The sequence below is a fragment of the Xenopus laevis genome, chromosome 2S (genome assembly GCF_017654675.1).
Source record: "Xenopus laevis strain J_2021 chromosome 2S, Xenopus_laevis_v10.1, whole genome shotgun sequence".
NCBI classification, from domain to species: Eukaryota; Metazoa; Chordata; class Amphibia; order Anura; family Pipidae; genus Xenopus; species Xenopus laevis.
In genome coordinates this window covers 64,616,817-64,674,208 of record NC_054374.1, presented here as the reverse complement: position 1 = coordinate 64,674,208, position 57,392 = coordinate 64,616,817, and the positions used below count along the sequence as shown (strand labels likewise).

The following is a 57,392-nucleotide window of genomic DNA, read 5'->3' as shown; positions in this document are numbered from 1 at the left end:
TTTGTGGCTTTGGGTCTTTTTCTACGCTTTGGGACATTGGCTTTTGGCACTTCCCTATTTCGGCTGTTCGGGACTTCGAAAATGGCCGCAGGCTTTGGCGCTATCAAGGGGCCCGGCTCTTTTGAAAGTGCAGCACTGCCGGGCCCCCTTTCAGGCCCGGACCTGGGACACTCGTACCCTCTGTCCCCCCCTGATGGTGGCCCTGGGTTCCAGTGGAAGTTGATCACAGAAAAAGAGCCAAAAATAACACATTTTTTTACGCTGCGATGTGTGGCAAATTATTCCACAGTTTTTAACACCACATAATAAATCGGCCCCTCAGTGTTGGTGCACTTTTTTTGGGTATACTTAATAGGAAGGCATTTTTTTATTTACTGCCTGCTGAATTCTCCACAAAAAATGTGACAACATAAAATTTCAGTAACTTTTTTCTTATGTAAATCTACAAAACAGATTGCAAGTTGGTGCCATTCTATAAAGGAAAAAAATATATGTATTTTAAAAAGTATTCACACCTAACCCAGCGGCAAAACAAGCAACAGGCTCCACTGTGCCCCCAGTGTGTACCCCAAACATCCCCCCCCCGCTGCCTCTGATAATATTCATATCTTATTCATATCTTATTTTGGCTTCAGCGGGCCCAGGTGTGATCGCACCCCTGGTAGGGGCGATCCTGGCCCCTCCGCCGCCTGAGTGCTGCTGCCCCCTGGGATGGGGATCTTTTTTTCACATAGAAGGGAAAAGAGGGTGGTGAGGCTGTTGAATTCTCTTCCAGGTGATGTTGTAATGGCAGATTCACTTTTAAGGGCAATGACTTTTAAGTTTTTTATTTTTTTTTTATTATTAACTACCTATCTGCCAGTTGATCCAGAGGAAGGCAAAAAAAACCATCTGAAGCCTCTCCAATATGCCTTAGAGGGGGAAAAATTCCTTCCTGACTCCAAAATGGCAATCGGACTAGTCCCTGGATCAACTTGTACTATGAGCTATTTCCCATAACCCTGTATTCCCTTACTTGCTAAAAAGCCATCCAACCCCTTCTTAAAGCTATCTAATGTATCAGCCTGTACAACTGATTCAGGGAGAGAATTCCACATCTTCACAGCTCTCACTGTAAAAAACCCCTTCCGAATATTTAGGCGGAACCTCTTTTCTTCTAATCGGAATGGGTGACCTCGTGTCAGCTGGAAAGACCTACTGGTAAATAAAGCATTAGAGAGATTATTATATGATCCCCTTATATATTTATACATAGTCATCATATCACCCCTTAAGCGCCTCTTCTCCAGCGTGAACATCTCCAATTTGGCCAGTCTTTCCTCATAGCTAAGATTTTCAATACCTTTTATCAGCTTAGTTGCCCTTCTCTGTACCCTCTCTAATACAATAATGTCCTGTTTGAGTGATGGAGACCAAAACTGTACGGCATATTCTAGATGGGGCCTTACAAGTGCTCTATACAGTGGAAGAATGACCCCCTCCTCCCTTGACTCTATGCCCCTTTTAATACAGCTCAAGATCTTATTTGCCCTTGATGCTGCCGACTGGCATTGCTTGCTACAGCCAAGTTTATCATCTACAAGGACTCCAAGGTCCTTTTCCATAATGGATTTGCCTAGTGCAGTCCCATTAAGGGTATAAGTGGCTTGGATATTTTTACATCCCAGGTGCATGACTTTACATTTATCAACATTGAATCTCATTTGCCACTTAGCTGCCCAGATTGCCAGTTTGTCAAGATCATGTTGCAAGGATGCCACATCCTGGATGGAATTAATTAATTGGGCTGGATAATTTTGTGTCATCTGCAAACACTGATACATTACTTACAACACCCTCCCCTAAGTCATTAATGAACAAGTTAAATAAAAGTGGACCCAATACTGAGCCCTGGGGGCTCAGTATTGGCTCAGTTATTTTGTTATTTCATTGATTTACACCAGTGGTTTCCAACCTTTTTTACTCGTGAGCAACATTTAAATGTAATAAAGAGTTGGAGAGCAACACAAATATGAAAAATCCAATGGGGATGTCAAATAAGAGCTGTGATTGACTGTTTGGTAGTCCCTATATGGACTGGCAGCATACAGGAGTCTCTGTTTGGCAGTACATCTGGTTTTTATGCAATTAAAACTTGCCTCTAAGCCTGGGATTCAAAAATAAGCACCTGCTTTGAGACCACTGGAAGCAACATCCAAGGGATTGGTAAGCAACATGTTGCTCGCAAGCTACTGGTTGGGCAACACTAATTTACACAATTTGAATTTTTTTTTGCCGTTTTATTATGTGCGTCACGTACGCTACATGTATTCGCATGAGTGCGCGCACCCAGCCGAAAAGTTCAATAGCGCACCCAAAATCCCAGGAGCCGCTTCACAGGCTCGTCTGTTCTGGAATCAGAAATATGACAGATGAAGCCCAAAATAAATGATTACAGTAAATAAGCCATTATGCAAAAAGTCCTTTTTTTTTTTAAACTTCAATGCCTCAGTGTTTTGCATGCGCTGAATAAAAAAGAGAATACAGGATCTTGTCTTCAGTGAGAAACACCAATCTGTCTGAAAAGAAAGCTGGATTATGTTCATCAGAGCAGGTTACTTTTAAATGATAGGTCTGACATTAAAAGGAACAGATGAAAATCAGGTATTTGGTGAATCCATAGCCAAGCACGCTGTATCTAGCTGAATACATGCTCCATTTATAGCTTGAAGAACTGATCCTTTACCAATGGCAGTCAGTATTTATAGTGTATAGTACAAGTGTATTAACAAAACAAATCCTTTGCCAGACGGTGGTTAAGTAATTGGTTTGTGCAATGCAAAGTTGGGCAGCGGTCTATCTATAACATTTAATATACATTACCCTGCACACTATCACTATGTGTCAGGACTTACCCTGGTGGTCTAGTGGGCATGGGGGTCCACCGCCGCTTCTTCCTTCGACGCTTCCAGGTTTATGCGCCGGCATGATGATGTCACACGCTCTGGCGCGAAATTCAAAAAGTATAAAAGGGGATTTCAGTGTGAAAATGATTGCCCGTTGTTAGGTTCAATTTGCCTTGTTCCTGGGTGCTTTATTATTTGGATCCTGATTGATCTACTGTGTATTGACTCTTGCCAGCCTGTGACTTCTCTGATTTCTCCATTCCTGATCCTTGCCTGCCTGTTAACTCCGAACTCTCCAATCCTGACCATTTGCCTGTCCACTTACTATTCTACGCTCTCTAATCCTGATACCAGCCTGTATGTCTATTCTAATCTGCTTGTACTAGCCTGGCCTGCCTGTTCCTGCTGGTGTTCTTCCTTCCAGTATCCTGGTGAGACGATTGTGCCCCTTTGCTCGTCCAGAACCGTTAGCTTTGCTCCTCTCTCAAATAAGACCTGGCGGCATCCAATTAGCCAAGGGCTCCTCCTGAGGTGAAAGGCGGCGGTTATAGGCAGAAGTGAGAGCTAAGACCAGGGGTCCCCAACCTTTTTTACATTGTGAGCCACATTTAAATGTAAAAAAGAGTTGGAGAGCAACACAAGCATGAAAAAGTCCATGGGGGTGTCAAATAAGGGCTGTGATTGGCTGTTTGGTAGCCCCTATATGAACTGGCAGCCTACAGTAGGCTCTGTTTGGCTGTACATCTGGTTTTTATACAACCAAAACTTTCCTCCAAGCCTGGAATTCAAAAATAAACACCTGCTTTGATGCCACTGGGAGCAACATCCAAGGGGTTGGTGAGCAACATGTTGCTCGCGAGCTACTGGTTGGGGATCACTGGCTAAGACCAAGGAGCTTAGCTTGGGTTCTGGATATAGGGTGCCGAACGTGACATCATGAACTATCTTTATACCACAGCCAGTCAGAACTTCCTTCTTTTCTCTATAGTTTCCATAGAGTTATTACCATAGTATTTCTGTACTAATCAAGTGTACCGAATGCCTTACCATCCCCAGTCTGCTTCTCTTAAAGGAAAACTATACCCCCCCAAACAATGTAGGTCTCTATAAAAAGATATTGCATTTAAACAATTGCATTGGGTAATCCTAAATAGAACATTGGCATTTTAAAAAAATAGGGGTCACCCCCTGGGATCGTACGATTCACTGTGCACACAAACATACCAACAAACCATACTGAGCCAATTAACAGACATAGTTCTGTCTTTTGCTTCAACACTTCTTCCTGTTACAGTTAGACTTGTAGTATTGCTGGTCAGGTTATCTCTGAGGCAGCACACAGACTATCACGAAATGGTGGCTCAAGTCAAGAGATGTAAAAGGGCAAGATTTACTTAAATACATAGACCAGTTTGGTAAGATTCTTTAATATGCCATTTAATATGATGTAAACTATCTGTTGCTTAAGTGTTCATTTTGGGGGTACAGTTTTCCTTTAAAACACCCAAATAAATGTTTGCCTAATAAAAAAAAAACATAATTCATAATGCTATGGGTTCTGGGGGGTATGTATACTTGGAATTGCACTGTGCCACCCTACTATCAATTCTGGGGGGATTTATACATGGAATATCCCCTATGCCATCCTGCTATAGGTTATGGGGGTTATGTATACATTGAATTGCACTGTACAATCCTAATATGAATTCTGGGGGTATTTATACATGGAATTGCGCCTCTGCCATCCTGCCATGAATTCTGGGGGTATTTATACATGGAATTGCGCCTCTACCATCCTGCCATGAATTCTGGGGACATTTATACATGGAATTGTGCCTGTGCCATCCTACTATGAATTCCGGGGGGTTTATACATGTGTTGCCACCCTGCCATGAATTCTAGGGGTATATTTATACATGGAATTGCCACTGTGCCATCTTGATTTAATTCTGGGAGTATGTATACATGGAATTGCCACTTTGCCATCATACTATGAATTCTGGGGGTATTTATACATGGAATTGCGCCTGTGCCATCCTACTATGAATTCTGGGGCTTTTATACATGTGGTGCCATCCTGCCATGAGTTCTAGGGGTATTTATACATGGAATTGCCACTGTGCCATCTTGATATAAATTCTGGGACTATCTATAATTGGAATTGTCATTCTGCTATGAATTCTCGGGGTATTTATAAATGAAGTTGCCATTCCGATATGATTCTTAGGGGTATTTTATACATGGAATTCTACTTTGCCATCCTGCTTTCTGGGTGGGGTATGCAGAAAATACAGGGTTAAAGATCTTAGTACGAAATTAATCCTGAAAATGGTCCAATTGCATCTTGGAGCCAGGAAGAAATTTTTTGAAGCAAATTGGAGAAGCTTTAGAAGAGGCTGTTCTCCTTCCTTTGTATCAGCTGACAGGATTTACTTAGGCCAAAAGGCTAGACGTTTTTTTTTTCAAACTAAATTACTATGTTTATATATAATTATTATGCTGATGCAGTGGGATTGGAGCATTTGTACAACTGTCCCATTATAATATAACATTGCTGTCTAACTAGCATAAAAGGGATCCATGTAGTGAGAGATATTTTTCACATTACTAATGCAGCGCCTCATACCTTGAATTTTCGCAGAGCAATAGAGTGAGGCAGTACATCAAGAGGTGCTAGAATTTATAGGCTTGGAGTGCCTGTGCTCACTGATTCTTACTATATAATGCATTCTTGTACTTATACCCACTTTGTTTTATTGTATATTGTGCTTGGCCTGCCAGTATTCTCTATATCTTACTGCTTGTGGTGCCATTGTCCATTTCTCTCTATGTATGTATTTGGTGTGCCAGTGCCCTCTGCATCTTACTATATAATGTTCTTTGTAGTGCTTGTGGTGCCTTCTCTATATTATGTTCTTGGGAGATCAGTACCTACTGCTCCTTTTATGTCTTTTGAGTACCTCACAGTCTCTGCATGTAATGTACTTTAGGTGCTAGAATCTTTTTCCCCATAACGTGCTTGTAGTGCAGCATTCACAGCTCTCAGTTAAAATTGTACATGTGGAATTAATACCCCCTTCCTGCAGTGCAAAACATTAAGCAAATTTTGCCCCCAATGCTATGGTTTGATTTTCCTAAAAATTCAGTGAAAGCACATGGGAAAGTGGGTGGAGTCCAAAGGGAGTAGCCAAAAGGGGCGTGGTCGATGTTGTTTTTCTTCGCCTCCGCCCCCTGCCAGAACCATCTTCTGCTGCCTATGGGTATAGCTATGCATATTGGGTTATCAAACTGTTCAGTAGACCCTTGGCATCAATATTTAGGGTGTTTTCCAGTTGTATGTAATTTAGGTGAGATAAATGTGGCTAATATTTGTGTGCAATAAATGTGTGCAATATTTTTAGGCGATTTTCAGAAATGTCATAAAAACCGCTGCCTTTAGCGTAGCTTTGCAGTATGGTAGTTTGGAGTAGAAAGACCTAATTACCCATTTTTGATTCGTCACGTGTGTATTTTACAAATATATATGGTTTTGGGGGGTCTTTGTTCTGTTAGGTGGTCTTGTGGCACATAATAAACTGCCAGGAGCCTTTGTTCACAGAAAGCGAATCGGCTGCAGAGAAAATTAATATGCACTATTTTCATTAGGGGTTCACACATGTCAGCTGCTTTGGTATATCTATGCATATTGGGCATCAAACTGTTCATTAGACCCTTGGCATCAATATTTAGGGTGTTTTCCAATTTTATGTAAGAAATTGGAAAGAAATTTATATAAGATAAATGTGGCCAATTGCAATATTTTTAGGCGATTTTCAGAAATGTAAAAACTGATGCCTTTATTCCCAAATTTAGGAAATGTTTGCGGCTTGGTGCAAAGTAGAAAGACATGTATATCCAATTTGGATTCGGGGAAATGTGTTCTTTCTGAAAATATATGGTTTTTTTGGGGTGAACTTACTTTTTTCTACCATATTTAAACTATGTAAATGTGTTGATTTTGTAGTACCTGAAATAACAGACCATAGGGGGAGGGTCTTAATTTGGGGCCCCTATATGCCACGTGCTTAGGTAAACCTATACATATTAGGCTTAAAACTGTTCAGAGGACCCCAGGCTTTCATATTTGTGGTGATTTGTCTTGATACCTAAAAGTATGTGGGAAATACGATACTTCAGGTTTGAAATTTTGAGGTGATTTTTGAAAATGTCACCAAAATCACCAAATTTAGGAAGGTTTTGCAGCTTGGTGCTTTGGAGTAGAAAGACATGCATACCCAATTTGGATTGGGGAAATGTGTACTTTCTGTAAATATATGGTTTTCTGGGGTGAACGTACTTTTTTCTACCTTTACTCCCCCCCAAAACTATGGAAATTTGTTGATTTTGCAGTACCTGAAATGACACACCATATTAGGGTTCTTCGTTTTGGGGCCCCTATTAGCCATGTGCTTAGGTAAACCTATACATATTGGGCATCAAACTATTCAGTTGACTCCTGGCAATCATATTTAGGGTGTTTTACACTGGTACCTAATGATGTGTGGGAGATGGCATGATGCCATAGTTTGGAAGCTTTGAGGCCATTTTTCAAAAAAATCACCAATTTCTATAAAACATTATAACTTTAGGAAACAATTGCAACTTAGTAGTTTGGAGTACATAGATATATTTACCCATTTATGATTCTCCAGAATCAGTTCTTTCTAATAATGGGTAGTTTTTTAGGGTAAACCTACTGTTAGTGGAATGTTTGGCCTTGAAATGAGAAGTATGCCATTTTGTGGAGCGGTGCTTTGGAAATTTGGTAGTGTACTGCTTGTAGATTATGATCTATACAAGTGAGAAACCTCCATAAAACTATATATATTTGTTATTGCCGTGTTCAGGAGACATAGACCTTTCCAAATCGGCTGTGTTCCTGTACATAAAATAAATGATGTTTCTAATATATGTGATTGTTCTTTTGTGAAACATATTTTTTTTCATTTTATTAGACACTTAGAAGCCTATATTTTTTTCCAGAAGTAGAATTACACCAAAATCTTACATATTTTGAAAAGCTCAGGTTGTACTGAAAAAAAAATATATTGTTTTCCTGGGTAAACTAAAAGACCCCCCAGGAAAGGCCCTTAAAGTGAAAAAGTACAAAATGTCTAAAAACTGCTTGGCAGTAGATGTTCGCATTGAGAACAAAACGGCTGGCAGGGAAAAGGTTAAAAAATGAATAATATATACTGTGTACATTGCAAGTAATTCATGCTACCATTTAAAATGTTATTATTAAACCAATATGTGTATATTTTTGTTGTAATATTGATGTGTAGGTAGCCATCTCAGGGTCCTGTGCCTGATCCTATTCTTTCCGAAACAGCTAGCACTTCACAATGGAACTACTTTAAGATAAAAAGCTATTGTTTCTCTTGCTTAGTGAAACTAATGGATTCATGGCTGGGCTTGGGTGTTTAAAGGAACAGTAACACCACAAAATTAAAAAGTTTTAAAAGAATGACAATATAAGGTACTGTTGCCCTGCACTGATAAAACAGGTGTGTTTGCTTCAGAAACACCACAATAGTTTATATAAACAAGCTGCTGTGTAGCCATGGGGGCAGCTATTTAAAGCAGAAAAAGTAGAAGAGGCACAGGATACACAACAGATAACAGATCACTTTAGTATACAATGGGATTCTTCAGAATTTATGTTATCTCCTTTGTATCCTGTACTTGAATGGCTGTCCCCATGGCTACACAGCAGACTATCGTAGAGTTTCTGAAGCAAGCACAACCGTTTTACCAGAGCTGCACAACAGTACTTTATGGTATTATTATATTACCATTCATTTTAAACACTTTAATTTTTTGGTTACTGATCCTTTAACTATTGAGTGCTGTTTCCATATCTGCTAGTAGGTGGGGCATGGGAACATTTTTAGCAATTAGGGTTGCCACCTTTTCGGGGAAAAAATACGGGCCTTCCTATATATTTATATTTTTTCCCTATTAATAACATTGGGATCAACCATCATTTTTTCCAGCCAGGCCGGTAAAATATCGGCCAGGTGGCAACCCTATTAGCAATGCAGGTGTCGGGAAGCTGTTATCTTGTTACCTTCCCCTTGTCCCACTGCTGAGGGGGAAAGGAAGGGAGTGATATATCTACAACTTGCAGTGCAGCAGTAAAGAGTGACTGCAGTTTTTCATAGCAAATAACATGGCTGAGGGCACCCGGACACCTGAGAACACGTCTAGTCCCATATCTTTTAAAATTAAACATCTAAAAATGTGTTTGCCCTTTGAAAAACAGATTTCAATGCAAGATTTTGCTGGAGGAGCCATATCAACTGTTGTATTTTGTAAAAAAAAACAACACATTTTCTATGACAGAATCTCTTTAATCATTACTGTTACAGTGATGATTTTGGCTTTGGGCCGGCATAGTAAGTTCAGCATATCTACACATATGTTATTTGAAGAGATGCTGTCATGGGAAAACATTTTTTTTTCAAAATGCATCAGTTATTAGTGCTACTCCAGGAGACTTCTGCACTAAAATCCAATTTTCATAAGAGCAAAATTTGGAAATCTGACATGGGGCTAGACTAGGGTTTAATGTAGAAGATTTAAGAGAATAGCACAACACCATGTATGTTGCAGGTGGGGAGCTTACCGCTTTTATTTAAAGTGACCACCTGTGCATCAACGTTTCGGGGGGATTAACCCTCCCTTCGTCAGGATCGCTAGACTAGGGTTGCCACCTTTTCTGAAAAAAAAATACCGGCCTTCCTATATTCTTGCTGTTTTTCCCTATAAATTACATTGGCATCAAGCATCATTTTTACCGGCCAGGCCGGTAAAATACCGGCCAGGTGGCAACACTAGGCTAGACATATTGTCAGTTTCCCAGCTGCCCCAGTCATGTGACTTGTGCCTGCACTTTAGGATGGAACTACATTCTAACCTACATAATGTAACTGAGTCAGTCTCAGTGGGACTTGGCTTTTACTATTACTTTTTAGATCTACCAGGCAGCTGTTATCTTGTGTTAGGGAGCTGCTATCTGGTTACCTTCCCATTGTTCTGATGTTAGGCTGCTGTGGAGGAAAAGGAGTGGAGTGATATCACTCCAACTTGCATTACAGCAATAAAGAGTGACTAAAGTTTATCAGAGCACAAGTCACATGACTGGGGGCAGCTGGGAAACTGACAACACGTCTAGCCCCATGTCAGATTTCAAAATTGAATATAAAAAAATCTGTTTGCTCTTTTGAGAAATGGATTTCAGTGCAGAATTCTGCTGGAGCAGCACTATTAACTGGTGCGTTTTGAAAAAAAAAAACATGTTTTCCCATGACAGCATCCCTTTAAGGTTTAGTTTCCCTTTAGGTGCTTTTACACGAATCTCTCCACTACACTGAAAACCTCGTATCCAGTCTGGAAAGAGATCTTGTGCTTTGCCACTTAACTAGTTCTAGATCGCTTTCTCACAGCAAAAATGAGCCTAGCCTTTGTTTCTTTTCCCGTAGGATTCATCTTATTTCAGACGACCCTGCCTGATGGGACAGGACCAATATTGGCAAAGTGTGGTAGACTTTCATTCGCTGTCCGCCCACTTAATGCATGTCTCCGCCCACTTAATGCATGTCTCCGCCCATTCCTTACGTGTCCCCGCCTTAGTCTGCGTGCGACCCTTGGCGGGCGGTGTTGGCGCGCTCTGTGTTGTCGCTAACTCCTGTCAAGTGAGTGTGGGTTCCGGTGTGAGACTTTCAGGTGTCTGCCTGATTCCACTGGTGCTATGGCTCATCCACAGCAGGGAGGGCTGCCTGCAGTTCAGGCCGGGTTGAGAGAGGCCCTGCTTGACACTCTGAATGGCATCCTTTCTCCCGGACACGAGGTGCGAGCGGCTGCTGAGGAGCAGTTGAAAGTGCTTGAAGTGACAGAGGGTGAGTGGGACGGATGCCAGGGATGAGGGCTCGGTTGAGTTCACTTGGAGTCTCAGGATGGAGCCCATTAGACTTATTCAGTGAGAGGCTTATGGGAGCTGCTGCTGCTGCTCATCTTTAGGGATGTAGACCACGTGTTCTGTATGGGTTTAATTCTGCTGCAGACTTCTGTTTAGCTGGAAAGTTTTTTGTAGACTGATTTGAGAAAAAATATCCCCCCCCCATTCATTATTTACATTTGGAAACCTCATTCTTTATTCAAGCTTTCTTCTCACCAATAACATACCCCCCACCCCTCTCTGATCGTCCACTTTCTCATAGTCCACTGTTTCCTCCCTGTGTGACAGAGTTTGGAGTCCATTTGGCAGAACTGACGGTGGATCCACAGGGTGCTCTCGCTATCAGACAGGTAAGGCTTCATAATATGTTCAGAGAAAGACATTCAACACAGGCTTTGCCTGACCTGCTGTATTTTGTTGTGTTCACGTTACTTTTTTTGTTTTTTGGAGGTTTTTTTAGCTATCTATTTTTTAAATGAATCTACACACACTTTCAAATATAACTGGCAAATTAAGTTATGCCATCAAACCCTGAAATAATTGAAAGTAAAATGAAATGTAGAACCACATTGTTAACGCGGCTGTTCACCTTTAAAACAGGTCTGGACTGAGAGTCAAAATAGGCCCTGACATATCGGGTACTCGATGGCCCTATCAGTCCACACAGAGGCCCAAACAGCCACCACCAGCCCACAGCCCACTGACTTTCTATGGCACCTTATAGCAGCCCCTTTGGCATTTGCCAGAACTCACAGATTGCCAGTCCGGGCCTGCTTTAAAATAACTATTTGTCAGGGGCGCTCCATAATGAGGCGAGATGAGAAACTCAAGCAGAGCCCCACTGGTTACCGGCAAAAAATGCAACTCCAGGGGTTGTTCACCTTCCAAACACTTTTTTCAGTTCAGTTGTTTTCAGATTGTTCCCCAGAAGTAAAGACTTTTTCCAATTACTTTCCATTATTTATTTTTTACTGTTTTTCCAAAATCAAAATCTAAAGTTGAATGTTCCACAAGGAACAACATAATTAGACGTGGACAAACTTGCAGCTGAATACATGTTGTACTTTATTGCATTTATTATTTGTTACAATGAAAACCAATAAAAATTCTCTGGTGTCTCTGGTGTTTCAGTCTGGCAGCTCAGTAATTCAGGCGCAGACACTGAGCTGTTACAATTTTGCAACATTTACTTGATACATTTCTCAGCAGCATCTCTGGAGTATTAGCAACTATTGTATCAATTCTAACAGCTGCCTGTAATGAAACCCAGCGATCCTGACCAGCAGGGACAAAGATAAGAAATGTATCAACTAAATGTATGAATTTAGAACAGTTTAGGGAATCGGCGACCCCTCCTCCCAGGGCTGCTTTAGAATGAGAAAAAAGACATTGTACACTTCAATATTAGAAAAATGGTGAAACACAAAAAATAGAAAGTAATTGGAAAAAGTCATTATTTCTCGTGATCTATCTGAAAACAACTAGTTATTTGAAGGTGAACCACCACTTTAAGGGGCAGATTTATCAAAGTGTGAGATTAGAACTCACCCCAAAAAAATTCACTTTCTATTTATTCCTATGGGATTTTTCAAAGCATATTTATCAAATGGTGAATTCCATTGATACGATGGGTTAGTTTTTCTGTGGTGAGTTCTAATGTCACATTCAAATGTCACACAAATCTGCCCCTGAGTAAAATTTCCAGTTTTCAAACTTGAAATAAGGCTCTTCTAGCACAGAAATCGCAATTGCTCTTTTCTGTGCCAGAGTGTGGACCCACAGGACCCCCTTTGGCTCCAAAAAAGGTGAGCGCAGGAGGGAGGAGACAGCGTAGGGGCCAGGATCTCCCTTGTGTTTATTATGATGTAGAGTAAATGTGTCTATATTGTACTAGTGCAATGTCTACTTTTAGTGAAGTTGTCCCATTACGATCTACATCCATAAAAGCATGTTCCATTGAAAATATTACTTAAATATTGATTTATCAGAAAAAGTATATTGTAGAAAGTGATATTCTGAGACCATTTGCAATAGGTTTTACATGTTTTTTGTTTAATTATTTAGCTTTTGTTCAGCAGGTCAGTTTGCAGTTTCAGCAGTCTAGTTGCTGAAACTACCTTAGCAACCATACACTGATTTTAAAAAGATTATAATATGAATAGGAGAGGATGTGAATAGAAAGACGAGTAATAAAAAAGTAGCAATAACAATACATTTGTAGCTTTACACAGCATTTGTTTTTATGATGGTCAGTGACAACCATTTGGAAGCTGGAAAGAGTCAGAAGAAAAAGGCAAATAATTAAACTATAAAAATAAAAAAAATAAAGCAATTGCCTAGAATTAGCCATTCTATAACATACCAAAAGTTAACTTAAAGGAGAAGGAAAGCTACGGAGGCATTTTATTGCTAATAGATTAGCTTCAATAGTGCAAGCTAGAATGCTATATTTATTCTGTAGAATGCTTTACCATACCTGAGTAAAAAGCTCTAGAAACTCTCTGTTTGTTTAGGATAGGAGCTGCAGTATTAACATGGTGTGACATCACTTCCTGCCTGAGTCTCTCCCTGCTCTGGGCTCAGATTACAGTAGAGAAGGGAGGGAAGGGGGAAGAGGAGCAAACTGAGCATGCTCTTGCCCAGGGCAATGAGTTTTAAGCTGAAGGCAGGAAGTCTGAAACAGAAGCCCATGTATACACAATAGAAGGAAAGAAATGCAGTGTTTCTTTTGACAGGGGACTCAGAGCAGCACTACTTTGGGGGTTTACTGGTATATTTAGATGGACCTTTCTGATAAGGCTTACTTAGATTTTACCTTTCCTTCTCCTTTAAAGGAACAGTGACATGAAAAAAACAAGTGTAATAAAAATATAATGCACTGTTACCCTGCACTGGTAACTGCTGTTTACTTCAGAAACACTTCTATTGTTTATATAAATAAGCTGCTGTGTAGCAATGGGGGCAGTCATTCAAAGGAGAAAATGCCAGGTTATGCAGCAGATAGCATATACGCTCTGTAGAACATAATGGTGTTATCTGTTATCCATTATTTATCCTGTGCCATGTAGCCTTTTTTCAATTTCTGCCATTGTGTAAGGAGCGTCTGACGGCATGGGCAAGATGGCGGCGCCCACGGGAAGCCACGTGGCCGCCGGACGCCAGCGCGTACCGTCCGCGCCCAGTGATGACGCTGACGCCGACGCAGCGTATTGACGCTCGGCGTCTGACGCAATCCTGCGCATCTTGGCGCGAAGATGTGACTATTTAAGGGCGCTGCAGGATTCAGCCTATGCCCGTTTATAGGTTCCTTCTTGTCAAGTTCCTGGGCGCTATATTGATATTCTGACTTCTGGTTACGACTCCTGCCTTGATTTTGACTACGCTTGTTTGCCGCCTGTACCGACCTCTGCCTGGATTACGACCTTGCCTGTTTGCCGCCTGTACCGACCTCTGCCTGGATTACGACTTTGCCTGTTTGCTGCCTGAACCGACCTCTGCCTGTCTTCGACCATCCTCCTGCCACTCCCTCCTGTACCACGAACTGTACCTTCCTCCTTGGTTCTCACCTAAACTGCGCCTACGGGCCTGACACATTGCTACACAGCAGCTTGTTTATATGATCTATAGTAGTGTTTCTGTAGCAAACAGGCCTGTTTTACCAGTTCAGGGCAAAAGTACATGATATTTTCATTACTTTAAAACATTAACTTTTTGGTGTTACCGTTCCTTTAAAGCTTAACCACCCCTTTAATCACCTTCCTGTGAGCCTAGTCACTCACCAGTCCTCCTCTCAACCAAATTTGTTATTGCTAATTAAAAAGTAGCAATAATATTTATAAAAAATAAAAGAAAAAAACAGTCCTCCATCTCGACCAGTCCTGCTCTCTAAAAAATGCTCTGACCTTCGGTACAGTTCCTCTAAAAGCTGTGCTACTGTCATATTGTTCCAGTGACCCAGGCACCCCCTGCACCTCTGTGGGCAAGTGCATGTGCAGTATCGAACTTTTCCCACCAATGTTTTAACTTAGCTTACACCCATTTTAAATAGGTGCAAAAGGTGCACTGGAACTATATGGTAGCATGGTGCTCACAGGAAAAGTATCCCAGCCCAGTGCCTTTTTTATTTTAAAGAAAAAGGTTGCTTTTTGTGTCCCTTTTTTTAATATTAAACTTTTCCTACTTTTGGTGTTCCCTTAACAGTCATTATTTTTGCAAGGACTCTCCAGAAAAAGCATGTTACTAGGTGGTGTTTTTCCCACCATATAACCTGGAACCTATAAACATAAATGTGTGGTCAGTATGCTTGTCATTTTGTCTGCTCGTTACAAATACCTTTTGGCAGGAAAAGGGTTCAAACAAGCAGCTCACTAATACTTTTTGCAATTGCAATTTGCTAAATTAGTTTATAAATGTGTCAGTCTCATTCAGAAGTGTCTGCAACAAATCTGTTAACTTTAGCCCTACTGTGCATAATCTGAACTTTAATAACGGGCACCCATCACATAAAAACTGGTTCTACCCCAACAGAGCCCACACTCTAGAGGCTGTATATAACTTTTTTAAAGAAAGCCTTATCTGAGACACTTGTTCATTACGCCATTCATGTGCCCCAACTTAATGCCCATGGACATGCACATAATATGTGTCTTTTCTCCATCTGAAATGTAGGCTCTGTTGGCAACCCACCCTTCTACCTAATGAGCTGCTTCTGAGAAGCAAGATAGGATGGAACATGAATAGTAGAAAACAGCTAAAGCTAGGGGTAGACAAAAGACGCTCTTCTCAAGTACAATGACGTAATCGTCCTCCCTTAAATAGAAATACCTGCCAAAATCTGCTTTACCTGTAAAACCTTGGATTTAGTAGAATCCTAAGTTCAGCCAAACCCTAAAGAGACTTTAAAGGTCTGTGAAAAATTTAATTTGGCAGTGTTTTCTTTACTGGTGGCACTTTATTTTATTTTTCACATATCTTTATATGCACATTTAGGGTTTAGCTGGGTAATCCGCCAATAAAGTATCGTCGCCATTGATATCCTTTGTGATTGTACACTTTTCCCTTTATTTTTAAGTATTTGTATCAGTTGTATTCAAAAAGTTATTTTTATTTGATACACCATTGTCAATCCTATTGGAACTGGTCCATAATCTTTGTAGGTTCTCTGTGTAGCATCACGACCTGACCATTTAATAAAATAGAGCCTTTAATCATGTATTTCCTTTGTTTTTGCAGTTGGCATCAGTGATTCTTAAACAGTACGTAGAGAATCATTGGTATTCTCTTTCTGACAAGTTCAGATTGCCAGAAACAACTGAACGGGTTAGTAATCTCTAAGGAATTTAATATAACAGGGTTGTCTAAGACATATCTATGGTATTAATTATTTATTATTCACAGGCCAAAACTGCAATTCGCCAGCTACTTCCTACAGGGCTGCGAGAGTCTATCAGTAAGGTGCGCTCTAGTGTAGCTTATGCTGTGTCTGCCATTGCACACTGGGATTGGCCTGAGGCATGGCCTCAGTTGTTCAACTTACTTATGGAGATGCTGGTGAGCGGAGAAGTCAATGCAGTCCATGGAGCAATGAGAGTGTTGACAGGTATGTAAGCAGCCTTTTGTAGTTGTGCTGAATCCATCCTGCAGATATTAAGCACTCAAATGCAAACTCAAAATAGATATACAGTTATATTTGCATTTTGTTAGACGAGGGCTTGCAAGGTGTTAAAAATCCTATTGGTAACTAAGCTGCCATATTAGTGACAATGTTGCCTTTCTTTTTTTGCTGGTTTTTTTTTTTTTTTTTTTTTAAGTAGCTTTAAAGTATGGTGATCAGACTTATGGAAAAATTCTTTATTTTAAGCATTACAAATACCATACCTGTATGTCATTGATAATTTTTAGATTACATTTTTTTGTTACTTTTTGAAATTAGAGTTGGTAATCCTACCATTACATTTTTCTTATATTTTATTTATTTATATTTGCTGTGGACAACATTTAATAATTGGCATTATTACTTACTATCAATAATTATAAGTATATTGTACAGTAAGCTGATCTATATTGTTCAATATGCTCACCAAGTATTAAAGGGGTTGTTCACTTTCCAATTTTACATTTCAATTTTGGAATAAATCGTAAAAAATGGAAAGTAAAATTATTTTTCTGGTGTACTCTCTGAAAACAACTGACCTTTTTGGAGGGTTAATAACCCCTTTAAATAAAAGACCGATACAATAGAATGAAGAAGCTATAATATAGCAAAACCCAACATAATCATACCAGCCACTACTCTTTACTGGCTATAAGTATCTCAATTTTTAATCCCAATTCTTTCAGAGTTCACCAGAGAGGTGACCGACACACAAATGCCTTTGGTTGCCCCTGTTATTCTTCCAGAAATGTACAAGATATTTACCATGTCCGAGGTATGTCAGATATGTATTTAAGCTAAGGAATGTTTATTATTATTATGTGCAAATATTTTCATCTCTATATAAGGCTGATAACTATTGGTAATCCAGGTTTATGGCATTCGAACGCGTTCTCGTGCAGTTGAGATCTTTACCACATGTGCCCATATGATTTTTACCATTGAAGAGCTTGAGAAGGTGAGTAAAAAAATATATATGTATCTTAGTGTGTCAGCCGTGCTACCACAAGTTTTCTTTTTCCTCTCCCTCTTAAAAACTACCAGAAATCCCAAATCACAGCTATGCATTTTTCATTTCCTTAAACTTTGTAAATCTTTGGTTAAGTTGGCCATTGATGTAACAATTACAATCTTTCCTGAGACCATTGGTCGCAGGAAAGATTGTTAGTTTGCAATACAGATGTGTTGAATCTTCAGATATACAGGTAGAAACAATAGAATTCCACCTGTATCTGATGATTCAGCACGAACAGTGGGCGATGTTTGAAGGCCTCCGATCAATAGATATCTGTGGGTTAAAATTTCTACGATCGGTTGTTTAAGTCTACTGATCTACTACTAACCATTCTAATGAAATAAGTTGGAAAAAACATCAAATCGGATGATGTTCAAGCCATTAAAATTGACAGACTGCAATCATACAAAGCTTATGTCTGACAAATAGTAGTGACAGTCACACATTGATATAGTCAGATAAGCAATACATGCAGATATTTTATCAGTAGCTGACCTAAATCTTTTAACCTGTCAACTAAACGACCGATCGCCATGGCATGAAAAATGTCAGGACACTCCACACATAATCCAAAAATAGTATGAAACGAAGTTCCTTTGCATATTTCTATGGCCAGCTCTATTATTGGTGAGGCTCACATTGGTGCATTAATGTGGTCCTTTCCCTACAGATCTTTTGCCCACGGTATGATCACATTGTTGGCCCCTGCCAAGTGGGTGGCCTAATTGGGCAAAGATCAGCTTGTTTGGCAAGTGGAGCTTAAAACCACTCCGACCAAAGCCACACTGACTTTCAGTACAGGTACTATCATGTTGATTTGTGTAATGTGTCACATACACTTTTATTTTTCAATACAACTTTGTTTTCCGTAAAATGTACAAAAAGCCTTTCTTGTAAGTGTATAGTCTATTCTGTAGATTTATTTTACTGCATACTTGAGACTTGTGAAGAGCAAGTGAACATCATAGTATGTCTCTATAACTTGACAGGGTGTTGCCCATGCTCTGATCTTCCCAGTTGTGCAACAGTTTACAGAAGCATTTGTGCAGGCGCTACAGATGCCTGATGGTCCAACTTCTGACAGTGGCTTAAAGATGGAGGTGTTAAAGGTACAGAGTACAATTTTATTCTTAACCACAAAAGAGCCTATACAAAAGCTGGGTTCTAATATACATTTCTACAGGCGGTGACTGCTCTTGTGAAGAATTTCCCGAAACACATGGTGTCCTCAATGCAGCAGATCTTGCCTATTGTGTGGAATACTCTAACAGAGAGTGCAGCATTATATCCTTTCTGTGCTGTTTCAAAGGACCCCTAGAGTTTACTTTCCTAAAGAATATACTAAAGTTCAAATAAATATCTGCTTATTTGCTTGTACAGGCTTTTTAAACTTGACAACTAGAATTGTTCCTACAATTTTTGTGCATGAAGTAGCCCTTTTAAGGCTGATGGCAAACTGTGGAATAGTGAGAAGCAGACTGCCAATTACTTGCTTCTGTGTTGTCTCCCTATCACAGGTTTATGCTGATCAAAGTCAAAATACCCCATATGCCATCAGTCTAAAGAGCCTGTTTAGCTAGCCGTGCTTCCAATAAGCTCAGGCCATATTGATCCAGGCCGTACCCACAGCTTTTTATAAAGATTAAATTAAAGATTATAATTATGGTAAATTTTAACCAGACAGCCTGAGCCAGTGATGCATTTATAAAAGCTGGGGAGCCTGGAAGAAAAAAATTATACGTTCATTATTTTCCTAGAAGACAGAAGTGCAGAAAAGTGTTGTGAATGTCTATCCTTTGCGAGGTATTGTAATTGTTTTATTATTGGCTTCGTTTACCTGTTTACTATTTTCACAGCTGTTTGTTTCCCATAGCCAGTTTTTAAAATGTGTTTTTCCTTAGTTAAATTTCTACCTATGTTAGGACAGAAGTAAATGACACTGAGGATATTGAAGATCCCGTTGATTCAGATGGTAAGACTTTCCATTTCTTACATAAATGAACATTGAAGTTCTTACATAAATTTACTTTGTGTACTGTAGACGGTAACTTTCACTTTCCCATCCCTCATAAATACAGCCCAGCCAAATGCATGCAACTTGTACTGTCTTTTCCAACCTCTGTGAACACAGACCCTGTTATTGTCCATACTTGCACTGGAGGAGAAATAGCTTATCTTAAGAGTCTGTGGGGCTCATTTATCAACACTGGGCAAATTTGCCCATGGGCAGTAACCCACGGCAACCAATCAGATTGCTGCATTCATTGTTCTACTTGCAGCTGCCTTTATAAAGCCATTCACTGATTGGTTGCTATAGGTAACTGCCCATGGGCACATTTGCCCAGTGTTGATAAATGAGCCCCTGTGTGTGTGTCTGTGTATGTGCTTATATATAACTTGCATATGTGGAGTTTTTGTCCACCAAGCAAAGTGATTAAGTCTTCTAGATTAGTTAATTCAGGAAAAAATAAAATCTCATGAGTCTTATTTTCTCTCACCTATATTGGAGGACAAAGGCACCATGGGGATGGAGATCCTGCAGCTTGGAGAGCGGACACTAACATGTTAAAAGTGACTCCTCTTCTTGCTCTGGTTTTCATCCCCTGCCTCCTCCTCTATTTAGTGTCCTCAGAAGGAGACACAACACTTTAGTGGCTGGAGCAAATTACTTCAGTTAAGGTCATGCCACAATGGGGACAGAGAGCTCTAGGACTCCAGTTAGGTACAGCACCTAAAAGACTTGCCCGTCTGCCTTACTGCTCTACAGAGCTCTGCAGGCATGCTCCATTCTTCCCTAGGCTGTTGTTCCCGCTCCATGGAGGTCTGCACCAGCCTGACCACACAGGGAAGCTATTCTCATCAGGGCAAAAGAATACTGGCTGAACAGGTACGACACCACGAGGGGTAAATCTTTATTAAGGGTGTCTACCGGCTTTCTTCCATTCCCCACCAATCAGACCCCCTCCCATGTCTAGCTACGGCCCGGCCCCACAACCATATCTCTCTGCCATCTGTCTGAGTTCTGCATCTCTTAGCTCAGACACTTTCTCCTGTGTTCACAGACCGTTTCGGCAGGCAGGCACGGCAGCTAGACCTCTCTGTAATGCTACCTGCCGCACCAGCATTTCTCCCCGCTCTGTCCCACCGCCACCATTTTAGACGGCCTTACTCTCTTACCGTGCCTCAGGTCCAGTCTCCCTGTCTGCCAGCTGTCAGACACCTTCAATTCAGCTCGCAGACAGAATCGCCAGGCAGGGACAAAGGCAGCTAGGCTGCACACCTTGCTTTCACTGCTTCCCCCACGTGGTTAGCCACGCCCACCGCAGCCATTTTAGATGACTTGGCGCTTTCCTGCACTCCGGTTCTCAGTGGCAGACCTGACAGGGAAGCAGGACAGCAGAATAATTCCTGCATTGCCAGACGTTAGATCGCCTGTCTCCCGGACCAAGGCAAGTACGGGGGGGAATAATCTCCCTCACGCGATCACCAGTCCCTACAGGGATAACCGTGCCACCTTATCTATGTCTTGCAGACACAGCACAAGCACAGGACCCAGTCCCTTTACATGGGAACCCCATCCTACCATCTCCTGCCTCCACTCCCATACAGGGACTCACTGGCAAGGAGGCAGACTTAGCCAAAACCTCAGCATCCACATGCAATACAGGCCTGATATCCTATTTTGCGTGTACAGGGTGTAGAGATAAATTTCCCACTGCTTCTGCTGAATCGGTGTGCTCAGCTTGTAGACCCAAGACTCCCTCGATGCACTCACACATCCATCTGGGAGCAGATTGGCTACAGCTGAATCAGATCTAGTAAGTAACCTGGCCCTCTCCCTCGCTGGCCTACACAATTTAGCCCGCATACCTGAAACACTGGACAAGGTTTTAGAGCGTCTCTCTAACCCAGCACAGACACTGGGCAAACACACATGGGCTTCCAAGCGGCCACCTGATTCTCCTCCGGGGGCTATAGGGGGCCTTAACTCCTCCTCCGATGAGGGACAAGTCCCGTCAGAGGGCGACTCTGAACAGGATCCTGACCCGGACCCTGAAATCCCCAGAACACTGGGAAAGTGGAGGGACTAATACAGGCGGTCCTTCAGACTCTTAATATCGAGGGTTCAGCCTCTGCTCCTGAAACTGGAAAGAACATTTTCAAGACACAGAAGAAGGCATTATGTGTATTTCCGGCATACAAACAACTTGAGGAGATCATCAAGTCTCAGTGGAAAACCCCCGACCATAGGGTACAAGTTTCTAAGCGCTTCGCCCAAGCATATCCATTCCCTCAGGAATGTATGGAACTCTGGTCCTCGCCTCCTACAGTCGATCCACGAGTTTCCAGACTGTCAAAGGCCACTACCACCCCAGTAGCAGATGCAGCTTCCTTCAAGGACCCAATAGATAAGTGGCTGGAGGGTTTTTGTAAAACTATTTTCACCACCTCGGGAACAGCTTTCAGACCAATGTTTACAATTGCCTGGGTGGCAAAGGCCATTGAAATGTGGGTCAAATAAGCGGCTCAGTTGCTTGGATCAGAGGATTCCACTACAGATCTCCTACTCTCCCAGATATCAGACGCTACAAAGCTCTACTCACGAAGCGTTAATGGTGGAGCTCATACGGACCAATATGCCGTCCTGCTCGATTGCTGCTCTCGCAATATGCCGGTCACTCCTCGCCGGCTACTACATCAAAGCCACGAACCGCTACCAAGGTCAAGAATACCAGGAATCCGGCACAGTTAAAATCAACGCTCGGCTTTATTCACGTAAAGGAAGGATTACAGTGGAGGGTGTACAATTCTAACGCGTTTCATGCCCCATAGCTAACTATGGGGCATGGGGCATGAAACACGTTAGAATTGTACACCCTCCACTGTAATCCTTCCTATGCGTGAATAAAGCCGAACGTTGATGTTAACTGTGCCGGATTCCTGGTATTCTTGATCTGCGCCTTGGTAGCGGTTGGTGGCTTTGATCAGACGCTACAGCCTACATATGTGACGCAGCCTTAGATGCCACAAAGATGGTTGCCAAAGCATGAGCACAGTCCATAGCGGCTTGCCGATTTCTCTGACTCAAGAATTGGGCTGCAGATCTGACATCCAAAAGATCACTAGTAAGTTTACCATTCTTGGGTAAGCAGCTCTTTGGGCCAGAACTCGACAAGATTATCTCACAGGCTACAGGTGGCAAGAGCACCTTACTTCCCCAGAGTAAGCCCAATAGGGCCCCTTTCAGAAGATGACCCTTTTTTCTGCCCTTTCGTCAAGGTCAGAGATCAAGGACACAGACGGAAAAGACCAACACAGGGTCCCGCCCTAGGTACCAAAACAAACAGAGATCGAGCTGGAACGCCTCCAAGGTTTCAACCAAGACCTCCCAGGACAAGCCCAACTCCACGTGAAGGTGTGCCCACCCTTGGAGGGGTACCCTTAGGTGACCGCCTAAGAGCCTTTCAGGAGTCAAGTAACGGACCAGTGGGTCCTCAAAGTAGTATCCCACGGATATTTGATAGACTTGTCATGACTTCCTCCTCGCATATTCTTCATATCCCGAGTACCCAAGAAGGAACCCAGACAACAGGCGTTCCTAACAGTTGTCCAGGATCTCGCAAGATCCGGGGTCATTCAACAGGTTCCACAGACAGACAGAGGAAGAGGTTTCTATTCCAACCTCTTCAGTGTTTCCAAGGAGGACGGATCTTACAGGACCTAAAAGCCCTCAACCTTACCATAAGAACACAGCATTTCAAGATGGAGTCCATCCAATCTGTGTTAATGTCCATGGAAAAACACGAATTCATGATGGTAATAGACATAAAGGACGCTTACCTTCACATACCCATTCACAGAAATCATCACAGTTTTCTGAGGTTCAATGCAGAGGGGGACCACTGGCAGTTTGTAGCTCTACCATTCGGACTGTCATTAGCACCCCGCATCTTCACGAAGAATATGGTGGCAGCATTAGCAGGACTCCGACTGAGGGGCATAACTGTAATACCCTATTATGACGATCTGCTAGTAAAGGCATCTTCCAGATAATTAGCAAACAGCCACACCTCTCAGGTACTCCAGACCCTGACCCAGTTGGGCTGGGTAATCAATTGCAACAAATCCAATCTGACTCCAGCACAGAACATGGAATATCTTGGATTGATCCTAGATTCCAGACGGGAAAAAGCCTTCCTTCCAGAAGACTAGATCAACACCCTACTTAGCAGGATTGGGATACTGAGACAGGCAGACAGAGGCCCACTTTGAACGGCCATGTGAGCCCTAGGGACAATGGTGGCATCTTTTCCAAAGATACCTTATGCCCAGCTCCACACCAGACCCCTACAACAGCTGATACTACAACATCATAGAAGCGATCGGGAGAACCTGGACAGACAGGTAACAATCTCGGAGGAAGTCAGACTATTCCTCGATTGGTGGCTCCAACCTCAGCTGATGACCTCGGGAAAGCCCAACCACACATGGACGGTGGTAACAACAGACGCCAGTCTCAAGGGTTGGGGAGGAGTGCTGGATCAACGGACGGTCCAAGGCACCTGGAGCCAGACAGACTCCTACCAATCAATCTGCTGGAACTCTGAGCAATATGGTATTTGTTGGAGCACTGGACTGCGCTACTACAAGGCAGACCAGTACGGGTGCAGTCAGACAACGTGACACCGGTAGCCTACATAAGGAAAAGGTGGTATTCCTGTTGGCAATTAAATTGGCACGCAGAGTGTCTGAATTTGCAGCATTATCGTGCCAGTCCCTATTAACCATCATACACTGTGATAAGGTGGTACTACGACCAACTCCAGAGTTCCTTCCAAGGGTTGTATCGGATTTTCATATTAATCAGGATTTGGTGGTTCTGTCACTCTGTCCAGAACCAAAGAATTCACTAGAGAGGAAGCTCAACAAACTGGATGAAGTCCGTGCCATTACAACCTACCTGAAGGTCACAAAGAAAATCAGGAAGACAAAGTCACTGTTCATTCTCACGGATGGTCCCAAAAAGGGAAAGAGAGCTGTCAAGGCAACCATAGCTAAGTGGATCCGGTCCACTATCATCAGAGCCTAGCAGTCAGGGGCAAGCCACCCCCTTCAAGGTCCGAGCACATTCTACACGCTCAATCAGCACTTCCTGGGTATGTTCGACACCAGGCATCGGCTGAGCAAGTGTGTCTAGCCGCTACTTGGTCCTCCATTCACACCTTCATGCGCTTCTACAGGTTGCACACACAGGCGTCCGCAGAAGCAAGCTTTGGGAGGAAGGTGTTACAGACTGTTCTAAGCTGAACATCTAAATAGGGGAACAGTTCCCACCCTCGGGTTGCTTTGGGACATCCCCATGGTGCCGTGTCCCCCAATATAGGTGAGAGAAAGGAAGATTTTAGTACTTACGCTTAAATCCTTTTCTCTCATCCTACATTGGGGGACACAGGCACCATGGGGATGAAGATCCCTTGGAGAGCGGACACTAAAATGTTAAGTCACTCCTCCTCCTGCTCTGGACTTCATCCCCTGCCTCCTCCTCCTATATTCAGTTTCTCACTGAAGAAGGAGTAAGCTAACCCAGATCACCAAAAAAAAATGGAGAAGTAGTCTCCCCACCCTTTAAAACACTGAAGAACATTTTTGAACTATCAACCATATAGGAGGAGGAGGCAGGGGATGAAGTCCAGAGCAGGAGGAGGAGTCACTTTTAACATTTAAGTGTCCGCTCTCCAAGGGATCTTCATCCCCATGGTGCCTGTGTCCCCCAATGTAGGATGAGAGAAAAGGATTTAAGTGAAAGTACTAAAATCTTCCTTTTAACATTTACAACAGTGATACAGAATATTACAGTTGCCTTAGTTTAAGCATTTTGAGAATTTTATGACTGGGCACATCGGCAATTTGTCTCTATCATGTTTTGGTTAATGTACTAGTAATACTAAAAAAAATCTACAGCTGTGTTAAAATGGGAGCAGTCAATCAAGTTGAATAAGGCAAAACTCAATATTTACATAGATTGTAACAAATATATAATAGACTAAATAAATACATGATAAAAATATGAACTCTTCTTCCAATGCTATGTCCCTAAATATGCCTTCTGGGCCTGGTGGATGACCTCCTACCTACAAATAAAGCAGGGACATTGGTGAGCCCTCTTCTTTTTATGCCAGTAAAAAATGAATCATGCAATGGATACTCCCTCCCCCTCCAAAGAATGCTGCTTGGATAGAATATCAGATGCGCCCTTTGATTAAATTAGTATTTGAAACCCAAGGTCACCCCAATAAATCAGGTGGCATATAGAGCCCCTGGCTAGATATGCATTACACTATTAAATTAAAATATTTGCATAACCAAGTGTATGAATCTTATGCTTGTACCGGATACTGCTGTAAGCCCTCTCTTCCCCTTCTTTAGCCCTTCCCTGTTTTAATTGAAAAATTAGGCACCAGACTGTGAAAATCCTTGGGGGATACCTAACATTTTGGCTCCCCTTTCTTGGTGAATTGGGTTTTCCTTGTCTTTTAACAGCCAAATGTAGTTATAAACTCTGCATCCTAAGTGTTCAGTTTTATAGGGATAAGTGGGGCATTCAAATTAATATTGCAGTACTAATCTATTCAGAAAACCTTCTGGCAGAGAATATGCAGGTGGTTGGCCAATATGTAATTGTATTCCTTGCATATAGGTCTAACTATATATTTAAACATACTTCAGAAAGTTTTATGCATGCGTGTTTTTCTTGTTTATCTACAGGAGAGGTTTTAGGTTTTGAGAACCTAGTTTTTAGTATCTTCGAATTTGTGCATACGTTACTTGACAGCAAGTTTAAAGGGACACTGAAGAAAGCCCTTCCAGAGTTAATTTATTACATTATCCTGTACATGCAAATAACCGAGGAACAGGTGAGTATCCTATGGCATGTGTATTATTCTCTCCACACCCCACACCCCCCCCTTCATTTTCCATTAACCTTTTTCTGGAGCACACCGATAAAACAGTTATTGCTTATCCTTTTATGTAACTGTGGCATATTCCTCAGCATTATACATTATTCTCTTGTCCAGTAGAGTTTACAGTCTAAGGAATGTGGTGGAGATGGGCCAAAATCAATCACTTAATGATTGGCCATGTGAGATGACAATGACTAATCAGTTAGTTCTGTGCTTTTGAGAATGCACCTTAGGTGAGGTCAACCTTAAACTTGCATTGTTCATAGGGGGACAGGACGTAAGGGCAGATCATTTTCAGACTTTGATGCTCTAGTATATTTTGTATAACATCTGTATGATAGACATTTGAACTTTTATCACTTTTGTGTTATCAATGTCTTCCGTTAAATACTATTTTTCCACATTGTTTTTTAATCAGATAAAAGTTTGGACAGCAAATCCTCAACAGTTTGTTGAGGATGAAGATGATGACACTTTTTCATATACTGTCCGTATTGCAGCTCAGGATCTACTGCTAGTAAGTGAATTCTGAACTTTTTTCATTTGGATTTTACCTTTCCCATCTTAATTTTTCTTAATGCTTCTACCTATATTGGTCACATGAACATAACAAAATACTAGTTTGAAATAAAACTAGTTTGAAAGAAACTGTCAAAGTAATATAGGACATAAGGATGTATTTATTTATTTTTTAGTGCATTTGGCCTTCAATGTGGGGTTTTTGTATAACTCTGTGCTCTCTTGAGTTTTTCATCATTCTGTGTGTCTCTCTTGTCAGCCTGGTTTTTCAGTCTGAAAGCCAGGCAAATGTATTTGCTTCTGTGTATTCATTTCTGATGATTAACATCAGCACAACATAAATATTATTAGCACCAAGGCCCTTTTTATCAATGTGCTTGAAGAAGACTAGGTGGCAAATGTATTACATTTCAAATTCTAGTTTTCGCAGTCAATCAAGAACATTGCAACACAAATTTGCAACATTTAAGTTTTCAGAACGTAAATTTTCGAGATATATCGATCAAAAAATCTCAAATTCAAAAGAAACCATTCCGTTGCTAAAACCTGGCAAGCATCTTTGGGAGGAGTGTTTTTTTTAAACATTCACATTTATAAAAATGAGAGTATTGTGATTTTTCGTCTGTGCAAATCAATGCAATCAAGTCTTTCTGATTTATGATTGATGCTAGCGGTCAAGAAAAAGATAAATTGTAGAAATAACTTTTTACATAGCTCTCTTACTCTAAACAACTCTAAAATCCAGAAACGCCCATATTGCTAGGCTTTCCTTGTCCTTTCAATATTAATGCCTGTAAGTGTAACCTCCTTTTATTTTTCTTTCTTTTACTTTCTTAAGGCAGTTTCCAGTGAATTTCAGAATGAGAGTGCTGTGGCACTAGCAGCATCAGCCACACGTCATCTTCAGGAGGCTGAGCAATTCAAAGCTCAAGGAGGAGAGAATTGGTAAGTGTTTATTGCTTGTTACATGAAAGTACCTTAAAGGGATACTGTCATTGGAAAACATATTTTTTTTCAAAATGCATCAGCTGATCCAGCAGAATTCTGCAATGAAATCCAATTCTCAAAATAGCAAACGATTTTTTTATATTGAATTTTGAAATCATATTGTCAGTTTCCCAGCTGCCCCAGTCATGTGACTTGTGCCTGCACTTTAGGATGGAACTCATTTCTGGCAGGCTGTTTTCTCTTGCCTAATTGGGGGACACAGGCACCATGGGGATGAAGATCCTGCAGCTGGAGACTGGACACTAAATAGTTAACTTTAAACTCCTCCTCCTCCTGCTCTGGGCTTCATCCCCTGCCTCCTCCTACAATCTCCAGTTTTGTTGGTGTCCTCAGAAGGAGAAGACACATAGTTAGTGGCTGGAGCAATTGATCAGGACTGCGTGTTAGGATCATGCCACATTATGGGGGCCACTGACATCACTCAAAGAGCCTCTCCAGCTGACAACTACTCTACCCTATAGCCTTCCCGCTCTACGGAGGTCTGCAGGCTCGCTCCCTTCTTTCCCTACGCTGTCTTCCCGCTCCACGGAGGCCTGCAGCAGCGCTCTACACCTCTTAGGTGTATATCCTTACACAGACAATTATATATGTGAGTCTTCACATATATTCTTGTTTGTGTCTGTGACAGGGAAACCGATTAAAAGGGCACAGTACAGCTGGCAACGGTGGTGAGTACATTCCACCCTTCTACCCTCTCTTTTCTCTACATAGCCTGGAAGTATTTATGTAGAAAGTGCTTAGAATACAGTGTTGAAACAATGTTTTGTCTGTCTGTCTAAACACTGTCCTTGCTGGTGTTCCCTACAGGAGTGCCCCATTGCTCACTGTTCTTTTCACATTGCCCTTGGAGCCCTCTTGGTATCACCTACCTTCCTATATGCGCATCGCTACTCTTCTCGCGCCTTTTTTCTCCTGCTTCGCCGTCGGCGCCAACGTGCGTTCCACCTTGGAACGCACTTCCGCTTCCGCCCAGTCTCTGCCTCATGCGCAATACCATCTTACCGCTCCCGCGCTGAGACGGCTCTTCTGGCGCCAAAGCCCCCTCACCCTAACGGCTGCTGCCTTCTCTCCCAGCACCTCGGCCCACATTGCTCCTACTTGGAGCCCCTGCTTCTTAAGTCTTCAGCGACCGCGCTCCTCTAGTCCAGGCAGACGTCTACAGGCAAGTATTCCTTCTCTTAAAGGGGCACTACACCTGGTATACATGGGTTTCCCCAGGGACTCTAAACCCTCTATTCTCTGTCTCCACAGCACCTTCACTATTAGGAGGTTCTTATCCTTGCATTTGCCGGATTCCCCTGCCTCAGCAAAAATAAATAATTAAAAAAAAAATTCTCAAATTGGAGAAAGAGCATCATGGCAGATAAGACAGAAGAGCCCAGGACCTCTAAGTCCTCAGCTCACACACGCCAAAATACTCAAATCACGTTTCTAGCCTGCACCAAATGTAAGGCTAAATATAATTCGGCTTCGGCTGAATCCGTGTGTATGGCCTGCAGACCTTCAGATTCCTTGCCACCACCTTCGGCCAGTACATCTGAGTCTGAGTTGATCAGGGCCCTTTCCCTCTCACTTGCAGGCATCCAAAACCTGGCCCGCATCCCAGAGACATTAGACAAGGTCCTAGAGCACCTTTCTCAACCCGCTAGAACTGCCGACCTACCCTCAGGTCCCAAACGCCTTGCACCCTCGCCACCTGATTCCCCTAGGGAACCATATTCTCCCTCCGATGAGGAAGGCCAAGTCCTATCACAGGATGACTCCGATCAGGAACACACTGATCCAGATCTAGACACCCCTAGAACCCAAAAGGAGGTGGAAGGCCTGATACAAGCGGTGCTTAGTACTCTTAACATAGAGGAGCCCGTCTGTTGAGCCAGCGAAAAATATCTTTAAGAGACAAAAGAAGAGTTCCTACGTCTTCCCAGCTTACGAACAGCTGGACGACCTAATCAAGGCCCAGTGGAAACATCCAGACCACAGGGTTCAAATATCAAGGCGCTTCTCACAAACTTATCCCTTTTCTCAAGAGTGCACTGAGCTCTGGGCTTCACCCCCGGCGGTTGATCCCCCAGTTTCCAGACTTTCCAGGAATACCACCATTCCGGTGGCAGACGCAGCAGCATTCAAAGACCCTATTGAGAAGCGACTGGAGGGGTTTTGCAAATCTTCCTTCACAGCGTCCGGATCCGCCTTTAGACCTATCTTTGCTATTGCCTGGGTCGCCAAGGCCATGGAGGTCTGGGTAGAACAGGTTGCGCAACTTCTCGGGTCCGAGGACCCCACCACCGACAATCTCCTCTCTCAAATAGCTGATGCTACCAACTACATTGGAGATGCGGCTATCGACGCAGCAAAGATGGTGGCACAGGCCTCAGCCCAGTCGGTGGCAGCTCGCCGTTTCCTTTGGCTGAAGACATGGTCGGCCGACCTCACATCTAAACGCTCCCTAGTCAGCCTGCCCTTTCAAGGAAAACTACTCTTCGGGGCCGAATTAGACAAAATAATCTCACAAGCAACTGGCGGTAAGAGCACACTACTCCCACAGGCCAGAACCAAAAGACCAGCCTTCAAGAGACGCCCCTTTTTTCGACCCTTTCGGCAAGGCCAAAGGTCAAAGACACAGTCAGACAAACCCAACACCAATTTCCGCTCTCGCTACCAAACTAAACAAAGGTCCAGTTGGTCGTCCAACAAAGCACCGGCCAAGTCCTCTCAGGACAAGTCCGCTTCCGCATGAAGGGGTGCCCACCCCCAAAGGGATCCCACTAGGAGGCCGCCTCCAATCCTTTCGGAGGTGTGGGAACTCAAGATACGGGACCATTGGGTTCTCCAAGTCATCTCTCAGGGACTACTAATAGACTTTACCCAACCTCCTCCCCACAGATTTTTCGTATCCAGACTACCCCGACAACTTCACAACAAGAGCAAATTTCTCTTGGTCATCCAAGACCTTGTCACAGCAGGAACTATTCAACCAGTTCCACAATCAGACCGGGGAAGAGGGTACTATTCCAACCTTTTTATGGTCCCCAAGAAGGACGGCTCCCTGAGACCTGTGCTAGATCTCAAAGATCTCAACCCTTTCGTCAGGCGCTGCCACTTCAAGATGGAATCTATCCAATCAGTTTTGGCATCCATGGAAGACGGGGAGTTCATGACGGTCATCGACATAAAAGATGCCTACCTCCATATCCCCATCCACCCAGCTCACCACAGGTTTCTCAGATTCTTTGTGCACGGTCAACACTGGCAGTTTGTCGCACTACCATTCGGACTGTCATCAGCCCCCCGCACATTCACCAAGGTGATGGCGGCAGCACTAGAAGAACTAAGACTACAGGGCATTCCTGTCATTCCCTATTTGGACGATCTTCTCGTAAAAGGCGAGTCGGCATCAAAAGCCCTTCACCACACGTCTCAGGTCCTAAAGACCTTGACAGAACTGGGATGGACTGTCAACTTCAACAAATCAAAGCTCATCCCGACTCAAACGATAGAATACCTGGGGCTGATACTGGATTCCAGGAAAGGGAGAGCTTTTCTTCCGAGAGACAAGACCAGCACCCTCCAGGGCAGGATTCGAACCCTCCAGAGTTCCCTCAGGGTCCCTCTCCGGACGGCCATGCAAACCCTAGGCACTATGGTAGCATCCTTCCCAGCCATCCCCTATGCACAATTCCACACCAGAGCCCTTCAACATGCAATTCTGCTGCACCAACGCACGGATCGCACCAATCTAGACCGCCGGATAGTCCTTCCGGAACAGGTCAAACGCTCTCTCTCCTGGTGGACTCAGCCACTGCGGACAACTGGGGGGCGACCCTTCCCTCCTCTCCACTGGATGGTTCTTTCGACGGACACCAGCCTCCGGGGCTGGGGAGGCGTGTTGGGCCAGACGTCAGTCCAAGGTCTTTGGAATCAGGAGGAACATTCTCTCCCCATCAACCTTTTAGAACTGAGGGCAATTCGCTACTCACTGGAACGCTTGACGCCCCTCCTCCGCGGCCACACCACCCGGATCTAGTCCGACAATGTAACAGCAGTCTCTTATATAAACCACCAAGGCGGCACAAGGAGCCCGGCAGCCCTACGGGAGGCACAACACATTCTACTGTGGGCAGAAAAACACGTTCCGGCAATCTCTGCAGTACACATACCAGGGGTAGACAACTGGCTGGCGGACTACCTCAGCAGAGAAACCCTAGATCAGGGAGAGTGGAGTCTGCATCAGGAAGTTTTCCAACTCCTCGTGGACAGATGGGGTCTACCGGAAGTAGATCTGATGGCATCCCGAAGCAACTGCAAGGTCCCTCGATTTGTGGCTCGGAGCATGGACCCACTTGCACTCGCAACAGACGCCCTAGTGATTCCCTGGCGTTTTTCCTTGGCCTACATCTTTCCTCCTCTGGCACTGCTTCCAAAGGTTGTCAAAAAGATAAAAAGAGAAGGCACTCCGACTATCCTGGTGGCTCCATTCTGGCCCAGGAGGCCGTGGTTTGCAGACATTGTGGCACTCGCGAGGGACGCTCCGTTTCGCCTTCCTCTACGGCACGATCTGCTGACTCAAGGCCCTGTCGTCCACCCGAATTCTCTTCAGTGGGCTTTAACGGCATGGCTCTTGAAGCCCTAGTGCTGCGAAGAGCGGGAGCCCCATCGGATGCTCTACCTACCATGCTCCGTGCACGCAAGCCGGTCTCTTCCAAGATATACCATAGAGACTGGAAGATTTTCATCACCTGGTGCGAACGCAGAGGTACAGACCCACAGAAGGCTACGGAGACTGAGATTCTCTCCTTCCTACAGGAGGGCTTGCAGAAGGGGTTGGCCTTGAGCTACCTGAAGGTGCAGGTATCAGCATTGTCTGTTCTTCTTCAAGAAAAACTAGCCCTAAGGAGTAATATCAGAACGTTTCTTCAAGGGGCTATCCGGTTAATACCACGTATCGCTGTCCAGTACCACCTTGGGACCTCAACCTGGTGCTCTCAGTACTCCAAGAGGATCCATATGAACCTATTGACAAGATCCCTCTGTATACCCTTACAGAAAAAGTGGTTTTTCTTCTGGCCATCACATCAGCTCGCAGAGTCTCGGAATTGGCGGCACTCTCCTGCAAGTCACCCTTTACCATCTTCCACAAGGACAAGGTGGTCCTCAGACCTACTCCAGATTTTTTACCGAAAGTGGTGTCGGAATTTCACCTTAACCAAGATATTGTAGTGCCTTCCTTGTGCCCAGAACCCAAGAATCCAGGAGAGCGCAAGCTTCACAACCTGGACGTTGTTAGGGCTCTCGCCACATATCTACACACTACCAAAGAGGTCAGGAAAACAGACGCCCTGTTCATCATTCCCAATGGACCCAAACGTGGTGCCAAAGCAGCCAAGTCTACACTTGCCAAGTGGATTCGTGCTACCATCATCAGAGCATACGCACTTAAGGGTAAAGAATCTCCACTTCAAGTGAGGGCACACTCTACTCGCTCGATTAGCACTTCCTGGGCAGTTCGGCATCAAGCATCGGCGGAACAAGTTTGCAGAGCGGCCACCTGGGTGTCCCTTCACACATTCACGCGATTCTACAGGCTACACACACAGGCTTCAGCCGAAGCTGTATTTGGGAGGAAGGTGTTACAGGCTGTCATTACTTAAACGCCTACTGGGGCTTACAGTGTCCCACCCTCATGGGTTGCTTTGGGACGTCCCCATGGTGCCTGTGTCCCCCAATTAGGCAAGAGAAAGAGAGATTTTTGTACTTACCGTTAAATCTTTTTCTCTTGTCCTATATTGGGGGACACAGGCCTTCCCTCCCTGTACCGACACTGGTTAAATTGTAGTTTTACCGACTCACGTTGGAGTTCGGTTCGGTTTTTATATGTTTTTTCAACCTTGTTTCTAAGAGGTTTGGTGGGGGTAGAGGTCCTCCTCTTCTGTTTTTGGTCATCATGCTCCTTCTTCGGTCGAAACTGGAGATTGTAGGAGGAGGCAGGGGATGAAGCCCAGAGCAGGAGGAGGAGGAGTTTAAAGTTAACTATTTAGTGTCCAGTCTCCAGCTGCAGGATCTTCATCCCCATGGTGCCTGTGTCCCCCAATATAGGACAAGAGAAAAAGATTTAACGGTAAGTACAAAAATCTCTCTATTTCTCCTATTTACTGTAACTGAATCAGTCTCAGTGGGACTTGGCTTTAACTATTGAGTGCAGTTCTTAGATCTACCAGGGAGCTGCTATCTGGTTACCTTCCCATTGTTCTATTGTTAAGAGCCTACCTGGCGCTTTATCAAGCTTGATAAAGGGCCAGGTGGGCCCGAAAAGTTGCCTATTTGTATGATGTGGGCTAAATAAATTTTTGGTGCACTTTTGCAACTTAAACACAGTGTGCTGCTGGTTCCTCTTTACATATTGTTATGACCCAGCGACAGGAGTGGGTCCTCCAGTTCAGCACCTGACACTACAAAAAGTGTGTATCAATGAGGTGAGTGCTCCACGTTAACAATTGTTCTGTTGTTAGGATGCTGGGGAGGTTGATATCACTCCAGCTTGCAGTACAGCAGTAAAGAGTGACTAAAGTTTATCAGAGCACAAGTCACATGACTGGGGGCAGCTGGGAAACTGACTATGTCTAGCTCCATGTCAGAATTCAAAATTGAATATAAAAAAATCTGTTTGCTCTTTTGAAAAATGGATTTCAGTGCAGAATTCTGCTGGAGCAGCACTATTAACTGATGTGTTTTGAAAAAACATGTTTTCCCATGACAGTATCTCTTTAAGTATGGTTATGCAACTATTCTTTATGACCCTTGTTTTAGAGTTTAGAGGGGATGGCAAATAAACACATTTAAACCTCTTGTGATTCTTTTAGTCTCTGATAATGTATGTCTACAGTTTTGAGCAAAAGCTACTAAAGGTAAACTATCATAGGGCAGTAGTGGTATACACAATGTCTAAAGAATCAGGAGCAAATAAATCATATTGAGAATCTATGACAGGGATAGGGAACCTGCGGCTCCAGAGCCTCATGCGGCTCTTCATCCTGCTTCCTGCGGCTCAGTCTTGCGGCTTTGCCTGTCAGGTCGTATTTACAGCCCTCGCACCTGCTGGTGGCTTCTTGAGTGTGTGAGCGTGGTAAGCACACTCAAGAAGCCGCCAGCAGGTGCGAGGGCTGTATTGACGTCCCAGGAGTGGCAAGACTGAGCCACAGCAAGATGATTCATCATGGTCCTTACCGCGGTCACACACTCAAGACAAGAGAGAGACGATCAGCATGGAGCTTCAGAAACAGAAGTCACATTAATAAACAGATGCGAACACTAGCATTTAATAGGGATATTCAGTGTTTAGTTTATTTCAAAGTAGCCCTGCATATACACAATGCACTTCTGTTTGTTGTATTCTGTTGTTGTAACAGTTAAAATTAAAAAAAGTTTAAAAAAGTTTATAAGCTGTGTTATGTTTTGCGGCTATAACAAACAAGGGAAAGTTGTGCTCACCACTATTTTTTAAAACCATTAGGCGGGGGTGCAATGAGGGTGTGACCACAAAATACATATAGTCAAATACAAGAATCCTCTGCACTCAACCCATTATCAATATATTTAAGACAGACATTTTGTGCATACTGCTACTAAAAAATGCCTTACCCTTTAAACAAAACAGGGATTGTTTGTCCATATATTGCAATATATTTAAGCTGGCCAACTACGTCAAAGTCATCCCATATCTGGCCAGTCCTATGCTCAATTTCATCTGATTCATTAAGAATTCTATTGCTTCATTATACATTTTACAAAGGGACTTGGTTTTACCTGCAACTTAACTTGCTGCTTTCAAAGTAAACCTCCATACTTGGCTGCCCTTTTATTAGACACCAGTGGGATCACCTGACTATAGCTGGGAAGGGTGGGAGCTACAACATGGAGCTGGTCACTGCTCCTGTATAAACTATAACAAACAAGGGAAAGTTGTGCTCACCACTATTTTTTAAAACCATTAGGCGGGGGTGCAATGAGGGTGTGACCACAAAATACATATAGTCAAATACAAGAATCCTCTGCACTCAACCCATTATCAATATATTTAAGACAGACATTTTGTGCATACTGCTACTAAAAAATGCCTTACCCTTTAAACAAAACAGGGATTGTTTGTCCATATATTGCAATATATTTAAGCTGGCCAACTACGTCAGTCATCCCATATCTGGCCAGTCCTATGCTCAATTTCATCTGATTCATTAAGAATTCTATTGCTTCATTATACATTTTACAAAGGGACTTGGTTTTACCTGCAACTTAACTTGCTGCTTTCAAAGTAAACCTCCATACTTGGCTGCCCTTTTATTAGACACCAGTGGGATCACCTGACTATAGCTGGGAAGGGTGGGAGCTACAACATGGAGCTGGTCACTGCTCCTGTATAAACTATAACAAACAAGGGAAAGTTGTGCTCACCACTATTTTTAAAACCATTAGGCGGGGGTGCAATGAGGGTGTGACCACAAAATACATATAGTCAAATACAAGAATCCTCTGCACTCAACCCATTATCAATATATTTAAGACAGACATTTTGTGCATACTGCTACTAAAAAATGCCTTACCCTTTAAACAAAACAGGGATTGTTTGTCCATATATTGCAATATATTTAAGCTGGCCAACTACGTCAAAGTCATCCCATATCTGGCCAGTCCTATGCTCAATTTCATCTGATTCATTAAGAATTCTATTGCTTCATTATACATTTTACAAAGGGACTTGGTTTTACCTGCAACTTAACTTGCTGCTTTCAAAGTAAACCTCCATACTTGGCTGCCCTTTTATGTTTTGCGGCTCCAGACTATTTTTCTTTAGTGGGAGAGGGGCAAAATGGCTCTTTTGATAGTAAAGGTCGCTGACCCCTGCTTTAGACCTTTATTAAAATATTGGACAGCAACCAGTTATTTAAAGGATGCGGGTTAAAGTGGCTTACAACAGTAACATTGGGAAAAATTTATGGGAAAAATCGCATAATCCGAGCATTTATGCTTAAAAAGACATTTTATGTAGAGTACAGTTAGGTGGGAGTAGTGTAAAATGTCACTAATGGTTTATATAGACGGCGCAATACTATTCCTATTTTACTTGCTTTCCTGTATACATAGGTGGAAGATACATGAGGCCTGTATGCTGGCCCTTGGGTCAGTAAAGTCTGTGATCACAGAAGGCGTTCAGAGTGGACGGGTTCAGTTTGATATGCATGGATTCCTAACTGGTGTTATTCTTTCAGATCTCAACCTTACAGGTGTGTGCAAGCGGGTTTGTGGAGCTTTATAAATTAGAGCAGTGGTTAATAGCCAGCAAATGTATTGCATCTTTGCATTACCAGTAAAAAAAGAAAAATTAAAACCTATATTAGATTTATTTTGGTGGGTGATTTTGTGATTTAAAAAGTTTAATTATGCAGAGATATCATTGTGAGGTTTATTGTTAAATTTAATTGTAATATAGCCAATATTCTCCATCAGTATCTCCATTCCTCCTGGGACGTTCTCTCTGGGCTGCCAGTCGCTTTACAGCAGCAATGTCTCCTGAGCTGATTCAACAGTTCCTTCAGGCAACAGTTAGTGGACTGCATGATAACCAGCCACCATCTGTACGCATTTCTGCTGTCCGAGCCATTTGGGGGTAAGGACTCTTTCTCTTAACACTCTGTTGTTGTCTGTTTTTGTCACCTTCATTGGTTTTTACTTTCTTCCAGGTACTGTGACCAGCTTAAAATATCAGAAAGTACCCATGTGTTGCAGCCATTTCTACCAAGTGTTCTTGATGGTTTGATACACCTTGCAGCTCAGTTTACATCTGAAGTGCTGAATCTGGTAATGGAGACGTTATGCATTGTATGCAGTGTAGATCCAGCTTTTACTGCCAGTGCAGAGGCCAAGATCTGCCCCTTCTCCATCGCCATATTCCTGAAGTACAGCAATGGTGCGACTCAGCGGGAAAGGGCAGATGTTTTTTGATGGGAGGAGGGAAATTTGACTGGTGGCAAATATTTAAAGGTCATTGTTTTTCTTTAGTCTGACACCTGTTGGGGATATACCGGGCAATGATTGTCTGATCTTTTTCTCTGGCCCTTCTCAGATCCTGTGGTGGCATCTCTGGCTCAGGACATTTTCAAGGAGTTAGCTCAAATACCCCAGTGCCAAAATGCCATGCAGATGAGGCTTATACCAACTTTGGTTAGCATTATGCAAGCACCTGCTGAAAAGATACCATCTGGACTCTGTGCAGTAAGTAGTACTTTGATGTTACAGGCAAGAATATGACTTATTCAAATAGATTTTAACTTGTAAACACATTTTATGTATTTTCTGTGCTTTGAAAATCTAGACTGCTATTGATATTTTAACTACAGTGGTCAGGAACACTAAACCACCACTTTCTGAGCTGCTAATCTGTCAAGCATTTCCTGCTGTGGCCCAGTGCACCCTTCGTGCAGATGATAATACAATCATGCAGGTAAGCTCTTCATGATATTGTAAAGGCAGTTTTTATTGATTTATAAAAAGTTTTGATTCTACATTAAAGAATGTTATGTGTACATTAAAGGACATATAAACCCCCCACACACAAATGTAATCACTGAATAGCCTCTTTGAAATCTCTATATAACTTCAACTTGTTCAGAGGTTAATAGTGAGGCTGCAGCATCTCCTTAATCACTTAGAAATCCTTCTCCATCTCTTAGCCATTCAGTCCCCTCCCTGGAATTTCCTTTGGTTGTTGGCACATGATCATGCTCAGCTCTTCTCAAATCAGATTAATAAACACACCCTCCAGTCGAGCAGCCAGTGACAAAATGGCATTGCTGGTTCACATAGAAACTCTGCTCTAGCTGTCTGCTCCTATTTTTAAATATACTTGCCCTTTTGTCAAAAATTGGAATGTTATGTTGCATTGTCTGCCAGTATGATGGGAATCCCAGGACATAAGTCCACCCTCAGTTACACCTGGAGGAGTACTGTAAGGCTATTGTGGTGATGAAACAAGGTATGGTATTTCTGGGTACAAGGCTAAAACTAGGCTTTCAAAATATATATATTTAGAATGAGAGGTACCCAGGAGTACTGTCTGATGAGAGAAGTTAATCTAAACCAATAAAATACGACTGTGAACAAACGGCTATTACGAGCATCTAAATGTCGGAAGCTCAATGTGGGGCTCAATTAAAAATGACACCTGAGAGCCGAGACAAAAATGGGCAACTTGGAGAGTTTGAGTGATTCCTACGATGTATTATCTTGCGTTAAAAGAAGGTGTTCCAGCCTGTCTTAATTATTGCAGATGAAAAAATAATCATATAGTATAAAATAATCTTTATAAATACATTCATGCAGTAATAGACTCCATAGTATATTGGGTGGGAAGCCTTTTAGGGGGAAATCATAAGCACACTAATAAAGAACCCTAAAGAAGGGCAAGAACCCCCAATGTGATATAGCATACCCAAAGTAGGAAATGTTTATAGAAAAGCACCAGAAGTCAGGAACATGTCATATAATATATGTTAAATGATTAGTGTAATTATTGTAAAACACCAGTCCAATCATACGTGTATCCTAGTACTCCACTCACTGATACAATTGCTACTTCAATTCAAATACTATATTAGCAACCCAGTACCCTCAAACTTTGGTATTGAAATTATCAAACAAAATACAGCTAAATAAAGGTTTTTAGATCATTCTAACCCAAAAGGCATTATGTTCCTCCAAAGAGCCAGGGTCAGCATGATAATGAAGTTTGTAAGAGTTCATCATTTGAAAAGCATTCCCTTAGTCCAGTTTAATGCATTACTGTCTGTCAGATCCAACTCAACAGATTAGTACAGTCTTGAAAGAATAAGTACTATTAAAGGGCATGTAAAGGCAAAAAATAAAATCACATTTTTACTTTCTTCAAAGAAAAAGAAACCTATCTCCAATATACTTTAATGAATTTTTTTTATAAGAAACGTGACTGTATGCAGTGAAATTCTCCCTCCATTTACTGCTGTGGATAGGAATTATCAGATGGTCCCAAACTGCTCTGCAGGGAAACAATAATACTTAAAAACAGCAGGATGAGCCCCCGCCTTACTTCCCAGCCATGCAGAACTCAAGCAGCGACTGTGTGTAGAGATTTGTATTGGATTTTATTTTTTGCCCTTGCATCCCCTTTACTGTTTCCAACTTCAGCTGCAGGGACAGATCATGGAGCCAGATTTAAACAGATAAACTAGGATTCTCCTTGAAGGATTATTTTGCTGCAGCCACTGGTTCTGCAGGGTTGGAGAAATTTTGTATTAAACTATAAAATCCACATTAGATTACATGACAACACAGGAACCAGTGCAGTCTGCCTATTCTGATTATTAATCAGTCTTGCTCTATCGGCTTCTGGCAGATATTATTTGACTTGTGCTGTTTTGATAATTTATGACGATCCCTAAGCAGCGCAGACCACACTGAGCATGTGCACAAACTTGTTCTTGAAAAGATGTTTAAGAAAGTTACACGATGGTGCCCCCTTATGTTTAGTATACAAAATACAGCGTTTATAGCCTTATTCTATTTTAGATTTTACTTCCCATTTAAAGCAGAACGAAACCCTAAAAATGAATGTGGCTAAAAATGTCATATTCTATATACTGAACTTATTGCACCAGCCTAACGTTTCATCTTCTCAATAGCATCAATGATCTAGGACTTCAAACTTGTCACAGGAGGCACCATCTTGGAAAGTGTCTGTGACACTCACATGCCCAGTGGGCTCTGAGCAGCTGTTGAGAATCTAAGTTTAAGGGTTGTTGCAAATGATCAGAAAAGCAGAAAATAAGGTTTGCAGGTCATATAAGCTGATGCTACAGGGCTGATTCTTAAATTCTGTTACTAATTGCACTGGTTTCTCTGCTGCCATGTAGTAATTACTTATCAGCCTTATACTGTGACATTTATATTCTATATGTACTGTATATTTTGAGTCAGTCCCTAGTTCATTAACTGACAGCAGCACAGAGCATGTGCAGTGAATCAGCAGAAAAGAAGGTTGGGAGCTACTGGTGCATCTTTGGCAGAACAAAACGTCTCTGCTACAGGGCTATGGTTCCCTTGGGCTGCCCAAAACAAAATGTACAACATTTCTAGCCTACTTGTTTAGTTAGACTTTAGTTCTACTTTAAGATAGTCGTATCTAATTGCCACAGTACTGGACCATGCATTGTCAGCTGTTTTACCATACCTTTTTATCATCTTTGACCATATTATGTAACTCTGTGCAGAACGGTGGGGAGTGCCTTCGTGCCTATGTCTCAGTGGCTCTTGAGCAAGTTGCGCAGTGGCGTGATGAACAAGGACACACTGGGCTTTGGTATGTGATGCAGGTTGTCAGTCAGCTACTGGATCCTCGTACATCGGAATTTACAGCAGCTTTTGTTGGACGCCTTGTATCTACACTTATTTCCAAAGCTGGTCGCGAGTTGGGAGAAAATCTGGACCAGATCCTAAGAGCAATCCTTAGCAAGATGCAGCAGGCAGAGGCGCTCAGCGTTATGCAGGTACATCATGCATTTACCTGCATACATTCATGCATTTGACTAAAATATTGAAAATGGACAGAGCAATTTAAACTGTGTTACACTGGATATGTTTCCAAGTGTCTGACAGTTTTTTTTTTTTTAGTGGTGATAATTTGATGTGAGTGTTTGTGATTATTTTTACTGCGAATTGAGAAGAGGGATAAATTAAGAACCAAGTGTTCTAGAGAGAGAGAGAGAGAGAGAGAGAGAGAGAGAGAGACAAATCAAAATGGAGTGCTCGGGGTTGTAGAGTTTAAAATCAAACAAGAAGTGTGTTACCAAATAGAACTATTTAAACCTTAAAAGAAAGCGATGCCCCCCCCTAAACATTGTAAGTCTCTATAATATTGCATACAATTACAATATTGCATAAAATATAGATTGATAAGATTCTTTAATATGTCCATTAATATGATATAAATTGTCTGTTGCTTAAATATTCAATTTTGGGGTAAAATGTCCTTTAAACAGATTGTTCACCTTCCAACACTTTTTGTTCATTTGGGTTCAGATAGTTTACCAGAAATGAAGACTTTCCAGTAACTTTCTATTTGTGAACATTTGAAATGTACAATTTAAGTTTTGACTTGGGTGGGGGGGGTCACGGATTCTGTAAACCAGGGCTGTCCAACTGGTGGCCCCCCACATGAAAGTCTGCCTGCTATGTCTGCTGAACATGAGTAAACTATAACAGGTATCTCTACAGAGATTAACTGGCCCCTGCATTGTTTAAACCTTAAATTCAGGATGTAATCCCCTGCATTGTTTACACTTACACCCCTATTGTTCACACCCCTAAAGCCCTGTACTGTTCACATTTTAGACCCAGACTGAAACTGCCCACCTGTTCTCAAACTGCTGCAGGGACACCAGCACTGTGTCACTGTATGTAGTAAATCTTAGAGTGGCCTTCCCTATGCTCCCTGCCATACTATGCCTGCCCTATTCTCCTTGATATTTGTAGAAGGCAGAATAAACAGCTTTAAGGCAGTGATTTCAAACGGCAAGTTTTCATTTATTTTAGCAGTGTAAAACACTACATGTTTCGGGTCAAACCCTTTTTCAACTTTGACCCGAGACATGTAGTGTTTTACACTGCTAAAATAAATGAAAACTTGCAGTTTAAAATCACTGCATTAAAGCTGATTATTCCGTCTTCTACAAATATCCTGATTACTTGAGGGGTTACACCAGGGATCAGGAACCTTGGCTCTCCAGCTGTTAAGGAACTACAAGTCCCACAATGCAATAATGGAGCCTTTTAAAGGAGTCTAAAGGCAAATGCATTGTGGGACTTGTAGTTCCTTAACAGCTGGAGAGCCAAGGTTCCTGATCCCTGGGTTACACAGACTCCTGGAATTTTACGGCTGCACGAACCTTCTATTGGATACGTCTGAGCCAGCATCCTTTTTCTTGCCCTATTCTCCTTGTGTGTGCCATACTCTGCCCGCCCTATGCTCCTTGTGTGTGCCATACTCTGCCCGCCCTATGCTCCTTGTGTGTGCCATACTCTGCCTGCCCTATGCTCCCTGTGTGTGCCATACTCTGCCCGCCCTATGCTCCCTGTGTGTGCCATACTCTGCCTGCCCTATGCTCCCTGTGTGTGCCATACTCTGCCCGCCCTATGCTCCCTGTGTGTGCCATACTCTGCCCGCCCTATGCTCCCTGTGTGTGCCATACTCTGCCTGCCCTATGCTCCTTGTGTGTGCCATACTCTGCCCGCCCTATGCTCCCTGTGTGTGCCATACTCTGCCTGCCCTATGCTCCCTGTGTGTGCCATACTCTGCCTGCCCTATGCTCCTTGTGTGTGCCATACTCTGCCCGCCCTATGCTCCCTGTGTGTGCCATACTCTGCCTGCCCTATGCTCCTTGTGTGTTCCATACTCTGCCCGCCCTATGCTCCCTGTGTGTGCCATACTCTGCCTGCCCTATGCTCCCTGTGTGTGCCATAGTCTGCCTTTGTGTGTTAAGTGTATTAATCAATCTCTGCGTTTGTCCATGACAAACAGTAGGATTGGTACTGCACTAGCAAGGTATTCAATTTTTGTTTTAGCAATTAAACAACGTTGCATATATGTAATGTAACTATATAGTAACATCTATTTTCCTAACACTGCTAATTACTATGACAACTGGTTTAGTTGTTTCTAAATTGTTCCCCACCACACTTCTCTGGCTGCAGAAATTGGTTTCTGTATCCTACACCAGGTAAATAGTTGAAATGCTGCTGAATTTACCTATATGATTAGTCACAGCATTATATCCTTTGTGCGGTCCAGTGACAGGGTCAGACAGGGACAATGTTCCCTCTAGGATTTGCTCTTGTGCGCATGCACACACATTTTGAGGCCAGCACACACACAAATTGTGGTACGAGCAAAAAGTTTTGTCTGAAAACGCAATATTTTGTATTAATTCTGACCTGACCACACATTGCACACACAAGTTAATGTGCACAAATAGCCGAGAAGGTATTAGAGGGAACATTGGTCAGGGTTCCTGCTGATTTGTAGCTTATGTCCAAAGGAACGATATACGCAGGAAAATTCTTTTTTTAGGATTTATTTGTCTGATGTTTTTGATGTTTAGATTTGAATATGCAATAACAACCTAAAGCTAGCTTTTATCTCCCCCCCCCCCCCAGTCTTTGATTATGGTCTTCGCACACCTTGTACACTCCCAGCTAGAGCCTCTGCTTGAGTTTCTATGCAGTCTTCCTGGCCCAACTGGAAAACCAGCTCTTGAGTTTGTAATGTCTGAATGGATGAGTCGGCAGCATATGTTTTATGGGCAATATGAAGGCAAAGTCAGGTAAGGATTGTTGAAGCCTATAAATATTAAGATGTTCAAATTGTATACTCATATTTTGTAATTGAAGTATATTCTACAATATGAATTAGTCATTAAGGAAAAATGACACTTTAATGAGTGAAATTAATACACCATCATATGATATCTGACCATAGAAGCAAAAATAACATGTAATATTTAATAATGCAGTCTTCTCTACTGCACTTATCAGCTCTGTGGCTCTGTGTAAGATCCTCCAGTATGGAATAACTGTTGATGACAAGAGGCTACAAGACATAAAAGTCAAAGGAGATGAAATATTCAACATGGAGGAGGGAATACGCACAAGGTCAAAGACTTCCAGAAGTAAGTATAAACTACTTATGTAAGAAGTAAGGTCATAAACGTAATGTTGGATAGCAGTGCTGGGCTAAGTTTTAACTGTGCTCAAGGCTGGCTTACAATCATCCTACCCCTTGCATCCATGCCACCACTGCTGATTGTTGGCAAACTACCTTCTGTGCTGCACCCCCACTGGTCACTGATTAACGTCCCTTGGGCCAGTGACTTAGTGCCCTCCCTAAGTTGCACTCTCCCTAATCGCCCCTTTACCTCTCATTGAATAGGAAACTGCTAAAAGTGAACTTTTTAACCAAGGCAAAAGGAGGTAGAAGGGGTAATGAGTTTGGTTATTCTTCGGGGTTATTTATTAAAGTCCGAATGCCCAAAACTTTTTTTTTTTTTTTTTTTTTACTATAAAATCAGAATATTTATTGGAAAAAAAATTGAATTTTTCATTTATCAATGGTCTGGTTCTCCCCTTTATATGGAATCAAAAAGTACCAAGAATTGCTTGGGAGAAGCTGACAGCTGATAAAGAAGATGGAGGCCTAGCCCTGCCCAACCTCCAATTATATGAATTATCATCCCAAATTTATTATTTGCATTGTTGGCATTGTATGAATCAGGGTGAAACCACCATGCCATTGCAAGCCAATATAGCAGGGTACTTAAAAAGCCTAAAGAACCTACCCTACTGCAAACTTTCAGATATGGGCAATTTACCATCCTCCATCACTACACCCCACAGAGCCTGGTGTCAAGGCTTGAAACAGCTTAAAAAAGATCCCATATGCCTAACTCCTTCACTGCCACAGTGGGCTAATGCCAATCTTCCAGACTTTCAAAACCTAGAGGATTTCCTCTATTGGCCACAGATGGGAATCAAATACCTTGGAGACCTTTTAATAAACAGCACATTCCTATCATACCCGGAGCTCAAAGCCAAATGTGCTCCAGCCAGCCTACCCCTGTTCAGATACTTTCAAATTCGTCATTTGTTCAGGGCACAGTTTGGAACACACTCCCCAGTCACGACCACCTTGGCACTGGAAGATTCCTTATCTGTAGTACAGCCCGCAAAACAAATGTCCGGACTTTATCACAATTTATTAGCAAGTATCCCCCCTCCATTCCGTACTGCTCAAAATAGATGGCAGTTGCAGATACCAGAGCTCACACAGTAAGACTGGGACAAAGCTACTGAGACAATATATACTAGTTTAATATCAGTGAGAGACAAACTGATTCAGTACAAAGTATTCCATCAACTATACAATCCCATTAAAACTTAAGGCTATGGGCAAGAGAGACAATGACAATTGCCCCAGATGTAGAACACCAGCGGCAAACTTCTTACACATGACTTGGGCCTGCCCAGTAATAAACACATATTGGTCTCCGCTAATGGCCGCACTAGCAAATACCCTTGACTTTCCACAGGTGAATTCTCCACAGGTGTGTCTACTGGGTATAGATAAACCACACCTCTCACCCTTTCCATGAAGCTTCCTGCCCTGGTGGTGCAGATCTCTCTAGACTGTCGGCACTCGTCAGTACAATGTAGAAGATTTAAGAGAATAGCACGACACCATGTATGTTGCAGATGGGGAGCTTACCCCTTTTATTTTAAGTGACCACCTGTGCATCAACGTTTCGGGGGGGGGGGGATTAACGTCATCCTGACGAAGGGAGGGATGCACAGGTGAAACGTTGATGCACAGGTGGTCACTTTAAATAAAAGGGGTAAGCTCCCCACCTGCAACATACATGGTGTCCTGCTATTCTCTTAAATCTTCTACATTGTACTGGGGATAGTGGACCATTTAGTGCCTACTGCCCATGCAAAACTAAGGTTTAGAGCGTTGTTATATTATGCTAAGTAATGTATTATTATGCATTGGATTGGACCCACCCCTCCTACAGGGGACCCCTGGATAAAACTAGTTAACGAGGCTATACCCATGATTAAGCTCACATATGAAGCCAGAGGTACGGCCGAAAATTCGATATGGAGTCCCTGGTGGGAGTCAGGCCCTGGCATACAACCTAGGAATGACACAGCAAATGATTAGGTAATCCAGTCGTAAGAAAATATATTTTAAGTGTGGGTGACCTACAAGTGTGGGAGCAAAGATGAAACATAATGTAAAGCAGGCATGTCCAAAGTACGGCCCGTGGGCCAATCGCGGCCCGGCTTCAAATTTACACTGGCCCGGAACCCTGCTCCCTGCCTTTCCTGCCCCTAACCTCCCGCTCCGGCCCTGGCAAAACTAAGGTATGCGCAGAGGGGTTGCGGTAAGGTTACCACCTGTCCCATGGGGATCCACCCGTTTCCGTGTCTCAGTCCTCGTTGAAAAAGCCCCTTGGAAGCATCCCGGCCTCATAACTTTGTCCCCCCTGGCACACTGTAGCAGGCAACACCACATAGCCAATCGCATTGCAGCTGCTCAGCCTCGGCTCTCACAGATTTCTCCCTCCCAACGCACTTGTGTTCTGTGAGTAGAACTGTGTTTTACAAACTTTTATGGAGCCCCTGACTGAGCTGCTGTTCAAAGGACTGGAATCGATAATATGCCAGCTCTATATCTGCTACTGCTGCTGAGTTCCCATTCCACAGATTCTTAAAGGAGAGGAAGAGTGGGGAATTTTTTTTTTATGCAAACTACTAATTGTAAAGGGCTGTTTCAAGTGAGGCAAGAAGGAAAGTAGAATAGTACTGCTGAGTTACTTTGGCACTGCATATACACAACTTCATATATTTTGGATCCTGGAATGATCCTGATCGCAAGCTAGCTACCTCAGAAGGGATGCCGGTGTCAGGCTGAATGGTTGGCCCCCACACATTTTCACCTTACCAAATCTGGCCCTTTTTGCAAAGAGTTTTGAAACCCCTGATGTAAAGCAAATACAAAGACACGTGATTGTAATATGATTGTTTATTGTTTGTGAATGTTTAATGTTCTTGAAAACAAAGCTTTACCTTTAAAAAAAAAATAGATATAAAATATTGGAAGCAAACCAATCCTGTTGACTTTAGTTAAAGTTTAAAGTTATCTTTAGTTGACTTAAAGTATGGAGATCCAGATTTATAAAAAGACCCCTTATCTGGATACTCCCAGGTCCCGAGCATTCTGGCTGCCCCCCCCCCCAACAAGCTTTTTTTCAAAGTGGAAAATGAGCAAATGTTGCTTTACATTGATAGCTTGTTGCTAATTATTACATGTTTCTATTAGTATGATAGAGATGTGCCGAGTTTCACTCTATGTAACTATGAATTTTCACTTATAGATCCTGAATGTTGGACAACCATACCCCTGCTTGTGAAGATTTACAAATTAATTATTAATGAATTGTCTACTGTGATTGAGGCAAATGCTACTCGGAATACAGAAGAAGAGTGGATTCAGGGAAATGGTGGTATGTCTCCTAAATGAGGGTTTGCTCCATTTACCCTGTTTATGGTCATGACTCTTCTTGGCTATGCTTTTGTATAGCTGTTCAATTCCATGCAAGTTTGTCTTTTAGTATGATGTAGATGGTGGTTTTTTTGAGACCGTTTGCAGTTGGTCTTAATTTTTAAAACATTTTTGTAGGTTTTTGTTTATTTTAATTGTTTATCTTTCAGCAGCTTTAGATTTAAATTTTTGCAGCTATGTGATTGGTAGGGGGCATTTTAACCTGGCAGATGTTTCAATAAGAGATTATGCCTGAATAGAAAAGTAGTGAAAAGTAACAATACAATTATAGCCTCACAGAGGCTTTGAATAGAATATTCTATAACATACTAAAAACTAACTTTAAACCTGGACTACCCCTTTAAAATGTTCTATGCTTCTGCTCCTAGCAGCTGTGCCATTAAAGGGCCCTGCCACTTTAAAAGAGAAGGAAAGGCATTTTTACTTGGGAGGTGCCAAAAGTTAGGCACCCCAAGTGATCGTATCTACTTACCTGACACCTCGGGCTGGTGCCCCTACCAGGAGAAAACTGCATCGGCCTGGGGTTATTCCAGCAAGCTGTTGTCTTCCTACTGCTTCTTTCTTCAAATTTCCCTGGCAGACGCATGCGCAGTAGAAAATAGCTGGCTTTTCCATTAAAGTTCGACTTTTCGATCCACTGCGCATGTGCAACCGTGAGAAGGAAGCAGGAAGAGGATCGCTCCGTGGTGCTCGCTGGAATAAACATGGACTGTTGCAGTTTCTGCTAATAGGAGCACCGGCCTGGGGTTTCAGGTAAGTAAATAAAATAACTTGGGGGTGCCTAACTTTTGACATGCCTTTCCTTCTCCTTTAAGAAATAATTCCAAATTCTTTTCTATCATGTTAGTTGTGCAAAATAAACTTTACTTACACTATATTATTTACATTTTGTTTCCTTCAGTCTTGGCATTACACAATCACAGCAAGCAGGCGGGCAGGCACCATTTTGGCAATTTGCTAGTAAGACAAATTGTGTATCACCCCAAAATCTTTTGTATACACCAGAATGGGGAACCTAATGTCCATGTGCAGTGCCCTACACAATTATAGTACAATGCACGAACATGGAGAGCTCGACCCAATCCCAAGTAAAGCACTTGTTGTAGATGTAGGTGTGCATTCGAATTTCTTTGCTACACAATTATAGTGTGAGGAGGGAAAGAGGAATGTGAGAAGGGCAGTAACACCTAGGTAGTGCTGAATGGAAAGTGAAAGTTATTGATTGCCCAATATCTCCATGCCTCAGGCAGGTAATATTTGATTGCTCAGATTTTTAAGCACCTTTATAACAGGTATGGATGTTTTAATAAAAAAAGAATTTGAGTTCCATGTTTAATTTGCAAATTACTTTTATTATACAGCTTTTTTTATGTAGGTGACCGGTCCACTTTAATGGATGTCAGGGGTAGTGTAATGATGATTTCTGTTTGCAGGGTTCAAGCAGAATCTTATTTATTTTTTTTGTACTTTTATGCATTGTACAATGCTGAAGCTCCTTAACGGCGATTTACAAATAAAGTTATACATACATTTACTGAACTTTTCCCAACAGTCACTGTCAGTGAATTGGAAGGGTCTGTTGATGGGAGACAGGCTATTGGACCATAAAGATTCTCACTGAGAGGATCATGGTAATTTCAGCCTAAAATTTGCCTGTCAAGGAAGCTGAATGATTTATGAATTTGGAGACCTTCAGAGTTTAACTTGAGAACTTGTAAGAATATTCTTCCTTTGGAACTTTTGATATTATTTTCATTTTGAGTGTGACCTACATGTTTACTAATTGGCAGATGACGTTAATGATATGTGGGAAGATGACGATGAGGAAGATGAAGGTCTGGCAGGGCAACTGCTTTCTGATATCCTCTCCAGTAATAAATATGGTAATAAAGGCTACATTCTTTGATTTATATGCAAAAGCAAGATAACTAGCCTTTATCTTCAGGAGTGTGACCTAAATCTACAGTGTTTGATCACAGGCTGTCTTAAACTATGCAAATCAAACACCTTTGTGTTTTTTTATTTATGTTATTTATATAGCATAGACTGATACACCCTGCACTTAACATTATATTAGGGATGCACCGAATCCAGGATTCGGTTTGGGATTCGGCCTTTTTCATCAGGATTCGGCCGAATCCTTCTGCCGAACCGAATCTGAATTTGCATATGCAAATTAGTGGTGGGAAGGGAAATCGTATGACTTTTTGTCACAAAACAAGAAAGTAAAAATGTTTTCTCCTTCCCATCCCTAATTTGCATATGCAAATTAGGATTCAGTTCGGTATTCGGCCGAATCTTTTGCAAAGGATTTGGGGGTTCGGCCGAATCCAAAATGTCATGTAATGATTATACATCATTCCCATCAGTCCCTGTCCTAGTGGAGTTTAGAATTTGAGGTGCTTATCACATCTATACCCTATGATCGATGTTCTCAGGAGCCAATTACCCTGCCTGTATGTTTTAGGGGACTGAGTGGAAACCAGAATACCTGGAGTAAAACATTAGAAACCTCCGATAACTTTTTTTCATATAATACTGGAGCAGCCCTCTCCTGACAACTTCCTTGCCTACTTCATGGTCTGAAACTGACATAGTAATTTAGTAAGTAAGGTTGAAAAAAGACACACATTCATCAAGTTCAACCTTTTAACTTTTCTTAACCTGCCTAACTGCCAGTTGATCCAGAGGAAGGCAAAAAAACCCCATCTGAAGCCTCTCCAATTTGCCTCAGCGGGGGAAAAAAAATCCTTCCTTCCAAAATGGCAATCGGACTAGTCCCTGGATAATTGACCGGCAATTCAATATCCCGTTGGCCAGAAAAAATTTAAAAGCATAAATGTAAATTACAAAAGTGCTTAGAATAGCACCCATATCAACTTTACATTCACTTTTTTTAAAGGTTTACTTTAAAAACTACATAACACTGAGCTGAGCTCTGCCTCACTTCATACATCAGAAAGTGATTGAATTGCTACAGCTTTGTTTATATAGTGCATATTTATGATTTTGACCTTTAACATTTTAAAGCTGAACAGTATTCTAGTATATAGTATAATATATATTTTTCCTTAGATGATGATTATTATGAAGATGATGAAGAGGATGATCCTGATGTCCTGAAGGATCCTCTATATCAGATTGATTTACAGGTAAATATACACAATGAGCTGCTATGATGGCAAGTAAAATGGAACCACGTTTTGTTTTTCTTATGTGTTATGTATTGTTTCCTGCCCATAGACTTACCTGACAGATTTTCTGAGGCAGTTTGCACAGCAACCATGTTTTTCTGCATTCTCTGAACATCTCACTGACAATGAACGGCGAACCCTTCAGTCAATTGTTATCTGAATTCCCCAGCTATGGATTGATGCCCGGTGCCATCCCAATGATGATAAAAGGGCTGCCTGGCAATATCACATGGTCTTGTGACTGTCTTTCCTGAGACACCCTCCTGATGCTCGGAAGTGAATTTTGTCATGAGTTCGTCCTTAAAAGGCCTCACTTGGGAATCTTCTCACTCCATTATCATTCCCAGACACTTTGTGTTATGATTTGTAAGTGAATTAAGCGGCTGTAAAGTGGTGGCTGCAAAGCAAAGTTTCTCCAGATGCATTTCCCCCTCGGGAAGTGTTACAGATGCTGTAGTGTCAAAACAAAGATTATTCTCTTCAGATGAACCACATAATCACATCACCATTATTTTCAGCATACTTTGTGTCTGTGCACTCTAATACTTGTGGGATACCAGTGTTACCTTCCCTATTTCTTTAAATTAAAACCTAGTGCCTTGTGATAATGCAGGGTAAACACGTGATAAATTCTCTATTCCACAAAGACCAACGTGTGTGTATGGCACTGGTTTTCAAAAACCTAATTTTTGTCTGCTAAACCCCCCTAGAATAGTAATATTTCATGTCAACAACTAAGAAATTAACTGTACAAGTAGTACTGGTGCTCCTTCTGAAGACAGAATGCCATTTGGGAAGTTGCCACCAGCCTTTGGACTAAAATGTACGTGACCTCAACTTTGTAGACTACTTCTGTTGCTTGTTTCTAAGAATTAGATTATACATACTGAATTCTTCACATTTACCCATTTTGCACAAATCCTAAGGGGTTTGGGAACCATTCACGGCACATTTACACCCATATTCAGGTGTAAACTGATGTTTCCTTAGCTTTTTACAATCTGCAGTTTAGATACCAACAATTTTAGAACAGGTGGAGCTTTTAGCAACTGCTTTATTACAATAACGGAGACATTGCCATTTTTAACTAATCAGGTCAAATGTATAAATCAAGAACTGCTATATAAATGCAGAGGCCTTTGTAAAGTGCTAAAAATAGCTTAAAAAGCCTACAACATCAGTTTCACAGTAACATTATCTACAGGATGAAAAATACAGTGACTGTTATAAATTGCATTTCATAAGGTAAAGTCAATGCTTAAGACCACTGATTTTGTCAGTGGGAGATCATTATTGAGTTAGAGAATGCTGAGACTTGGCAGAATTGCTTTTACAAGGAAGCATTTGAAAACATTTAATGAGTGTTGATCATGTCCATGTTAACTGACATGATAACTGAGGTAAAATAAAAAACAAAGTTGATATGGGTTTTTTTTTCATTTTTATTTTATCCTAAAGTGTTCACTATAGTGTCCTCCCAGAAAAAAAAACAAAGGTCCAGGCAGGAAAATTTGGATTTGGGTGGGGATAATAAAAGGGGTTGTTCACCTTTCAGTTAACTTTTAGTATGATGTAGAGAGCAATATTCTGAGACAATTTGCAATTCGTTTTCATTTTTTTATTATCTGTGGTTTTTGCGTTATTTAGCTTTTTATTCAGCAGCTCTCCAGTTTGCAGCATCAGCAATCTGGTTGCTGGGGTCCAAATTACCCTATAACCATGCACTGATTTGAATGAGAATATGGAATATTAATAAAGGAACAGAAAGATGAGTAATAAAAAGTAACAAAAAATGTGTAGCTTTACAGAAGATTTGATTTAAGAGGGAGTCAGTGACCCCTTTTGAAAGCTAGAAAGTCAGGAGAAGAAGGCAAATAATTCATAAACTATAAAAAATAAAGACCAATTGAAAAGTTGCTTAGAATTGTCCATTCTATAACATACTAAGGGGCAAATTTACTTACCTCCAAATTTGCGCCAGCGTTGCCTTTGCCAGGGGTAGATTCGCCAGGGCTGCGCAAATTCCCGAAGATCCAAAGTTGCGCACAAGTTACTGATCGTTTGCGAAGTTGCACTAGCGATGTTCCGGTGAGCGGTTCGAAGTTACGCTAGCAATTGGAAATTTACATACGGTGTGCAGTTAAAGTACAATGGCCGTATATGCAGCAGAAAACACATTACACTACACAAAGCCAGGGAACCTTAATAAATGTATTCTAATGCCCTACACATGTGCCCACAGTATAGTTTAGGTGCCATATGTTATCAAATTTGCTCTTTTTCAGCCTATCACCCTTAAAAAAAGTAAGACGGCAGCGTTTTTTGGCACTTAGAAAAAATTCAGCTTTTTTTTTGGAGCAGTCCCCATCTACTCTATTGCACGTCGCCTGGTCTGAGGTGGTGAAGTAAAGTCTGGCGCAAGAGGTAATGTTCACGAAAATCCGCTTAGTGAATTAGCGTAGTTAGGTCCCTTCGCCATAGCACAACTTCGCCTGGCATAAGTGTGTGAAGTAGCGCTAGAGTAGGTCCACTTCGCTAGCGAATTTACGCCAGCACCCGTTAGTAAATCGCCAAAGTGGCAAAATGTCACGCTGGCGAATTTTCGCTAGCGTTTGTCACTTGCCCTTTAGTAAATTTGCCCCTTAAAGTTAACCTGAAAGTGAACCGCCCCTTTATAAAAAAAAAAAAAAAAGAGATATAGATATATAGATATGTTTCCTCAATGTGCTTGCTGTACTAAAATAGATTTCACAGAGGCAGATAGAACTTTATGCTACTGTGTATACACCACACTGTCCTAGCAGCTTCTGTTATGAGTTTTCTTAGAGCAAGTGAGGTGCTGGCCAAAGAGCAGCCGGGAGGTCACAAAAGAACTGTCTGGCAAAAATGCCCCTGGGAAGAACACTGCACTTTAGACTTTTAAGCTCTTTGAATTATGAAGACTGAAAAGTGTTGGTAGAGGAAATCAAGCTCTTTAAAGGAACATTTGGCTGATGTAACTGTTCCTTTAAGGTGGCCATACACAGGCAGATTTAACCTGCTGATTCATGCCCTTCAGACCAAAGCTTATTGGCCCTCCAACTGGCACATCCAACAGATATCTTGGTGAAAATCATCTACAGGTCAATAAGGCTAGTTTGATTTTCATGTTTAAAGAAATAATGCATCAATAGTGACTTTATTTACAATACACACCAACAGTGCAGTCTTACACTAGTCTTATCAGAAATTTGATTTATAAATCTAATTATTGTTTTGGCAAACAATATAATATAAATGTAACTGGGACCGGACTAATTTGAAGCTTATGATCAGGGACATACAGTGGTGTGAAAAACTATTTGCCCCCTTCCTGATTTCTTATTCTTTTGCATGTTTGTCACACTTAAATGTTTCTGCTCATTAAAAACCGTTAACTATTAGATAACATAATTGAACACAAAATGCAGTTTTTAAATGAAGGTTTACGTTATTAAGGTAGAAAAAAAACTCCAAATCTACATGGGCCTGTGTGAAAAAGTGATTGCCCCCCTTGTTAAAAAATAACTTAACTGTGGTTTATCACACCTGAGTTCAATTTCAAAGGTTATAAAGCCATTTCTAAAGCTTTGGGACTCCAGCGAACCACAGTGAGAGCCATTATCCACAAATGGCAAAAACATGGAACAGTGGTGAACCTTCCCAGGAGTGGCCGGCCGACCAAAATTACCCCAAGAGCGCAGAGACAACTCATCCGAGAGGCCACAAAAGACCCCAGGACAACATCTAAAGAACTGCAGGCCTCACTTGCCTCAATTAAGGTCAGTGTTCACGACTCCACCATAAGAAAGAGACTGGGCAAAAACGGCCTGCATGGCAGATTTCCAAGGCGCAAACCACTTTTAAGCAAAAAGAACATTAAGGCTCGTCTCAATTTTGCTAAAAAACATCTCAATGATTGCCAAGACTTTTGGGAAAATACCTTGTGGACCGACGAGACAAAAGTTGAACTTTTTGGAAGGTGCGCGTCCCGTTACATCTGGCGTAAAAGTAACACAGCATTTCAGAAAAAGAACATCATACCAACAGTAAAATATGGTGGTGGTAGTGTGATGGTCTGGGGTTGTTTTGCTGCTTCAGGACCTGGAAGACTTGCTGTGATAGATGGAACCATGAATTCTACTGTCTACCAAAAAATCCTGAAGGAGAATGTCCGGCCATCTGTTCGTCAACTCAAGCTGAAGCGATCTTGGGTGCTGCAGCAGGACAATGACCCAAAACACACCAGCAAATCCACCTCTGAATGGCTGAAGAAAAACAAAATGAAGACTTTGGAGTGGCCTAGTCAAAGTCCTGACCTGAATCCTATTGAGATGGTAGTTTTTATTAGAAATTCAAATAATATGCTTGACTTCTTTTTCAAGAACAAAAAGCTAAATTATCTGGATTGAAGGGCATTATGTTTGTTTTGAGAAACTGTGGTATATGGTGATGGTCCAGTTGGAACACTGTTGATCTATCTAAACATTCCATGTTGGCAGTACTATGGTATCTCAGCAAATGAGTAAATCTGAAAAACTGCTGCTCCACTTCCTTTCTTGTCAGATGTTGGATCAGTAACATTTGGTTTTCTTGTGTACAGTCTGTTGCAATGTATCCATCTACAGTCATATGAAAAAGTTTGGGAACCCCTCTTCGTTCTTTGGAGTTTTGTTTATCATTGGCTGAGCTTTCAAAGTAGCAACTTCATTTTAATATGTAACAATAAGTTTATTGGATTAACAGAAAATATGCATCATAACAAAATTAGACTGGTGCACCCCAACAGAGATATTACATCAATACTTAATTGCGCCTTCCTTTGCAAATGTAACCGCCTCTAGATGCCTCCTATATACTTTGATGAGTGTCTGGATTCTGGAGGGCGTTATTTTTGAACATTCAATCAAACTAAATCTTTCCAGCTTAGTTAAATTTGATGGCTGCCGAGCATGGACAGCCTTCTTCAAATCATCCCATAGATTTTCGATAGTCAAGTCAGGGGACTGTGACGGCCATTCCAGAATATTTTACTTCTCCCTCTGCATAAATGCCTTTGTAGATTTCGAAGTATGTTTAGGATCATTGTCTTGTTGGTATGTCCAACCCCTGCATAACTTCAACTTTGTGGCTGATGTTTGTACATTATCCTGACGAAAGGGGTTCTTTCTTATCACCCTGCCATACAGATGATGATCTTGCAAATTGCGCTGAATTGTTGAACGATATACAGATACACCATCTGCAGCAGGATGTTCTTGCAGGTCTTTGGAGGTGATCTTTAGGTTGTCTGTATCTATTCTCACAATCCTCCGCATATGCCACTCCTGTATTTTTCTTGGCCTGCCAGAGCTGTGTTTTACAGCAACTGTGCCTGTGGCCTTCCATTTCCTGATTACATTCCTTAAAGTAGCCTTCCCCTACACCATGATACTGAACAATTGTTTTTTTCAGATGCTGTCACTCTTCAGATGAGAGTCAAACAGAAGCACAACAACACCCCATTACCGAGGAAATGAGACATACCACTGTTAACTTATTTTTTTTGTTCAAAGTGGAGAAAATTATTATGCAGGCTGAGAAGGGGTTCCCAAACCTTTTCATAGGACTGTATTTTGCCTATGGGCTGATTAGTCAAATAATAGGAAAGGAATGGCCGTGTACAGCAAGATCCTTTCTTTATGAATTTTGTATTAGTGGTCTGCTTCTGAAAATATACTCAACACTGAGTTAAGAAGGAATTGATCAAAACAAGCACCAAACTAATGCTCAAAGGCAGAGGCCTTCAAGGGCATTGGGTTAATTAACAAATAGATATCGTAGCACTGCGAACTTTGCTTTGAAATGAAATATGCTGTCTGCCTCGCATGAGCTGCCAAATCATAAAATATACTTTCTCATATTATTTTGATAATATATGTGAATTAGGGTTGCCACC

General features: G+C 42.0%; 1 protein-coding gene across 1 annotated transcript; it reads left to right on the top strand.

Annotated features, from left to right (window-relative positions):
* Window positions 1-10,543: 10,543 nt before the first annotated feature.
* Window positions 10,544-52,858, top strand: ipo9.S (importin 9 S homeolog). Its single transcript, XM_018249403.2, has 24 exons — window positions 10,544-10,825; window positions 11,173-11,234; window positions 16,117-16,203; window positions 16,282-16,483; window positions 17,224-17,312; window positions 17,409-17,495; window positions 18,542-18,661; window positions 18,736-18,836; window positions 19,466-19,524; window positions 26,319-26,467; window positions 26,934-27,032; window positions 27,873-27,979; window positions 37,181-37,320; window positions 37,544-37,703; window positions 37,777-38,003; window positions 38,160-38,308; window positions 38,409-38,537; window positions 41,338-41,613; window positions 44,279-44,445; window positions 44,657-44,790; window positions 48,055-48,183; window positions 50,033-50,125; window positions 51,318-51,394; window positions 51,486-52,858. The coding sequence occupies exons 1-24, from the start codon at window positions 10,678-10,680 to the stop codon at window positions 51,594-51,596; spliced, it is 3,102 nt and encodes a 1,033-aa protein (XP_018104892.1). The 5' UTR covers window positions 10,544-10,677; the 3' UTR covers window positions 51,597-52,858.
* The last annotated feature ends 4,534 nt before the right edge of the window (window positions 52,859-57,392 follow it).

Coding starts and splice junctions, on each gene's coding strand:
- ipo9.S (XM_018249403.2), top strand. CDS start 10,678: ATGGCTCATCCACAGCAGGGAGGGCTGCCTGCAGTTCAGGCCGGGTTG. Junction 17,496..18,541: donor CCATTGAAGAGCTTGAGAAG/GTGAGTAAAAAA, acceptor ATAACTTGACAG/GGTGTTGCCCATGCTCTGAT. Junction 37,704..37,776: donor GCTGTCCGAGCCATTTGGGG/GTAAGGACTCTT, acceptor ACTTTCTTCCAG/GTACTGTGACCAGCTTAAAA.